Genomic DNA, 60,948 nt, shown 5'->3' with positions numbered 1-60,948 from the left:
TTTAAAATGGGATGCCATTCTAATAATAATAACAACAATAATAATAATAATAATAATAATAATAATAATAATAATAATAATAATAATAATACATTAGATTTATAAAGCACTTTACGTTTGAAAGAAAATCTCAAAGTGCTACAAAGGGAGGGAAAATAAAATAAAGCAGTTAGCAATTAAGAATTAAATTAAAATCAACACAAATATGTAAACACAAAGCAATTTAAACATTGAAAGACTTTCTAAACAGATACATTTTAGTCCTGTTTTAAAAGCATCAGTCATTTGTGGAGCCCTCAGATGTTCAGGGAGGGCATTCCACAGGCGGGAAGCAGCGGCCAAAAGGCTCTGTCCCCAGTGGTGTGCGTCTTAATCCTAGGGGGATTGAGCCAATGAGTGTTTGCTGAGCGAAGAGAACATGCAGAGATCTGTGGAGTAATGAGTTCTTTAAGTTTGGTGGGAGTATTGCCATGAATACACGGGTGTGTGAGGAGGGAAAATTTATACTTGATCCGAGCGGAAATAGGAAGTCAATGTACAGACTGAAGAATTGGTGTGATGTGTTCATAATAACACACTCTTATCAGGATCCTAACGCACTGTTCTGTATGTGCTGGAGTTTCTGGATGCTCTTTTTGGATAAAGCTTTTTCGAAATAACAGCCAGGAGGAAATGTCTCATAAAAAAACCCCAAAAAACATCTGGTTTCTGCCAGGTTTCTGTAAGGCACATTATGTCCAAACTTTTGTTCTGAATATGACCTTGTATGAAGCAGGATTTGTTTGTAAGGGATTATATATTTAACACTTCCATTTTAATATTGTATAAGCAGCGCATCTGGGCATAGTAGACTAAAATCCACTCCACGTTTTCTCTCGATCTCCATGTGTGGCGCTGTTGCATTGTTCCCAGTGCTACTAATCCTCAGAGTCTGATGACGTGAAAGAGACGCAATAGGACGCACAGCTGTCCAGATAGAAGGGATGGTTTCACCAGACTGGGAATAAACAAACTTTACCCAGCACTTCTGTGGATTTACCAAGCCTGTCATAGGAGTCCAAGTTCTTGAATGACTAATAAACATGATGGAGCATTGTAGTTGTAATATTCTATCAGTTGAGAGCCGAGTAGTTCATTATACCAGCCACACGGACTCCACGTATGTCGTTAACCACCAGCCACAGAGGCAATATGCAGAGTAAGAGAAGAACTTGGCACCAAACAACCATACATTTTTAATTGCCCTGTAAGTAATACATTATAAAATCTTACAGACTTTGAACTTCTGAACAGTAGTGTATGATGAGGACACGAAATTGTACTGCATTAGGAATGATGCAAGAAACAATGGAGAGACTGAAGACTTAAAGAGTTGACTCAGTGCAAGAGATGAAACATAGCATTGAAGAATACATAATGAGCATAAAACTATTCACCAGTTCAGGGTCCATTAGAATCATTATTTCAGACTGCTCTTTGATGTGCATCAATGCCCCTGATGTTTTCAGGTATATTAGGCCACATGTTCATACTTTTAAATCAGCTCTTTGGCTTTTATCTTTTTTTACAATGATATCTGTATGCAGACTCACAAAACTGGTCGTAAATAAGCATAGTGACGACACAAAAATGTTTTTTTTTTCTAAAGACATCATTTTTATATCCTCTGACTGACCAAAAAGTAAAATAGGCTGTAGGCTACTGTAGTACAGCTACAAAATTCATTATCCCTTTATAGGTTCTCAATAAAAGTGCTGATTTTACTTTTACAGCTTCAAGAAGCCTCAGGTCTGTGTCTCTGAACTTTTTGGAGAGAATTCAAAATTTAAACACACTTGTGCATGAATAAGATTCACCTGGAAAATGTCAAACCTTGTAGATCTACCATGAATGGGTGGGTAGGTGCCTTTCCGACACCCAAGGTGTGCATCAATGCCCCTGATGTTTTCAGGTATATTAGGCCACATGTTCATACTTTACGATACCAAGGTCGCACAATGCACAATGCATATACAAGGGCTGAAAATTATAGAGGTCGCTTACAAAGTTAGGTTAGAGAATACAGACAAGGAGGGATGTATACAAATAACAAAAATAACAAGGTGCCATTTACAGGCTGAGAGCTAAAGAGTAAATTCAGAGAAAAAGTGTGTTTTAAGAGGTTATTGAAAGAGTGAAGAAAGGATGCTTGACCACAACACTGATAGACCTGACTCCCATAGTCCCCAGTCTAAATTTAGGGATGACTAATAATCCCGCACTAGTTGATTGTAAGGAGCAAACACGAGCATAAGTTTGCAGTAAGTTGGATAAATATGTAGGACGGAGGTTTTGGAAAGCTTTGTAAGTGAGAATTAAAACCTTGAAGTTTATACACAAAGAAACCAGAAGGCAGTCAAAGTGATAGCGGATTGGAGTAATGTGCTCATTCTTTCTTTTGTGAGTGATCAAGTCAGCTGCAGAGTTTTGAACATATTGCAATCGCTTGATATTTGCTTGATAATCGTCGGAAAGGTTTCAGCATCAACAGGTAGGTAAATAAATACATACACACATACATACATACAAAATATTAATATTAATTTAAATACAAAATACAGTATTATACATATATAAATCACTCAGAGTATAAATCCCATTAATGTAAATGCTGGTGTGGTGGTAGACATGTTGACTGGTGTTGTTCTCCATCTCTTTGTATTCACAACAACATTTAAAGCTCTGTGCGTCAAACAACATTTAGAGCTGCCGGCAAAAATTCACGACAGGCATTTAATTGAGTTGTGGCCCACGCATTACTTCTTACATATTTGCTCTGCTATTCAAAAAAACCCAGGGGTCCAATCGCTGCAACAGGGGTTAAGACCTCATTTGTCATCTCATGGAGTGATTTAAATTGCCTGATTGGGTCTTTGAAGCACCTCTGACACACAGTCTTCTCATTATTTCTTCTGGGCTTCTCATTAAAGGGGGTACCAGTACCCCCCTTTCCTATCTCTGCCTGATTTGGAGGCTTGCAGATGGGGTAATCACAGGCAGCAGTGCCAGGGGTATGGTTTTCTTTCCCAAGTGTGGACATGTCAATCAGAGTATTGATCCAGGCAGCAACTTCTAAAGGAGAATCAGATAATCTCATCAAGGCAAATACGAGATCAAACCCTATGGATATAAGCCTGAGCTTGTACAAATCAAACTTCTCTCATCCTCAGCCATACTGATATTCGATTAACAATATTATACATGGATATGATGTTGCTACATGACAGCTCAATAGGAGCAGGAAAATAATATACTTACTTTTTACAAAGAATGTATCACTTTTGTCTGTTTTGCACCACCAATGAAACAAGAGTGTCTCACAAAATACAGCAATTGTGGCTTGATTTTAAACTAATCATTTTTATTTATTTTTTTAATTCTGAATCGGCTGAGTGAATGATTCAGTAACTCATTCATATACATTTTTAGATGCTTAAGGGATCTGTGTTGTTGAATAAATCAAATAGAAAGTAGAAACTTGTTTGTTCCTGAATTAATTAGTGTTTGAACACTAACTGAATCACTTGAGGGAATGATTCATGACTCATGAAGGCAGTTACACTACCACCCATTGACCAGGACTCCATTAGCAAAAAGAAGTATTTTATGAAGTATACTTAAAGGGGTACTTCAGTGCTGGGAAGATGAATCTGTATTTAAACTGGGTCCTCAATGTAGTAGAAATGTGAAATTATTTTTGAATTTGGTGCCTTCTAGACTGAAAAAACACAGAAAATATATTTGTCTCATGGGGATGAAAGACTACAATTCCCAGAATGCTTCCCTGCCCTCTGAGGCCATTCCCAAAGCCACCTACTAGATTACTGTGACTGAGTTGGAGAGGACACAACAATTAAAAACTGAACGTGTCTGTTCAATATAATGAGTGAGTCACCGCGCGAGTGTCACAGCACTGAGCACTAACTGCAGGAGTGAGATGAATGAGCTGATGAGCTCTCGTGATGAGAGCTGAGGTAATCGCGACTACACTTGCGGCATACATTCACAACGCGAGTTCAGTCTGGCATGTTTCAGTTCATGCCTTTGCAAGCTTAACTTTCATAGAAATTAAATTGAGAAGTTAAAAGACTTACATTGATAACCATAGCTCCGTTTAAATTAGAGGTTAGATCGGGCTCAAAAATTCAAGCCCGACCTTACCCAAGCCTGTGCACGTAGTGTCCGAGCCCGGCCCGGCCCGACACATTAACTGTAATTATGAGCCCCAGACCGATTTAAACCCGACCATTTTTTAATACGTGGTCGTTCTGACCAGAACGAGTCTGTAATGAGCAAAGCGCAGCCAAGCGGACTGGTGAGACTCATGCTAAAACTAACAATGATAAAAATGAGTTGATAACATCACTGTTTTCTCCACAGCGACTGTACAGCCGAATCAAATTTTGTTGCAATATTTTCCTGTTTAACACTTTGAAGCTGCTTTGAAACAATCATCATTGTAAAAGCGCAATATAAATAAAATTGACTTGACTCCGCTCAATAATCCGCAGCCGCGCGCTCATGAACCGCTCACTCATCGTAAACTGATGTGTGCTCAAATCCAGCTCAGACATTTATCTGTAGCTTACTTTGTTGTAGCCATTAAATAATGTGTTTTTTCCTTCATATTTATGTTTAAATATTATAATATTATTTTAAAATTTCATCTGATTATGATAAGTGAAAAGATGCAAGTGGGTCAACAAACACCAGAGCTGAGGGACGTAACAACACCATTCTCAACACTGATCTGCAAAATAGAATATTGAGCACATACACAGATACACAGTCTCTCCAAGGTTGGAGCTGATTAAGCTCCAGTCATAACCAAAACATACTGATAACATGTGCTTTCTCTCAGTGAGAGGTACAGACAATAGTACTGGCAATATTCATCTTGACTCTTTAGTGTTTCATTAAATGTAAATATAAATATAATTAATTAAATTAAATGAAAGACAAATCCACATTTCATATCTGTTAGCCGGACTAAGTGAGCAAACACCGTTTCTGCACTCCTGACATGTTAGGGGTGTGTGATGCCTCCAAAATCCAAACACACAACACTTGTTGCAAGTGTTTAGTGACATATCACACATCTCTAGGCTAGACCCTCAGTCACTCCTCAGAGACCAAATATACACTTTTAGAAAACAAGAAACATAAAGCAAAATCATAACTGGAAAGAATCATTATAATAACATAGGAAGATAAATATTATTTGTTCTAATTTTATTTATTTTTATTTGACAGTAGTCCCTTTTTCCCTGAACATAGTAAATACAAATTAATCTATACCCACCTCTAATATATATATATATATATATATATATATATATATATATATATATATATATATATATATATATATATATATATATATATATATATATATATATATATATATATATATAATATAGGAATGTTAAAGCCGCAGTGGATTTCAGAATCGCCCTTTCACCAAAATCACCCCTAAACTCTCATCCACTATTCCCTACTTTGTACAGGTCAAGTAGGAATGAATGAAAACAAGTGAGTGAATTTGGACAGCCTTTGAGTGTACACTTGTTATAGTGGTGCATTGTGGGATAGAATGAGTGCACTCAATATAAATCCACTATGGTTTCAGAATCCACTACAAAGGGCTGGCCCCTCAAACAGTGTCTTATTTGAGGGTATAGGGGGTGATTTTGGCTTCATCCCACATTTATATAGGCAGAAACTAACAAGCTAATAAACAACAGTCGAATCTTGATGAATTCATGAATCATGAAACACACAATCATAGCTGATTAGTCTGGGCTGTGGGTTATGGGTAATGTAGTCTTTGAGTGATAGCTAATAGTCCAGTGTGGAGTGCCCTCTGATTGTAATCCCTGGTAATCATGTCACATAAAGAAAGGCAACATTTTAAACAAAAAGTTGAGAAAAACACTTTTTGACAAAGACTACGCCGTGATCAGATTCAGAATGATGATCATAGATGGAGTAGATTGAATCCAGAAACACCCACAAAGCTTTACAGTAGTTTCCTCGCCATTTTATCCCGTAATATTAGGTTTTCATTTACATGCTGTTTAATTTTTGATCTAATAATTTTACATTTGATTGAGCAATCTTCTATCTCTTGTTTCAGCTTCTTCTGTATTTTGACCAGGAAATTCTGTACTAGAAGATGTGTCATGGCGTACAGAAACTCCTACCATGTAACAGTGAAAACATAGACAGATGAAAAATTAAATCAATGGTGGGGAAAGAGCAAAGTAGATTTAAAGGAACTGTATGTAAGAAATATATTTCAATGAATCATAAAATGGCCCTGATATGTCAGTAGACATTAAGAAATCATGTTCATTTCAAATACTTATATCACAGACAACAGTAGTCTGGCCAGGATATTGTCATTTAATAGTCACGGTAGAGGAGGAGGAGGAGGAGGAGGAGGAGGAGGAGGAGGAGGAGGAGGAGGAGGAGGAGGAGGAGAGGGGATACACCTGCAGTACCAGTTTTGGCCACAATCTTACATACACTTCCTTTAAAGTAAATTCCCATGTACTACCAGTGGACTAGCCTATAAATTCAACAGAATTAAGAACAGATCTGTTTTATTTCAATATTCTAATCTATATTTTCAAACAATGGAAGTTTAATAAGACTGTATGTAAAACAATGCTAAAAAAAGTACAACATTTACACAATTACAAGCCAAGTATACTTATACTTAATTATACTTTTGAGTATATCTCAATCAATAGATTACAAGTACAACTATAGGCCAAATATACTTTCAGTATAAGTCAAGTACACTTAAGTGCAATTTAAAGTATTTTTCTGAGATTTTTGTTTTGTTTAAAAAGGTATAGTAATAGAACATGAATAAACATATTTTTCGTAAGGGTTAAAGACTTAATTTTTTTGTTGTTGTTCAAATTGGAGCAAAAATTGTCTACAAATAGATGATGGAACTGTAAATATGAGAGGCCTTTCGAAAATGAATAAATTCAGCACCCACACACTCCAATGCTTTGCTGTTTATTTGGGTGGTCTTATCTGCACTCAGCAGGGAAAGGCAGTCTGAGGGTGAAAGAGCTCCACATCTCCCTGAGAGGATTCAGAGATGGAGGGGACGACACACATCAAAGACTCTGGATTGCGTAAAAGAAATGTCCATTGCTTCCATTGCAGTGAACCCGATTTGAGCTTTTGGATGCAAAGTGAAGAACCCTTCTTCTCACATGAGCAGTCATGATTTGTAGTCTTTTACAAACTGAAAAAAATATGGCAAATAAAGCCTAAAGCACATATTCAAGTATCATTGTAATGGATGGAACGACTAGCAAGGAAGAGTGAAATGGATGATTGAGCACATTTAAAAGCATGTTTGAAACATTATTATTAAAGAAAGCTTGCATAGTATACATGCTGCAATCTGCCTCTCTCCCAAACTTCTCATACAATGGCTTAAATAGACAAGTTTCCCCCAATACACTAACAGGACACAACATTGTCACGGGGAACCTCTCCCTGTCATACTGTAAAACTTCAAATAATAGCCCGGGCTTCTTTTTACCCAAAATGCCGAACTGCACCGGTTTGTATTTGAAACAGGCGTCTATAAGAGACAGGCCTTTAATTTAGTGTTGAGATGTTCAAGCATGACAGTAGGAGGTTACCACATTATATTACATTTTATTTATAATTAATTCAAATGTGTTTAACAAATAATTTAATGTAAGAAATGTCTTGGATTATTGGTAGCACAAAAAACGAAACGATGTGACAGCAATGGGCAGAACAATATAAGTTACCGCTAAAATCCATCGAGCAAATGAACACAGCAAAAATTCCAGTGTTAAATTAACTCTCCTCAGAGTTTATTTGGCTCCACACTCAAGAGTGTTAAAAGTAACTCTGAAGAAGTGTTAAAGGTAATGAGATAATTAAGAGATTAATTAAGTGATGATTGACCATTAGTGATGACACCTGATGATAACAAGCAGAATCACTGGAGGAAAGAGTCACCATTTTTAAGTCACCATTATGGTGATCAGTGTTTGCTTTAGTAGGGCTCTTGACTTTATAACATTAGTCTTCGCCTGGCTCCTTTAAAGCAGCCATACAAGTGCAGAGAAAATGTGACCAAGTGTTGATGGTTATGTTTTGACATAATCATCATGAGCTGAATCACTGGTGCCATTTAGAGCCCAATCTTTGAGTTAGGTTTACTTCCTTGATTATAGCAGCTCTGTGATTCTATGGCATAAGATCTGGTTTTTACAATATAATCAGAGGGATTTTTTTTGATTAATTATTCTGTTCTTTAAATAAAAGGTTTGAATCTCTCTGTCATTCAGCCACACAGACATCAATAATCAGCGTATGAATCTCAGCAATGGTGGCCATCAAAAGGCTTTTGCAGTGCATTCTGGGTGCACCAATCAAAACTCACCCATGGCTCCCAGCATGCATTGCAGCATGCATAAATTATAAGATGAACTGAATTAGTGATTTCTTTCTATTCTCACCATTTTATTTTTGCTGTTTTATGTGACTTTTTAGTATCTTGTTTTGTGATTTTCAGAGTTGATCTGTGTATCTGATATGTTGTTTGTCACCATTGTTGAGATTCATACATTGATTCTTGATGTCTGTGAGTGTGTAAAGCAACAAAGTAGTTAGAATATTTTTGTGTGCAAAATCTCACCCTATTAACTTCCCAGAACTGTTGTAATCAATAATGTAAAATCAACACATGCCCCATATAGCTAGATATTTGTCCAGAATGATATTAGTTGATCCAGTCTCTAAATGACGATTATGTTAATCAAATCATCACTAACTCCTGAACATATTTTCTCTGTGCTTTCTTTGCCCAAATGTATGTTCCAAACACACAATAAAAGCAGCCAGAAAAAAAAACTAATGTTAGAAAGCCAAGAGTCAAGAGCCCAACTAAAGCAAACACTGATCTCCATAATGGTGACACCAAAAATGGTGACTCTTCCCTTCAGTGATTCTGCTTGTCATCATCAGGTGTCTTCACTAATGGACAATCATCACTTAATTAATCTCTTAATTATCTCATTACCTTTAACACTTCTTCAGAGTTACTTTTAACACTCTTGAGTGTGGAGCCAAATAAACTCTGAGGAGAGTTAATTTAACACTGGACTTTTTGCTGTGAACTTGTTGCCTGAAACACAACAAGAAAGAATGAAAGGCGACCCTGTAAAACAACTGCAATCATGTGATAGAAAATTACTCTATTCATCACTATCATCATCCCCGCGATCCTAAATTACAAGTTCACTGGCGAATTCCTCCTTCTCGTCGCTCTCCTCCACTTCTCCCTCTCCGGCCTCCGCTAACTCTGCTTGCCTTGCTTGCACTAACAGCTCCCGCCCAGATGCGTACGGCTCTCCCTCTTTGAAACAATGGATAAGGTGATCCTCGCTTCCATCAGAAGTTACTGTCAGGCCACATACATAAGGATAACATCCCGAAGTTAATGAAATATATTATCTCCTCTTTCTTCCTTTGCACACACAAACACTTGTGCGCGTGTACTTGCAAGCATACCTTAAACAAATTTTTCAGCCGCTCCATATCCAGTTTTTCTCACGCTTGAAGTACCCTGGAAACCAACAAGCGGCGAGCTGGGGCCCTCATATTTCCTCCAGCTGTGTACTCTTTGTCCACATCCCCTGCCATCCAGTTGTCATAGGACTCGTGCAGGCTGGCTTTGAATGGCTGGTTCCATACAACTTCAGGGGCCTGTATATACTTTGTACAGCCACCGGGTATGACAGCCGTGGTTATGTTGTAGCCCATTTGGAGCTCAGCTTTGGTCGCTGCGCTGATATAACAGCGATATGAATCCCAGGGTATGAGACAAGGGGCGAAGTTGAGCTTTCCCACCACTCTCTGAAGCCAGTCTGCAGTCAACTCCTCTTTCATCCAACCATTTTTGGACAGGGCCACCACCACCCCACTAATATTTTGCATTGATTTCACCTCCTTGATCCCCCCTTTGAAGACAATGAAAGGCTTCAATTTGGTCCTGTCTGCTTTCGCAGCCAACACCACAGTTAAGTGGCTCTTCTCATGGCCTGTGGTTTTCAGTGGAACACTGCGTGCACCTCTTGCATCCACCGTTGTAGAGCCCACCATATAAAACCACACCGCTGTTTCGTCCATGGCTATAATGTTTCCGGCTGCATTTTCTTTTCCTAAATAATCTGTGTTGTGTATGTGACAAAATTCACCAGTTTCTCAGTGAAGTGCTTGGTGTCTTTCTGGGCCACAGTTGTGTGTCTTCTGACTGAAAAGTCGTTGCGCTTCAGGAATTTGTCCAGCCAGCCAGCGCTCGCAGTAAAACTCTCCTCATCCCTGCCGTCACTCACTGTTGCATACACTTCTTTTGCCTTGGCCCTGATCATTTTACGTGAGACTCTGAGATGCTTTGCCCACATGCTGTGGATCCACTCACAAACGCTCACCTCCAGCTCTTCACTGGCCTTCTTCCTAACTCCACCTCGCAGTCTGGCCCTTTTGTCGTCTTCCTCGGACAGACGTTGCAGTTCAGCTTTATTTTTACGCCATTCTTGCACTTTCTTTGAATCAACCAAGAAATGTCTTGCCGCTGCTTCTCTCGAATTTATTTCGGCAAATTTGACAACTGTCAGCTTAAATGTCAAATCATACTTTTTTTCTTTTTGTCTTCATGGTGGTATTGAGAGAATTAAGAAAAACTGAAGACTAAAACGTTCGACTAAAATGTAAAATGACTAAAAGTTTGTTAACCTCTTTGTTATGTTGCCATAGTGATGAGTCGTTCATGAACGGTTGCGACTGTCACGTGGAATCTAATCAAAACATAGAACAGACGATCTATGTTTAAAAAACAGATTAAAAAATATTTGGAAAAAAAACAATATCTAAAAAACAGACCAGGCCTCTATTTGAGACCGGCGTTTATTTACCCAAACCTGTCGTCACACAAAGCGTTTAAAAGAGACAGGCGTCTATTTGGGACTCGGCTATTATTTGAAGTTTTATGGTACTCATACCAAAATCTTGCGCTACTGTCTCTCATTTACTGATACATTGCAAAGCCCTATGATCAGTTTCCAAAACACTGTCAATTAGTATTTTAGTGTCCAGGACCCTTTAATCTTTTTCAATTGTAGTTAGTTTTACAAGGATACAGTTTTCTGCTAAATGTACTGTACTGGGTGGCACTCTGTAATAGTACTATTGTACAACTGGTACAACTGGTCCTAGACTTAAACCAAGCCTTAAAGTCTTAAAAAGCTTGCTCACTATGGCGTCCAATTGACTTTTAATAGACTACTCTTTTTTTGTAAGATCATTTAATTTTGCAGATCTGGTGGCAAAATTGGGAAAGAGTCTCCTGCACCAGCCCACCAAGCCTATTGTTGGCAAAATTACCATCTGAATGCAGGCGTCTATCAACCTACCTGTCTGCTGGTTGATGCCTGCTTGTGCTTTCAAACGCTCCCGCTCCTGCTTTCAAAACACTTTCAAACACTTCCATGTGCTTTTAAACCGCTCCTGTGTGTTGATCATTGTAGCCAATCACAAGCACATCTGATGAGCACTTGAGCACAATGGCCAGTCAGAAGTGTTTACGATTCCAGCTCATCAGTTCTCAAAACATCACATTTTTTAAAGGTTTCATGGCATTTTACATTTTTTTATACTGTTGCCTGAGGTCAACTAATGATGTTTGTGTGCTTTTACATTCAAAAACATAATAAGTAATAGGCTATTTTCTACACTGGTTTTGAGGCTCTCTCCAAAACGCTGGGTTTTGATGAGCATGCCGCACTGGAGACTTGGAAGTAAACGCCCACGGCTAGGGTTGGATAAGATATGCATATTTAATGAGCTTCACCTCCCCTGTCATATCTATGCCCCTGTCAGTTCAATTCACATGAGGGAGGGGAATGATTGTGCTCCCCCCTCTCATATCCCCCTGAGACGAGAGATTTAAGCATTTTATTTCTGGAAAAATTCCTCCCATGACGCAATTATTGTCAATTTGCGCCATCGGAGGAATTGTTGGCCAGAGGTTAAAGACTACAGCCAGCAGAGGGAGCCATTTCCGCATGTTTTCAACTCGCGCATGGGGGATGATAGATCACACTCAGCTCGCAGCTGCAGCCTCAGGCATTCATGTTTAAACGGCAGAGCAAAGTAAGTCTTTCAACTTCTCACACTAATTCTTATGAAAGTTCAGCTTTCAAAGGCATGAACAAAAATGCGCCAGACTGAACATGCGCTGTGAATCTATGCTGCGGACGCATTTACCTCAGCTCTCATCACAAGCTCATCCATGACTGTCAATATATCTGACTCCTGCAGCGATGATCAAATTAAATGACTCGTAGCATCTGCAATATCTCACAATCTCCCGAGTGTCCGAATTCGCACAGTGTACGCCCGCCTGAACTGATTTTATTAAAATGAACGCGGTCGCGGTGGGAAAGTGATCAGTGATTCAGTAATCTAGTAGCGGCTTTGGGAGTGCCCTCGTAGGGCAACGAAGCATTCTGGGAATTGTAGTCTTTCATCCCCATGAGACAAAAATACGTTTCTGTCTTTTCTCAGTCTAGAAAGCACTAAATTAAAAAATAATTTCACATTTCTACTACATTAACGACCCAGTTTAAATACAGATTCATCTTCCCAGCGCTAAAGTACTCCTTTAATATTCTTTATAGGCTGTGTTTCGTCAGTTGATGATGTCAAGATGCAAACATGATCGTTTTCTGGGCCTGGTGTCTATTAATCCTTTTCTTTGACTATAAAGGATATTTGAGCTCTTACAATTACATGATATTCTTATATTACCATGACCTTTTGTATAACAAAAGCTCAAGGCAAAGTTGATTTATCAATTCATCACCCCTTTAAATTTCAGTAAAGACTTGGTATCGCGGTCGTAGTTTTGACAACACTAACCAAGCCTAGAAATGATTTAACCCTCTTCTTCGTCATTTGGGGTACACATGACAAGATATCTCACACTTTATCTACCTGAGGCCTGATGGATCCACACCTGGTCCACAATGTGCTGAAAGGTTGTTGCAGTCCCCTGTAGGCCAAAAGGCATAAATTTAAATTTATATAATCCAGAAAAAACGGGGAAAGCATTCAGTTCTTTAGCAGAGAAAGTAAATGGCACTTGCCAATATCCTTTGCATAAGTCGAGAGTCGTTAAATACTTGGCTTTGCCCAGTCATTCAATTAGCTCATCGACTCTTGGCACTGGGTATGGATCAAAGGCTGAAATTCCATTAAGCTTTGAAAAGTCCACACAAAACTGGAGTGAACCATCCTTTTTTGGTAATAGCATCGATGGACTACACCATTTGCTTCTAGTCTGTTCTATGATGTCTAATTATAACTTTCCCTTCCTCTTGAATCAGGAATCAGGCAGACGGGCACTCTATAATGAATCTGCCTAATGGGCTCTGTAGGTAGAAGGCGAATATTGTACTTTAGGAGACTTGTTTTTCCTGGCTTATCACTGAAGAGACCCCTGGTACTCATTTCAGAAACTCTGCTGTTTAGCTGTAAGATGATCTACTGCTGGAAAGGTAATTGACTTTTGATCAAATGGGAAGTATTGCTCTTCATACATCTTCCTTGCCCAGAGCTGCTCAGACTACAAGCCATTTCTATCATGCCATGGTCTTAAGCATTTAATAAGAAAAACTTGAGAGTTCTTCCACCGATCAGGTAAAGAGCAACAACCTCAACAACCTCACTGTTGTTAGAACTTTTCTGTAATACTTCATATGGCCCATGTCGCTTGGCCAGTAATGAGCTGTCAGATGTGAGAAGAAACAGTAGCAATTTCAAACTTGGAGTTAAGATTCTCTTCCATCTTGTCTGATCGTCCAATTGTTTTGTTGTTGCAGCACTTTTGTCATGTTAACTCTTACCAACCCTGCCTTTAAGCTCATCTTTTCCCTCATCTTAATGGCATACAATAAGATATTTGTTTGCTCACTTGCCTTGTTTGCTTCTCAGGCTTCCTTCAAGACATCCAATGGTTCAAAAAACTGTAGAGCAGTTCAAAGGATGAGTAGCCCTTAGTGTAGACGATTGTGAAACTTTCTGATAGGCAAACATAAAGTACCACATCCATTGGTCCCAGCCTGTACTTGTATCAGATAAAAACTTGCACAAAATAGTTTTCAATGTCTAATTAAATCAACATTGAATATACTTGCTTAATTTGTTTGGATGTAAAGTTGGTTCCCTTGTCTGTAATTACCTCTTTGGGTAAGCCTAACCATGTTGTTAAGAGGAATAATCTCTGGGTATTTAGTAGCATAATCTGCAACCACGAATGCACCAATGTCCTGTTCTACTCCTTTCCAAAGGACCCACTACATCCATAGCAATGCGAGAAAATGGGATGTCAATAATAGGTAGGCTCACCAGATGTGCTCTATCACCCTTTCTAGCTGGACTCACCAACTGACACTCTGGACAAGACTTACAAAAAGCAATTATGTTCATATAGATCCTGGGCCAATAACATCTACCAGCAATTCTGGATTACATTTTCTGCTGGCCTAGATGCCCTGCACAGTCATGGTACAGAATGACTTAACTGCAATACCTCCAGTCTCATTGATTCAGGGACCACCAAACTCTCACTCTGAACATTTACCAGGTACAGCCTTATATATATATATATATATATATATATATATATATATATATATATATATATATATATATATATATATATATATATATATATATATATATATATATATATATATATATATATATATATGTGTGTGTGTGTGTGTGTTGTCTTTAAAACAACCTCAGGTATATATTATAAAGCTTTATTGAATTACAACCAGCATTCAAGTTTGGATAATGCATTTTCATGTCTATGTGAAAAAAAGGGGGTTGACAGTTTATTTTTTCTCAAAATGTTGTTTATGAAAATCATAGCGACCAGCCGACTACAGGCAAGCTATGAAAAAAGATTTAGAGATTTGGTAAGAAGATTTGAAACCAGCTTTCATGTGTATAAAAGTATGATATCATCATGGGTTTCACATCACAAATATATGTTCAAAAACTAATTTATTACAAATAAAACACGGCGGAGTGACAGGAGTATAAAAGGAGGAGCGAAGACAGTGGAAGCCGAGAGAGGACCAGGCCTGGGGCCTATACCATGAAGCCAGTTTAGCTGGCTAGCCAGATAAGTTTAAGCATAGTTTGTGCTAGTCCATTAAAATGGTTTGGCTTTTAGCTGTGTTCATCTCCATAGAAATGTATGCTCCACAGCTAACCTGCTCCAGGGCAGGTTATGTTCTGGATAAGAGATCTCAAACTGAAATTGGACTAATCAGCTGTGAGTAAAGTGACACACTTCTGATGCAATAAAGTCACTCCCCCTGTTTCTACTGCAAATTAAAGGTCACTAAATAGCAAAAGACTAAAGCATCTGGCTCTAAACAATGCTTATTTATAATAATAATAATAATAATTTTGAATTATTCATATATAATTTATGTAATTATTAGACCCTTAATCAATTACTTGATTAAATAAATTTGTCATTTTAGCTAATCAATCATTAATAGGCACTTTGTTAAAATTAATATAAATAACCTATAAAAAGTCATACAAATAAGATTTAAAATCAATAAATAAAGCGATTAAAATAGCTTAAAGAGCTAAAATGTCCAATTCTCTCTCTCTCTATATATATCAACTAGCTTCATAACTTTTACTTGCTTTGACATAGAATATTTTTTCTTTAAGTTGTCCTCTTTTATAAACAGCTCTTTTCTTCTTGCTGTGTAAATTAGTTAAAATTCATATATTTTTCAATCATGTAATAATCTACCAAGATTTTTACGATTATTACGGAGAGAAATGAATCCCACTTCCACTGCTCCACAGCGTGTGACTGGCTGTTCACTACTGATGTCACAGCTAAACTCCTGAACTCAGGATCAAAGCCTAAATTGACAGAGAAAGCTGATGACCAGCATCATGGTACCAACAAAGCCTGAATAGATTAGTTTGGTTTTGTCAACTCAAAACTAATCCTCTAACCCTGAGTTTGTTAAACTACCATCATGGTACAGGCCCCTGGGGCATATTGCACAAAACTAGGATAAGGACTTAAGCCGGGATATCTTGGTGATCCTGGCTCAATTTATCCACTAATATACAGTTATATTTCATTATTGTTATCGCTATTGGTGTAAGTGTGCCTTCGGGGTATGTTTACATGACAGCGTTGTACTAAATGTTGCATATAGATGACAAGATTACCAAGATATCCTGGCTTAATCCCTTATCCTAGTTTTGTTCAATAGGCCGGTTCCCGCCTCGTTTCTTCCCATATTTATGAACTTTATTACATTGGTGCCAAAACCCAGGAGGAAGGAGGTACATGCTGTAGAAAGAGCCCTCGTGGCTAAGGGGGATTGTGGTGCTGTGGAGTTCGGGCAGCAAGAAGGAAGGAGTTGGGAACTGGTGAATGTTCAACAAATTTAATTCAAAACAATAAACAAAACGAAAGTAACGCGGGCAGCCCCTCACGGACAACCGCCCGCACACACACAATAAACCACAAACAAAACTCAATGTAAAGTCCAGGTCTGGTCCTCTCTCGTCTTCCAGTCTCTTCGCGCTTCCTTTTATACTCCCGTCACTCCGCCGTGAGCCGAGACCAGTGCGGCGCGCAGCTGATGCTCATTATCCCTCGCCACCACGCTGCTTGCCACAATGACAATTTAATACATCATAGCACTCATAATACAAAATAAATGTGCTACAAGAGCACACCCCTGCTAAAGTAACTAACATAACATAACCAAGTTGAACAATTAATGTTGGTATTGTACATAAACACATACAGTGTCAACATGCAACATATAATAAACTTATCATGAAATCAGTGCAAACTCTAAGTAATAGTACTAGGCTGGTGCTCTAGTGATAACATCATCACCCAGGTTCCTCATCAAAGCCCCATAACGTTGGGAATACCAAGCACGCATGCGCGCGCGCGCACACACACACACACACACACACACACACACGCACACGCGCACACGCGCACACACGCACACACGCACAGATGCAGACACACTTCCCTGAAGTTAAACTTGCACAGGTTTTACATCTCCTTGTTTAATATGTAACTTAATAATCAAGTTATTGAATTAGTTTGTTTACACTTAATTACCTCCTATGGTTCTTACAATTACATAACATTTTCCAGAGTAATCTTTTGTGTAAATGGCTTTAGATGATGAATCAGTATTTATTTTTATTTTTTTGCAGTGCTGCGGCTAACAGACCTCTTAGGGCTAATATAGCCTCTACTTTCCATTCAACTTATTATGTGACTGAAGAAATGTAGCTATTAAAGACTGGCTCAGTCTATCAATTCAAAAACAGCTGAAGATGCAGAAAAAGCTTCTGTGAGAATGGAGAATGAATTTTAATGTCCCTGTCTTTTAGACCTCAAATAATATATGCCATATTTTAAGAAAGGCCTATTCATGAAATATCCTGCCAGTTACTTGTTTTCATTTGTTGGACTCAAAATGAAGAGGTTACTTGGGCTTAGTAGACAGGTGTTGTTTACCATGCACCAGACAGTGAGGTGAACAGCTATAAAAAGGTTCACAGGTGTAAAAAAAAAACAAAAACTAACTAACAACAAACTAAAAATAATCAATTTTTACAACCATTTTGGAGTTTGTGGGTTACACATGTAAACATCAGTTATATGAAATTATGATTTTGAATGGCCATAGTAATGTCTAGTGTTTTTTTTCATGTTCATGTTTTATTTTCCTATTTTGTTGTTCAATGCATGTTTCCTGGTTTGTCATGTGATTTCCATTGTGCCCTCATGTGATCATGCAATGTGCTTCCTGATGCTGCGTTCCAATTCGCCTACTTATATTATGTCCTAAAAGTATGTACTCTTTTTGTGAACAAAAAGTATATACTTTTGAGTGTGTAGCAGAGAAGTATGCAAGTTTTGGGACATACTGCTTCGTCATCTATAACAGACTCTGTTGCTTAGTTACGTGCATCTCATTAAAGTTTAAACTGCCTTCAAATCCTCCACATTCAGTTTAATTTCCTACCATATAAGTGAGAAATGTAGCCACACGCTGATCTGCCATTTGTGGGTCTTTAATGCAGAAACTCTCCTCATGTGTTTGCAGTTTAAATATAATGATGCTTTGAAAAGTTCAGAGGTGGACAAATTACATAACTCTATTACTTGAGTAAAAGTAAAAGTACTATTGGTCAAATATTACTCTGTTACAAGTGAAAGTTGTAAAAACAGATTTTTACTCAAGTAAAAGTACAGAAGTATTTCTTTTCAAAAGTACTTAAGTATCAAAGTAAATATCCTTTTTTATTCCAATGCATTATTTTATTATTGTTGTATAAATGCACAGTCATCATGGTTTAAGCCAGTCAGTGATGCTCCATCTGACATACTAGCATATGACTAACTTAAACTCATTTAAATACTTGTATATAAGTTACAAAGCTCTTTACAAAGCTGCTGTCACTTTAAGGCCGAATGCACGGATCCAATACACTGATACACATCTGATATTCTCCCAACTTTACCATTCTCTTTCTCCCAGACGTTTATATTTTTAATATTTTATAAGACATGCACCAAGTGTATGCCAACTAAACTAATCTTGATTTTTAAAAAAAACTGAAACATACTATCAAAGCATGGCTATGGGTGCACACACTTGAGCCTAAGAACCGTCTTCTTCCACTTTGCTATGAAATGATCAGTGTTCAAAAAAAGTTGGGGAAATGTATATGACTATAAGAGTGATTCCTGATAGACTGTCTGCAACAACAACAACAAAAAACCTTTTAAAGAAGGAAAAAATCATCCGCCGACTTTCAGAGCTGCAACAGAAACGACTTTTGACCTAGATAGAAATGTAGTGTAGTAAAACGTATGATTTTTAAGTATGTTGTCTTTCAAATGTTGTGAAGTGAAAGTCATAAGTTTCCAGAAAAAATAATACTCCAGTAAAGTACAGATACTCAAAAAGTGTACTTAAGTACAGCACTCAAGTAAATGTACTTAGTTACTGTCCACCTCTGGAAAAGTTAATGGATAAACGTGACATTACAAAAGTTCTCAATAAATGAATAAACCATTCGGGTATCTTTGGAATGCTCTTTTCAACATACTACGATTTGGGAAATACTAATTCTTATTTCAAATACTATTTAGTATGATAGTATGCGAATTGGGGTGCAGGGCGAGTCTCTTTTCATTGGTCTATTGCCTTTATCATTGTTCACAGGTGTGTCTTGTCAGTCATTAGTCCTTGTGCCACGTTCCAGGCAACCCGTAACCCGTAAGTTTTTCCAAACTTCTACCCATAAAGATGCACTGGAACTGCAGTCAAACCCATGACTTCCCACCCCTGAACTCGTACTAGATCGATGTACTCACAGTTACGTCCTCTGACATCACACAGCCCGCAAAACAACAATGGCAGCCCCTATGGATGCAGTGTTTATGGAAGTCACACGGTATTTTACAAATAATAAAAGGTATAACAGCTTCTCTTGCCTTAATGCTCTGTTTTTTCTCCTCCGTGTCCCTCAAATAAGCAAGGAGTAAGCACCTTTGTTGATAGAAATGATTGTAAATGAGCATAAGCTGGTACGGTCCGCCATGCTTTGTTTACATCTAGCTACAGCAATTTGCCGTGACTTTGCCTGGAACATTACAAAATCATGAGTTGTGGTTTAAAGTCGTGATTTACGGGCTCAAAAACCTGCCTGGAATGCAGAACAAGCCCTCAGGTTTGCCATGTAACCTCGTTCGTGGGTGAATTTGTCAAGTTTGCCTACGGTTCATGTTCAAGTCTGTTATAGTCAAGTCATACAAAGTTCAAGTCAAGTTGATTCTATTTATCACCTTGTTTAAATAAAACTGCATTTCGGTTTTATTCACTACAACTTGCCTCCAGTGGATATCTTGACAAGTAGTGTTCTACATTGTTTACAACAGGAAGTACAGGGAACGTTTAATTAAAATGTAATTATTTATTTAAAAAGAGGAAATTGGCTTTAGGACACCTGTCTTAGGCCAGCTTGTATAATATATGTACACTTTCCCCCTTACATGAACATGTGAACGTAATTTCACCTGTCATATATGCGATTTATAACAATTTCTTTTATGGGTTCATTTAATTATTTGCTCACAACAAGGGCATTCTAGGACTCTAAAATATCAAAGAACTTGGTAAGATAAATTCTTTTTCTTTGACTGATCCAGTAATGAGTCATAAAAATGCAATGGCAAAAAATACAATATCATATTTGTAAATGAAAAAATAAAGTGGCTGGAATAACATCAGCATGTCTAAACATAATCAATGCATGTGGGCCATATAAACATGTAGCCCGTTATTATACATGCATAATAGGCCTATGTGACTAGAACATGCATTAGACTAGTTTTAGGTCTAGTGCATATTTCTTTTCTCTGTTTATAACGGTTTGGCTCTGATATGGTTGATGCAACACTAAAGCCTTGATAATGGGGGCATAGGTCAGATGTCACCAGAGGTTTATAGGGGAGGGGATATCTTTTCAGCAGTGTTTTTGACAAATGGCAACCTTTACTTATTTATGCTCTACGGACTCTGATAATTAAACATTCCATTAATGTCCTACAGCATTAGCGTGTGAAGATCCCCTGGCTGTGTTTGATGTGAGAAAGCTCTGCACTCCACTCACGTCCATACTGATCATGTGATCATATATTATGTGTAACTACACTATATTGCCAAAAGTATTGGGACACCCCTCCAAATCATTGAATTCAGGTGTTCCAATCACTTCCATGGCCAAAGGTGCATAAAATCAAACATCTAGCCATGCAGACTGCTTCTACCAGCATTTGTGAAAGAATGGGTCACTCTCAGGAGCTTAGTGAATTCAAGCGTGCAACTGTGAAAGGTTGCCACCTGTGCAATAAGTCGATTAGTGAAATGTATTTTCTACTAAATGACTGTTAGTGGTAAGTGGAAGCAATTAGGACCAAGAGCAACTCGTAAGGTCATGTAAAATTACAGAGCCCATGCTGAAGCACACAGTGTGCAGAAGTCGCCAACTTTTGCAGAGTAATTAGCTACAGACCTCGAAACTTTGTGTAGCCTCAAGAACACTGCAAACAGAGCTTCAGAGAATGGGTTTCCATGGCCGAGCAGCTGCATCCAAGCCTTACATCAAGTGCAATGCAATGCAAGTGTTAGACGCAGAGGTGTAAAGCACAACAGCACTGGACTCTAAAGTAGTGGAGACTGCACACCGGTGACCAAAGCAAGGTCCAGAAAGATATGGATGAGCGAGTTTGGTTTGGAGGAACCTGACTGACCTGACATTAACCCGATAAAACACCTTTGGGATGAATTAAAGGGGAGACTGCGAGCCAGGCCTCAACATCAGTGCCTGACCTCACAAATGTGCTTCTAGAAGAATGGCTAACAAATCCCATAAACACACTCCTAAACCTTGTGGAAAGCCTTCCCAGAAGAGTTGAAGCTGTTATAGCTGCAAAGGGTGGGCCAACTCCATATTAAACCCTACAGATTTAGAATGGGATATAATTATAGTTCATGTGAATGTAAAATCAGGCGTCCCAAAACTTTTGGCAATATGCAACCTAGTGTATCTAGCTAGCTTCACATGGAAATTATGACTGGCAATGCTATAGCATAAACATATGATGTGACTAGAACATGCATTGGACTAATTTTACATTTAATGCATATTTCTTTTCTCTGTTTATAACTATTTGGCTATGATGGTTGATGCAACACTTAAGCATCAACCAGGTTAGATAACCACGTGGTTGTTTCAGACTGTGTTAAACAAGATTGGTTTAAAAGCTGTGTGTACTTTTAAAAAATGAAGATGGCAGCTTGCTCTCAGCATGCTCGGCTTCACTGAAAAAAAAAGAATGTACATTTTATACATCCAATATGAGGCATGATACTTTGTATAATCATGATAGGATTGGTCGGTGTTGCTAAGTAGTGAAAGATCTGGGCTTGAAAACCAGGTTGCTGACTTGGTTATGTGGTGATAATATAAATTTGTTCTGTATGGTTCAATGTGTCAGGGTTTGGTTGATTAGCATGGTCCAATTAACACCTGCTGTTAGAGGCTGGAACTAGACCATCTGGTATAGTGAAAAATATATTTCTCCATGGCCATTCAGAAGTAACCATGGTTTGGTTTCACAGACAGGGCTTAGATTAAGCCAGGACTAGTCTTTAGTTAAATTAAGATATTTAAGTAGCTTTTACAAATGTACTTTAGAAAAATTACTGGTTTGCATATTTCAAAAGATGTCAGTGCAAGTGGCTTTCAGTTAAGACAGCTCAAACATGCATTTTAGTCTGGGACTAGCTTAAGCCTTGTCTGTGAAACGGGGCACATATGTTCTGCTGCCTCAATAATAGGCATTTTGTAAGAAGGCACCTTTTAAGGATATTGGAGTTAGATTGCCTTCCAAGGCACCATAATGTGATGCCAAATGATCTGAAAGAAAATTAAATGAGCTAACCATTTTTTTTTGTTGCTTAAAATTAACATTTTCCTTTAACTACTTTTCAGCCAACTTTTTTTATTCTTTCAATCAGCCTCCAAAAAGCTGAGCTTTGCAATGTGTTAACATTGTGTGAGCTATAAAGCTGTACTGGATTATCTAACATCACTGTTGCCGTCCTTCTCCCATATGTGGGTCCATATCTCTGTTATATAGACAAAAGGAAAAAAAAATTGTTTGTCCAGTGTTTTTGTTGACATTTAGTTGATATTTGCTCTCCCTGTTTTCAGTTTTCTTTACGTCCCTTTGGTTGATTTATGTATTGGGTTCAAGGCTTAGATTATACTGAGGGGAAAATAAAAGAATAAAAAAAATTGATACAGCTTCAATGTGTCTGTTGGGTTTTGATTCTATAAATTTAAGAATTGAGTGCAGAAGTATAGGCCTATGGGTAATTTCAAAATAACTATGATTATTCTTAGGAATATACAAAATAGTGGTACAATAACATTGGCTATAATTGTGCATGCTTATTTTCTCTTTATTTTTACATTTAGGTCTCCTTTGCCATTATATAATGCTCATTTAAAGTTAATCTAATAGCTAATAACACTGTTAAATGTAACCTTGGCAAATCTCAAAGTAAATCTCCATCTTTCAAACTGTACATTTTATTATGATGCATAAATTTACTTGTAATAGCTATTTAAAGGAACTGTATGTAAGAAATATATTTCAATTAATCATAAAATGGCCCTATATGTCACAAAAATTAAGAAATCATGTTAATTTCAAATACTTATATCACTGACAACAGTAGTCTGGCCAGGATATAATCACTTAAAAGTTGTTGTTACAGCCCTCAACTAATGTTAATGTTGTCATGTTGTTTTTTGGCCTGAAGCTCCACCCTCCACATAGTGTTTCGGCATCCGGGTTGCCAGATGTGCTAGTTACCACAGCTGCAGAAACAAATGTCCCAGCTGGATCCTGCAGCCTATCTGGCAACCTCGAGTCAGAGGGAGGGGGAGAGGGGATACACCTGCAGTACCAGTTTTGGCCACAACCTTACATACACTTCCTTTAAAGCATTATTTAGCCTATAGCTCTTTCTACTTTATTATTTTGTCTAAATTTAGTACAGAAAGCAAATATTTATAGAAATTTGATTACAATTCTAGTAGGCCTATATAATCTGTCATTTATCTTTATCAGACAGAATTTAAAATTGGTGCAATCCTATTATTTAGGTATTGTCCTCATGCCATTGGAGTCTGTGAGACCCTATAACAGTAAAGTCAATCTCAATAGACAATATACATTGACTTTTTGACTTAAACTTGTTAATATGCTTTTTTTTCTGATTGCAGTTTTGCCTTTTCTACTTAGAAGAAGCTAGTCAAGGTCTGTGCTGATGTTAACTGTGTATAAAAGGTTAGCTGTAGTATAGTTCATATTTTCTCATTCCCAAGCATATGTGAAGCTTCAAAGGACAAGAGTTTCTGCCTACTGAAACAAATCCCCCCTATCAGGGAGAAAAACATGGCACAGGTTTCACAGATCATTTTCCAGGCTGAATCTGATAAGGTGTTGACTAACCATCCCTCTGTGTGACTCCCTGTCACAGTCAGCAAAAACATGAGAGACATTAGACATGGACACAAAACACAAAAACACTGCGGTTTACTGAGCGGTTCCAGCAGCTCGTTGAAACTCGTGGAGGAAAGTGTCTGTCCTGGTTTTAGAGCTGCTGTCATTTACATGCCTTTCATCTTCAAACCCCACATCCTCCAGGGGGAAATGCTTCACTCGAAGATGCGGTTCAATAATTCAGAGACACGAAAGGGACCGCTGCTCTTTAAGACTTAAAACCAGGGATGCTGATTGAGACAAGTTTAGGGCAACTGGCTGACTGTAAGTGGTTTGCCACCTGCTCTCTTTTTAATTTGCTGTGTGTTGGTGGAGCAGAAAGTGGAAAAAGACAAAAGGAAAGTAAGTAGAAGAACATAAAAGTGAATCTTGAGATTATTCTCGTTAAAAACCACACCAACATTTCCATTTTGAAATGAATCTGTAATGGTCACTAATAATCTTGACACAAATGTACTAATTTTATTTTATTTTATAAAAATTATAAAAACACTAATCACTCACTTCCACTCTGGCATTAATATAAATATATTACATAAAATATAAAACAGTAATGTGTCTTTATTATGTACTCTTTTTGTGAAGTGAGTGTGTAGCAGATGAGTATGCAAGCTCTGGGACATAATACTTCATCTTTAGCAAACTCTGTCGCTTAGTTACGTGCATCCCGTCAGCGTTTAAAAATGCCCTTTCAATCATCGTCAGATTAGTCACAGTTAAAATCAGTTAAAATCCTCCACATTTAGTTTAATGTCTTACCGTATTGGAGAGAAATGTATCCGCTCGTTGATTTGCCATTCGTAGGTCTCTAATGCAGAGACTCTCCTCCTGTTTGCAGTTTAAATATAATGATGTATTTAAAAGTTAATGGCCAAACGTTTCATTACAAAAGTTCACAATGCTGCTGCAGGTGAAATATAATATGGACAACACTAAAAAATATATTTTTGTCAGGTGAAATACTGATAGTTGGTCACTCAAACCCCTTTATTAAACCCCTTAACCGTCGGACTTGCACATCCGTTACCTCCCCCTCCTGGTAGGCATGTCCTCGCACCTAAGATGTAACACCGGGGAGGGGGGGGGGGCGCCCTGGAGACCTCCACTCAGGTGCGGAGGAGGTGCAGACGGGTATGGAGGTCTCCAGGGCGGGACTAGGATATCCGGATCCTGGGAAGGCCATAGCGGGTCCGGAGCCTGGGGTGGCCATGGCAGGACAGGAGCCTTGGGCTGGGCCGGGGCCATGGAAGGAGCTGGAGGCTCGGCCAGGGCTGGAGGCTTGGCCTGGGCTAACGTCCCACCCATCAGTTCCCCACCCATGGGACTATAGCCCCCCCCCCCAAAAAATTGTTTAATGGATTTTGGGGCTTACCTGGTAGGCTCGTAGGCGGCTGGAGTGGGGCGCCCGTGGTGGTCTGGAGGCGGCTCTGGGAAGCCGGGTGGTGGCTCTGGGAAACCGGGTGGCGGCTCTGGGAAGCCGGGAGAAGATCGGGCCTGGAGGGGGAACTTGCGGACCTGGAGCGGACTCTTGCGGGCCTGGAGCAGGCTCGTGAGCGGGCTCTTGGAAGCCGGGAGCGGGCTCTTGAAGTACTGTGAGGGGCTCTGCCCAGAAGTCAATGAGCCAGCCCTCCTCTGGCTCAGGTGTGGTGGTGGCCGTTTGGGCTGAAGGCGCGGGCTTGCTGCTGGCCCTTCTTGGGTTTCGTAGTTTTCTGGCAGTCGGGACCTCAGCGGACGGTCCACTGGAGGGGTAAGTGGAGGCACCCGGCTGCTGGTGAACTGGCCCAGCCGCGGATGTTGCTGATGGGTTCAGACGAGGCACACACCCTTCTATCTTGTAAAGGGAACCATTAAGAAACAAAACTAGATTGATGGTATCAACTAAGGAGTACGAACAGGGAGCGTCCATAAATCGGATGGTGTCCTCATCCAAACCCATCAAGAACACTGCGTTAAGCAAGGCATCATGCCAGTTCACCAGATGCGCCAGCTCGGAGAATTCCTCCACGTACCTCTCCAGCGGCCGTCCGTCCTGCTGGAGGCCCCACAACCAGTTCACCGCCGCTGAAGATGATGCTGGCGCCCTGGGGGTCCTGGGGACAATGAAGATGCCCATTTTTTTTAGGATGTCTTGTCGTTACGGTCGGTTCTTCTGTTACGTGTCGATGTAGTCAGGCAATGAGAGATCCAAGACATCCAAAACTAAACAGGTTTGTTTGTTCACCAAGACTCAGATATATACAACGCTCTAGAGAACTGAACACTCACCGACAATGAGTGAGAAGAGTGAGTCCAAACATAAAGTTGCGCTAACGACGAAGACCAGGTGCAGGGAATCCAGGGAGAGCGGGAGAGATGATGAGGAAGTGAGTTCAGGTGTGAGACAGGGAGGATCATGGGAGATGGAGTCTGGGAACAGGAGTGTATGTGACATCCGTCATGTTTGTAGTTTTTTTAACGCTTTTTATCTGCATTTGTAGTTCTAGTCGAATCCTCGTCCAACTCGCAATGGATTGTGGGCGTCGATCCACACTTCGAATTCTGACTGGAAATAGTAAACCATCCGGGTACCTTTTTTGAATTCATTTCAACATACTACGATTTGGGACATACTAATTCTTTTTTCGAGTACTATTTAGTATGGAATTGGGACACAGGGAGAGGAACACAATCTAAACCAAAACAGACAAGACAAGCATATATGTAACAGCCTTTACATGTCCAATCCAAATCCCAAAATTTTGTCAACATTCTCAGGTATTTAAGTAGCTTTTTTTTCCATAAACCACTGTGGCATTTTCAACTCCATCCAACAAGTATGGAATTTATTTGTAATTATAACTACCAATTCCATACCAATTTTTCCTGGGATCGTCATTTTTATGCTGATGAGCCAGCATAAACATCCATTCAAAACCAGGTGAAGACTTGGACTTATCTCATCTGACACATTGTATTTCAGAGCTTAAAATTTGGATGTCTGAGAACTTCCTTTATCTGAATAGTTCTAAAACTATAGTGTAAGTCATGCTTCTTGGCTCTCCCCATCAACTGCGCACTGCTAGTTCTTTAGCTCTGTCTGTTGATGGTGTTGCCTTGGAGTCACAAAGTAAATTGAGAAATCTTGGAGTTATTTTTGAATCCCCTCTGTCGTTTGAGCCTTTTGTGCAGAACACTGTTAAGACCTCGTTCTTTCATCTCACAAATATTGCACGTCTACGTCCTATGCTTTCTTTTTCTGTTACCGAGAGCTTAATTAACGCGTTTTTCTTGTTGTTGTTGTTGCAGTAATGCCCTTCTTGTCTGAGTTTCCAAATCTTGTATCAACAAACTTCAATATTTGCAAAACGCGGCAGCTAGAATTTTATCTGGGGCTAGGCCAGTTATAATATAATAACCCGTTTTGGTATCATTACATTCCAGTCAGATTTGTGTTGATTTTAAAGTCCTGATGTTAACATAAGAAATTGCATGGTTTGGCTCCACAGTACTTAACCAAGTTTTTAATACTGTACATGCCTAGTCGCAACTTGCATTCTTCAATACCAGAACAAAATAATATTATACCCACTAAGCAAAGTTATGCCCAAAACACATCTTTTCAACGTCTTTGCCACTAGAGGCAGACATTGAAAAGACGTCCACTGAGGAGCCAGAATGAAAGTTTTGATGACATTTGCTTTGGACGTGATCTGCACGTCCGATATAGACGCTCATGGACCTCAAGGTTAAACACTCAAATGTGCTCATTGTGGACATATTTTTTCTATTTGTAATTGCAACGAAACTTACAGACAATGTGTTTGTCCAAAAATCGTGAAAATAAAAGAAACTTCACTCCCACCTTTAGACACTTTAGACATCTTATGTTCTGTAATTCACACATCTTTGGATCATGAGAGAAACCAGACCTGAAAAAAGGACTCTCTGGCTCAGGATTCAATTCAGGATCTTCTTGCTGTGAGGAGCCAGTGTTTCCCACTGAGACACAGTGCTGCCCTTAATCACAGATATAAGAGACACTTTGACTATTTCTGTCAGATGTCTACAGAAGCTCTTACTTAGAATTAACAGAGGTTTAGATTTTGAGGATTTATGGTTCATTTGAAGTCACTATTGTGGTGGGAAGCATTTGCTTTATTTGGGCTCTTGTTCCACGTATGTGTGTTAGTGTTTCTAAGGCTGGTGTAGTGTGAAAAACAAAAGTTGTGGCTGAGAAAGCAAAGCTAAAGTGACTTCAGGTGTTGTCAGCTCCTTGTTGCTAATAACTAAATCATCAGAAAGTGAGCATCTGATGTTGTTTTTTGAGTTCTTGTTTGGCACAATAGTAATTTGTTTCTAGCCTCTATAATCTTTTGAATCTGTACTGTACCAGTACTGGCACCAATGACCACCTATCCTGAAGGATGAGAAAACAGTATGTGCACCCAATGTTTTGAGAAAATATGTCACATTGTCACACACAGACATCAAGATTTGGCCTATGATTATATGCTTTATTTGATAGTCACCGTTGTTGTGAATCATAGGCCAGATCTTGATGTCTGTGTCTGACCATGTGAAATATTTTCTCAAAACATTGGGTCACATACTGTTTTCTCATCCTTCAGGATAGGTGGTCAGTGTATTGCTATTGGTGTCAATACTTCAGATTCACAAGATTTGGCCAAGAACACAAAATCAGATGCTCACTTTCTGATGATTTAGTTATCATCAACTGACAACACCTGAAGTCACTTTTGCTTTCTCAGCAACCACTATTGCAATTCACAGACACACATATGGGGACCAAGAGCCCAACTAAAGCAAATGCTTCCCTCCACAATGGTGACTTCAAATTAACCATAAATCATCAACATCTAAACCTCTGTTAATTCCCAGTAAGAGCTTCTGTAGATGTCTGACTCTGACAGAAATAGTCAAAGTGTCTCTTACATCTGTGATTAAGGGCAGCACTGTGTCTCAGTGGGAAACACTGGCTCCTCACATCAAGAAGATCCTGGATTGAATCCTGAGCCAGAGAGTCTGGTTTCTCTCACGATCCAAAGATGTTTGAATTACAGATGATAAGTTGTCTAAAGTGTCTAAAGGTGTGAGCGAAGTTTCTTTTATTTTCATGATTTTTGGATAAACACACACTGTCTGTGAGTTGCCTTTCAATTACAAATAGAAAATATGTCCACAATGAGCAAATTTGAACTAGTGTTTAATCTTGAGGTCCATGAGCGTCTATATCAGACGTGCAGATCAAGTCCAAAACAGACGTCATAAAAACTTTCGGCCCCACTTTATATTAGGTGGCCTTAAGTACTATGTACTTAAGTGAAAAAATAAGTACAATGTACTTACTGTGTTCAAATTGTATTGGAAAACAACTTTGCTGATATTGAGGTGAGATACGGGTAGAGTTAGGGACAATTGTGGTGGTATGGGTAAGTTTAAGGGTAGGGTTAGGTGTAAGGGAAGTGCCAACTGTGTAATTACAAATGTAACTACAGAAATTAGACCAAATTACAAGCAGGTATTTTTAAAATGTTAGTACAATGTAAAAACATGTACACAATAAGTGCATTGTATCAAATGATTAATTACAATGTTAGAACATAGTACTTAAGGCCGCACCTAAAATAAAGTGGCTCCAAACGTTCATTCTGGCTCCTCAGTGGACATCTTTTCAACGTCTGCCTCTAGTGGCAAAGACGTTGAAAATATGTCTTTTGGACATAACTTTGCTCAGTGGGTAATAACATGTTGCAGTTTTATATGACAACAGTTTGAAATCATCATGTATTCTCAATTAATTTGTTCTTATAAGCGAATGCTTGATTTATCTGCTTTTAATAAAAATGTTAGTCTTTTTTTTGTATCTGACAGAAGCTACTTTTTGCTTCAGTTGGAATTAATTTATTCTGATTGATAAATCCGATATCTGACATAGACATCCAATGTTTACATAAACCCTAAAAAAGTGATCAGGTTGATGTGTGCGTTTATGTCACAAGCTGATCGGATTTACTCTTTGACATGCGCACACTGCACGGAAGTACAGATTTCCCGCTGATGTTCCATATTAACCATCCTCCTTTTCTTTGTTTTAAAAAGCAGACAATCTGCATTCATTTCGGGTCCTAATCCGGCAATGTCAAGCACATGATCCGTTATGCTGTGCTGCTTGTATGTGTGTATATATATATATATATATATATATATATATATATACCAAACAGTAAAAAAATGGCCAGGCCCGCACCCAAAACAATGCGTCTGAGGATAAGAGTCCATAATAAGAACTGGTGGGACATTGTCCTGCCTCACTTAACAGACCATGAGTGGACAGAATTTCAGAATGATAGGACAATCTTTTATAACACTTAATATCACAGAAAGAACAGCTTGTTCCACACCTCATATGCCATTATGCTATTTCTATGTCATTGCACATACACTCCAGTTTTGTTTTTCGTTTTTCAAACCACCCCTTGCAAACCAAATTAAATTTTAATCAGATCTGACCTATTCACTGACGTAGTTACATGTGACTTTTTTGTTCCAATTGTGCTACTAGTCCAATTACCCTTCCTCCCCTCCTCGACTCGGCACTGGGGAGCTCTGGGTCTTTGCCATCATCACCGCCAATGGACTGTCGTCCTGCCATCTCCAGCCGTTCGCCACATTCTGGCATCATCTTTCCTCGCCTTCCTTTCACCATCCCTTCACCATCGCACTTTCCAGCCCTCCCTCTGTTGTTCTGCCAAAATCCATTGTAAATGGATCCATTGTAAATCCATTGTAAATGGATTTTTCACCCAAACATGGCGAACACCTCAAAATATCGAACAGATGAATCCAAAACAAATCCTTGATACAATAACTTTTTCCAGTTTTGCAGCTTTTGTCTTACAAGATTGAGGATTAATAAAAAGCAGCCCTTGTATGGCTTTATTTGAAGCTCCACTGCTTATTTAAATTTTAATGTAGGTGTACAAGTTCAGCTACTGTCGAAGTATGAAGGAACGTTGCAATTAAGGGTTGCAGCTCACAATTTCCATTGTCAATTTTGTATTTGTTAATGAACCATTCACAGTTTGCAAGGTGACGGCTGTAATCACCCCATATTCTGTGAGGTGAAGCTGTAATTACCCTGTGCTGTCCACACATTACTATTGCCTGTATTTACGTCAGCAACTCAGTGTAGATGTATGGTGCAACCTTAACACCCATCTGTCTCATATGCATTCAGTTTGTGTGAAATGGCTGACAGATAACTACCGCTTACTCTGTAATTTACAGATATCACAAGGACCTGGCAGTGGCAGTACGAAAGGTTTTAAGCAACTCCTTAATTTACTTCCAATTACTTCATTGCATGTCTAATATAAATACATATTTGTGTATAAAAGAGAACTACATTTTGATTAAATATTTGGAATATAGACACACATGTGATGTTTCTGTTCGGGAATAAATGCAAAGCTAATTCCGAATCCATTTACTATCCAGCAGACTCTAAACTACTTATTTTACACATGGGAGATTATTCAGAGGGTGATTGAGTAACAGTTGATTTTCTTGCAGTGCTATATCCCAAGGGATAAATGTTTGGTTGATTAGCATGACCTATTTAGTCCCTGCTAGTATTTCTGCATACAGGTTTTTGGAGCTAATCACTTGAACTGTGAATATGATGTGACTAAAAATATCATAACATGATTAGATTTGTCATAATGACAATATTTCTTGCAGCTCCAGAGTAATTAGTCACATGGCATTGCCCATGAGCAAAGATGGCAGGGTTCAATACAGTCAATTTTTAAAACGGCTGTCCATTATTCAGGGTTCGTACGGGTGCTTGAAATCCTTAAAAAAGCTTGAATTTTGATGTTGTGAATGTTGCCAGCTGCCTTCAATCTCAATCAAAACGATCCATTGACATGAAAATGTCATGGGTCTGTGGAATTTGCCTAATGCAACCCCGCCCCACTGCATGGGTATAAACGGCGTTGCATAGCAGTCACGCATTTATGTTACCTGCTTAGGAGCCGAGACTGACCGGCCCAGCCATACCAGCGGTACAGCGGATGTGGCATGGGGACATTACGTCTCTGTTCCCTTCCTTCAGTGAATGATGGTTACATATGTTACCGAGACATTCTCTTTGTCAGTTTAGTTATGTCAGTAGTGATGAAATGGGGGTCCCAGTCTAATCACGCCACAGCGGCTGCCTTCCAGCATCTTGGGCTGACCTGTGCACCCTGCCTCAGAGTTTAACATGACGAGGGGCCGGCTCAGTTACCAAGATACACAGATTAATGCATATTAGTGCACCCTTATTGTAAAGTGTTACCCAAATTTGTTCTGTTTTCACTCCACTCCACTCTAAACTAAATGTTTTTAGACTATTTATTTTACTACACACTGTCAACATAAAAAAGCTAAAATACTGTGTATATTTAAAACTTACTATCCACTCTTGCTAAATTGGGTAGCAGCACACTTTTGCAATTGCAGCACACTTGTGTTCTCATTTCTGAGGTGTTCTAAATAAATGATTAAACTGATTCGTTCAGTACAGTATTGGACAGATCAGTTCTTATTACCGTCGTTAAAATTATTTGGTTCAAATGAGTCATTCAGTCGTGAATCGGACATTAGCAGACACGTTGATTTTGATTAATATGTGGAATATGAAAGAGAAAGAGCTAAGAAGGTGCTTATTTTGAAGAGGGTGTGCGCTAGATGGAGTTCTCTGCTCTTTATATGCCCTAAGTTGTGGTTTTAACCGGTGTTGAGATAAAATCCTAAGTCATCTTCGTCAGAGACCGAGATGAGACTGAATAAAAATTCAGTCAATTCTGATCTTGACTACTACAACACTAGCGTTCAGATTAGACATCGCTGAAATGCTGGAGTTTTGTTCAATGCATTCATAATATTGGAATCTGAATTGGAAACTTATGCGCCATGTTTATTCCTTAGAAGTTCCATCTGGTTTAGCTCTATGTAGGCCTATGTCATGCTAGTAGCCTGATTCGGTGGGCAGGGCTACAGAATCAGGCGTTCTTATTCTTCTGTTGAGGTGGCGTTTCACTACCTGCTGGCGTCACAGCATGGCACATTCTGAGATCTCTCGTCTAAAGCTTTTCTTTGACTAACAAGGAAGTTATCAGCTCTGAAACTTACAGGATATTCTTATATTATGATGACCTTTTATTTGTCAAAATCTCAAGGGAAAGTTGATTTCTCAGTTCATGACCCCTTTAAGTTGGCCTGCCGCTTAAAATTAGGGACTGTCTCTAAAGTTACATATGACACTGTTATACATGTTTCTAACTTCAATAGCATTTAAAGAGAATGACTTAGTATCAGTTATTATGTTTTTTTTTATATTTAATAAAATAAACTGTTAAATCACACAAAAAATATGGATATGTGTCTTTCACTTGGCTACTGTATGGGCTCATACACGGAAATGCTAGGTTTAAATATGTCATAGCTGATAGAACACTGATGAGAATATTGCTTAAAAATACATTACATTTACAGTTCTTACATTTTCAAACCAAATATTATTTTTTTTTTCAGTCAAGCAAAAAATTCAGATTCTTCTGCTATTATGAAAAATGTTGTTTATAGCATTATCTCTTTTAATGTGATAAACACAAAGTAATAATTTTGACTATGTATTGTAATTTACCGTATAAGGTGCTGAAAAAAAATTTAAATCCTTGATTATTTTATGCAGTGTGTAATTTTTTCTTTTGGTTAAGGCACTAAGTTTTTTTTTTTTTTACATTTAACATGTAAATCAGATTTTTGTAATGTTTAATTTAATTACTGTGTCTCGCACATATGTTTCAGCTCATGATCGTGACTCAAGTATGGTTTGGTTGAGCTTCTGTTTATGTTTCCTCATTGATGTTTCGATGTTAAAAGCCTAAATTAACAAAAGTCTTATGGGTTTGTAATGACATCAGGGTGATTAATTAATGACAGAATTTTTAGGTGAACCAACCCCTTCATCTTTCCATGTAATGCTGAAAGCTCAGTGTGTTCTGAAAATATTAGCTTTATTCTTTAGCCCTGGACCCCCTGAGAATAAGTTAATCAGAGTTGTACGGTTGGAGGGAGAGAATTTGCGAAATAGTGGCGTGTTTAAATGCATACGAATTAGGTTATTTTTGTTCTGACTCCAAATGCTTTTTGTTGTGTTGTTAATTTTCCACTTCAGCAAATAGTGAAGCTGATGAAAATTGCATTAGGATTACACCTTTGCCATCCAGTTTACTTTTGTATTTAGTGAAAAAGAAAATATAAGATTAAGGACCTTTCAACTCGAGTTGTCTTGAGGACTTTTAAGGGTGCAGCTGTGACGCACACTGCAGTGTTTTCAAATTTAGTCTTGTCCACCAGTGTGGACAGCTTTCTAAAATGATTCAGACCGAAGCTTTGCTGAAGTCAGTCAGAACGGCTGGTGTAGAGGACAGGGGACACATTCTTGGCCTCTGTTTAAGGTTCCTGTAGTGTTTCAATGAGGGAGCAATCAACCTTCATTAGGAATCCCATCCATTCTTTCTAATTGTGATTTTCTTTTCTTTCTTTTTTTTCACTCCATGTGAGGAATTTTTTTTTTGACCATATTGATGACATTTTTTGACATGTTAGCTATTTAAAAGTTTGGTTGGGGCCATTATATTCTCCACAATTCCTCACAATGTCTGTTCTTGCATGTCGTTACTAAACAGACTGTGTCAATACTTACCTATACCACTTACCTGATCTACAATTCCCAGTCTACCTTCGTCACATTCCGGTATCTGCCTGGAAGGCCTTCCTCTCCGATTCAGCATCTGCACGCAAACATGCAAGTCATTCTCCATCTACATCCAGAAGTCATCTACTGCATATCTACTCGCCAGTGTCTCTTGCTTGCCAACCTCAGCTTTATCTAATAAAGTTTGTGTGCTTGACTCACCATCTCTGTCTATTCTGTTGCCTGACAATATGTTGCTACATGTAATGGGAAAAATTATTAAATTACATTTTTTAAATGTATTATTATTATTATTATTGTATGGTCCATCCGTTAGCCCAAGAACGGAATCTAACGGCCTGCACTCTTAGAAAAAAAGGGTTCATTGGTGTTCTATATAGAATCATAGGGTTCTTTACTCAACTCCAAAGAACCTTTTATGCTAAAAAGGTGCTATAATGACAAGAAAGAACCCTTTTGGCACAAAGAAACAAGAGCAAGAACAAAGGTTCTTTAGGCTATTAATCTGCAACATTTTGTAATTGTAGTAACTTAATATCACATTTTAATCTTCTCTTCGTGTTGTGTGATATTGATTAACTAAATATATACATTTTCCAATCCCCATATCTTGAACTTTTAAGGTTCTATATAGAACCTTTTCTTCTTAGTGTGTGGAACTTCTGCATGTAAGACTTTTCAGCATTTCTTTTACATTCACTTAATTTATTGTTATCAAATTTCAAATCTGACTTCATGAATAATTTTAATCTGACTCCAGTTTTGATGTGACTTTGTTAAATTTGTAATTTAACAGCTGATGATTTGTTGTGATTTAATTTGGATTCTTGATTTTCTTAGTATCTCTAATTTTCAAATATCCGCTCAGAAATAATGCTCGCTGACACAAATTAGTCAGTTCTGATATTATAGAGGATTGCAGAGTGAACTATTTTACCCTTTAAGTGAGTCGCACACGCTTACTCATAACAAAAAGTGTAATTTTGGACTGATACAAGATGAATCAAGATTGACCTTAATTTTGGCTAGACATAACTTAAATAACATAATTATAATATCATAACATAATAGTTTCAAAGAGAACACAACACAACACAATCACTTAGTTTCGGGAGAGAGTTTTTAGAAGATCAGTATCTCCCCTCAAAGACCCCTCAAAATGAGCATCTAATTATCAAATATGTCAATCATTCTCAGCCTACTAGTTACTGCAGTGAAATTGAGACTAATTTACCAATCGCACTGATACCTTTAAAAAGACATCAGACATGAAAGGGATAAAACAATAGATTCACAAAATATCTGTAGTCCATATCTGTAGTATATCTGCATTTTGTGACTTGAATCAGGGGGAAGGGGAAAATGGAGGGGAGGAGGGGAAGGTTTTGGGCAGGGCAATGTCCACAGTCTTTCTGTGTGATCTTCTCTCTAGATTTATTGCTTTATTGCAGGGTGTTGGATCTCAGCTTTTGTCTTAGCAGTAAAAGCAGTCCTTACATCATTATTATTATGTTTTTTTGCTGGTTTGGTTGATATTTGGCATTACTGACTCTTGCATTGTTCATCATAAAGCATATAAAAGGAGCCAAACTTGTATACTTATTAATGGCATGAAATGAATTGCTTGCAAATAGCAAAATCCCAGGACCTTCAGTGACTCCAAATATTTTTTCAGGAGAACTAGAAGACTTGCTGATGAGGCTTCACGTGTGATGTTTGTTTTTACAGTCCTCATTATCTCCAGGGTGGTGGTAGATATATATATTTTTTGGCCCATCCAATTACAGCAAAAACTCTCAAAGATCAGAGAGTCACACTGGGAGAATTTCCCTGTTAGAGGCCTCTTCAAAATGGTATCTCAGAATCATGGCTCTTATGTAGGCCTACACACGCTCACACAATAATTTGTCCTCTAGTGAGACATATTTTTTGCACAAATAAGTCTGTGTTGGCTGCAGCATCTTTATTAAGTGTTTTCTTGAGTTATTAGCTGTAACGCTGGTGAATACGGATCTGAAGTTCTTAATTAGAAAAGCAGGTGTTAGTTTAATAGACAGCCAGGGAAATTGGTTCAATGAGGCATAAATAATATACGAGCCTTAAAATAGCATTCACTGTTTTACCATTCAGATATTCACACATTTTTGCAACTATCACTTCCATAAATAATCCCTGTTACCTGCTGTATGTCTACAAAGGTTCAGCTGTTTGAAATATCTCATTTTTAGTGTTGTTCTGTTCCTGCTTGACTGGATCTGTTGTGAGTCTACAGACTTGTACTCTAATGAAATAATAATAAAAACATTTTTTTTTGCTAATGAGGTAACCTACTTTACAGGCACACAGTAACAAAATCTGTGACGAAAACCTATTTGGTATTTCTATTTTTAGTGAAGGACAGCGAGTTAACCCAGAAAATATATGACACGTTCACTGTCACACTCGTGTATGCAGGTAAGAAGACAAAGGCAGAATCCGAGCAACAAAATTTACTAATAAATTCCAGGCAAGGCAGACAGACAGAAACACCATACAATTGTGATTTCCACGTGACTGTTTGGAAGCAAGCCACATGATTGCTTTTTCTCAAGAGTTAGTTTTACACTTAAAACAATCTCAGATGGCAGACAATCTACTTGCTTGTGTAACAATGGGGCCCATTCATGAAACAACAGAGTTCTGTCTAAATTGTTCATAAAACTGTTCTTGCATAAACTGAGTAGAATGCAACAAATTACCCAAGAACGGTTTTGCGAATGATTTTCATGGAGATTCGTTCTGCTCATGAAAGAAACCTATTGAGCCAGTGTGGAACTTTTTGTCTTGAGCAACTTTTTAGACTAGACTATTTCAGAATTCAACTCATGCTCTCTGCCTTCAAAAGCACTTCAACAGCGCTCCGTTAGAAATATCAGGGGAGAACACACAAGAAAGAACATTATTTTGTATTGCAGAGATCAACTAAGTCCCAGTCTCCAACTCTTATGGTGGGTTTCACCAATAAGGATTAAATTAAGCACAGTTTAGAGCTAATGTAGGATTTGTTGCTAGATCGAGTTTTTAAATCGAGTTTTTGCACCTCTTAATTTTAAACATAGATTAACATAGATTAAAATCACCATATACAATCATTTTCTCCACCATGATGGATTCGGCATTTACATCAACAATGTTAATATTCAATTTTGTTCTTTATTGACCACCAGAAACTCCCTCTCTGGCATAATAAAGGAAATAATCTTGTAAAATGACAGCTGTCTTTATAAATGATAATTTTTTGAAACCATTAAAAAATAATAACATTTTCACCTCATTGAAAATTGTTGACCTGTTAATCATTATTTCCAAAATAAATATTTACACTATACTGTGAAAAAGTTTAGGGTCGTATCATTTTAAAAAATGTTTTTGAAGCTGAATTTTCAGCTGTCATTTATCCAGTTTGCAGTGTCCTTCAAAAAATAACAACAACAAACCTACTTTTTTTACGAGAATATCATTCTTTTAATTCGTTTTTTTCTTCTTCATTAATGCTTTTTTTCATTTTGACATTTTGAATATATGCGGCCAAATTAAAAATGCATTCAAAGTCATCGATTTTTTATGTATTTTTGAATGCAACAAATGTCATAATGTGTCCACGAACCCGTAGAATAATAAGAGTAAAGTGTTTCATCTATCTTCTAAGAATACACATTCTGTTGCTGCCTTTAGAAATCAGGCTCCTGTAACTGAACAAAGAGACCAAAAACACAAAATTAACCAAAGGCGCTAAATCCTCACATCTGACACAAAACAAAATGAAAGATGAATGACGTCCTGGACAGACTAGTGAGCGCCAGATTCCCTTCAGCGAGCAGTCAGTCGTTCCCAGCACACTGCCAAAAAACTGAAACAGCTGTTGGACCGATATGATCCCACCTTCAGGAATAGCAAATCAGATTAGCTGAATTCAGCCTTATTCTTCAGGGTTTAAGCAGCAGAACGCTTAATAAATGGGATCACAGCTGTGAGAGAACTGCAGCATGGGCTCTGTGTCTAGCACAATACGAGGGGGGTGAGTACAGGGAAAGCACAATGAATTTTGCTGAGCTGAGCGAAAGGTTTTGAAGCACAGTGCAATGCTAATTACAGCATCTGCCAGCTTTAATTCAAAGCCTGGAGTCACAGTACCATTAAAAACGGACACCATCTCACCAAATATCAGCCTTTGCTGCAGCACAGCACTGATGTGCTATATTATTACATGTGTGTTGCATGATCTAACACTAGATATCATAGGTACGAAAGATCCATAGCAAAAATACGACATCAAATTATGGCACAAATGGTCATGTTTCTTAATGCAGCATGATCAAATAGTTTTTTCCCCTGTTTTTATTAGTATCGCTCTTGGCGTTGCACTTGCTACCAGTTGGTATTAAGGACATTACATTCTCTCGTGCTATTGAAACATATGAATGTGCAAATTTACACACGTTTAGCTTCAGCATGCAAGCAAACACCCCAATCACCCTCCCTTGAGTCACGATCTGCTCTGTAACATGCATATATCTGGAGGATAGTAATATACAAATGGCTCATTTCTATTTAATGGATCCGCATATGAGGCGTGATATGTGAGCAGATTGAGGTGGACATGAGCTTCTACAGGCAAAGGTATCGTGTGCACTTGGGACCATCTCCGTCTGTGTGTTGGACGTAGCATTGAAATATAATGCATAATTCATGCTGATAGTCTGTATATGTCATAAGAGTCTGCAGACCTGAATTCCGGCCCAGCTGTTGTTCCTTCGGGCCATACAGGAGCAAAAAAACAAGTATATCTTTCTGCAGTATGTCATGGCCATCGTCGTTGTTTATCCAAGATGTATTTTGTTGAAAATAATCTTACGTCTTGTCAAACACCAAGCAAAAGATGTAAATGTTATCTGTCATTCTGTATTAAATCCTGTAGTCACTTTTGTCACACAGTCTGCCATTTCGAGTTTCTCTCAAGGAAAACTAGGCTGAGGAGATGATTTAAGAGTGAAGTAGCAAGTGATATTAATGATTTCATATTGTTTTGCACCAAACTACAGCTCACCAAATTAAATATGATGAATATTTTGTAACTGTATCTGTAAATGTGTCTGTTATTTGCAAATGTATAACATTTCAAGTGACCCAAACACATTTAAGGAACGTTAATTCACGTTAGCTAGGGATTTAGGGATTGGCAATGGTATTTAGTATATTCGTATTTATTAAAATTTCATTTTTTACATTTATTTTCATTTCATTATGTGATTTTTAATTGTAGTTTTTAATATCTGTTATATTTATATTTAACTTGATTTCATTCATTTAGGTTTCTATTCATTTTAGTACTTCCACATTTTCAAATTTAGTACTGGATGATAAGTTACAAACTTAGAAAAGTTTTAAATGCTGTAAAATATAAAACATTACAGTTACACTTTATTTTACCTGGCAACTAGTCATTAAAGGGTTAGTTCGCCCAAAAATGAAAATTCTGTAATTAATTATTGTTGTAAACTTTGTTGAAATCTGATGGCTCAATTAGCCACAATGTAATTTCCTCTCTCAAGACCCCTAAAAGGTACTAAAGACATTGTTACAAAGCCCATCTCACTACAGTGGTTTTAAAATAATTTTATGAAGTGACGAGAATAGAATTTGTGCGCAAAAAAATATTTTTGTATTTGTAAGTATTTGTGCCTCCTGAAGCCTCAGAGCTAAATGAAACAGCGTATCGATTCATGTTTCAGATCGCATTAACTGCTAAAATCAGTTTTAGGCGATCCGAACCGCTCACTCGATACACTGATTCATAACGGTTCTAAGCATTACGAAGCGGTGTTTTGAAATCGGCCATCGCTATATAAGTCGTTATTTCATTTTTTTTTAACCTTGCAAGTACATGTACGATAACACCACCAGTCTATAATACTTTAATGAAGTTGACATGTAGGTGCATTATTACTTAGAGTCAACATGCAACAAAATGTCTAAAAGTGTAGCCAACATTATAACTATAAAAGGGAAATATAACATTAAATGTGTAAAAAAGAGATATTTGCTTATACCTTTACCTTAGCGTACAGTGATAGTTGGCTGTTATTGTTCAAAGGATGTACATAACCAGAACTCATTGATCAGTCATTTTATGTACCTGAACCCCAGTTTCAATTTCAAAATGGCAGCTGCATAAAATCAGTAAATCCTTTTGAAGAGCAAAGTAAGTGACCATACACAGCTGTGTTCAGTGTAGTGTGTCGGACAAAGTCAGAACATTGAATAGAAGGTGGGCATTAAATGCTTGCAATTAGACTACTGGGATATATTGAATGTGACTGATGACCATATGGAATAATGGTGGCTGTAGAGTTCATGTCCATTAAAGGAAAAATATTCAGGTTGATAGGACCATCATATTACGTGTATTATGGTTTGCCAGCCATGACATGATTAAGCAATTCATGATTTTTAGGAGGTGATTTCAAGGAGGTTTGCTTTATTGTAGCTGGGAAATGAACTCTCAACATTACAGTTTAAAATATTAACTTTAAAATAAGATGCAGGTTTTTGCACTTATGCAAGCAAATTTGATGCAACTGCTGCTGAATTTGAGCCTGCAGTTATGAAAAGACAATGTTATTGAAGTCAACACACTGACTTCTGTATTGGTGCACAGGAAACCTGCAATATTCTTCTCAAAGAAGTATACAGCTGCTTGAGTCTTGGCATACTGTCAGGTTTGATTCAGGTGTGAAGGCAAAAGTCTGTCACACCTTATCAACGCTGACAGTCTCAGATATACATTGAATTGAAAGATGCAGGCTGCGCTATCTTTGCTGAGTAATATATAACAGAGAGATAAAAAAAATAGCTCATATTTTACCTATCCACTTTTTCCTGTTTTATTTGTCCAATTCATGTTATTTATACTTTTGATACAAACCATTATGCAATTTTGATTAACTCTTCTATGCAATATAAATAAACATGCTTTGTATACTTAAATATATCAAAGGAGATTCACACATTCCTGATATTTATATTACATATTATAAAAGATGTAATATAAGTCTCAAGCATGTGTCTGCAGTTTACTTTAATACTTTGTACAATACTCCACAGATCACTTATATACCTTCACAAGCTCACACTTACATATAGAGTAAATTGAAATGCGTATCTGACGTGCTGTCCGGGGGGAGGGCTTCGAGCTTGGACTTGGCCCGATCCCAGAGTACCCCCGTGTTAGAACTAAAAGAGCAAAATGTGGTGAAGGGGTGGTGGAGGGATGTTGATAAACTGTCAACAGAATGGAGGTAAAACTGATGCATGTATATATATATATGACCCTGAGTAGTCGAAGATTCGATGCATCAAAATGTAGAGCCGGATTCGACCACCGATCTCACAGTCGAATCTTCGCAGGTGTTATGATCGTGTCCGGTGTGATCGCGTCCGGTGTGCTGCCACGCCGTGCCTTTAAAATTCAAACACATGTTTTCAAGAAGTGTACACACTGTGGTGACTCAGGAAGTTGTTTAAAATCCTGCCGTGCCACAGAGCGCCATTTTAAGGTTTTATAATAAAATGTATATTATATTTCCCTCAAATCGTCAATGTACATACTGATTTCACCCTGTGCTACAAGATAACGTACACCCATCGTGCAGCATTTCTGTAAGGAGCTCGTGCGTTTATAATGTGCGCTTCCATTGTGAGATACCTGAGACGCCCCTTTAGGTATAATCGGCTTAAGAACGTGCATGTAAATGCACTCAAACTTTTCCGCAGGTATTCTTTTTGGGTTTATTTACCAAAATGTTCTTTTATATATTTGTCTGATGTTCTGTATGTGAACTTAAATAGCATTGCATGTGTATATTAAATATGTGTATTAAAGTGAAAGCAATGTAATATACAGTACATGCACCTATATCTGCTGTTAATAATCAAACAACAAAAGAAAAACACTGCACTTGACTGAATGAAATTTAGTAAGAACACATTTTTTTTACTGGAATGCTGCTGGTAAATGCTCGGGTGAGGAGATAAACATGGCTGACTGTGTTCAGCTAGAATCTATGCTAATAGGGCCATCAGGAGTAGTGGGCGAGGCCTAAATAATGTGATGTCTCATTGCAAGAATCTGCAAACAGATTATTCTGAGACACGTCTTATAATTAATGGGAATAAAAAAACAGGAGTGGGTGGATTTTTACTATTATAGGGTTGTTGTGTACACACACACACTGCCGACACACGTTTATGTTCAAACATCATGTAAAAGTGAATTTTGCATAATTGTCCCCTTTAAGACTAACCCATTCGATGTCTTGTACATCTGTGGTGGGTTTGGTTTCATTTGCATGTTTAAAATCACCATGGAATCAAAATAAAATCAAAGGGCCTCATTAATGAAACACGAGAAGAACAAATTTGTGTGTAAATCATTCTTAAAGCCGCTCTGACAACTTGTCAGATTCACGAAAATGTATGCATTTTGAAAATGTTAATTAGTATGAAAGAAATGTACACCTGCTCCATATACCACGTGTAAATGGTGCATACAACATTAAAACGTTCGGTATTCTAATTCAAGCAAACTGATGACATTGCATTGTGATGCATTATGTACCATAATTTTTCAACAGCTGATCTGTTTTTTTCTGCTTTTTGTCTTTTTTACTGTTCAAATTTGGGCTTGTCACAGTCACTTTTTACCCAGCCATCAAATCACAGTGGAGGAGGGGCAGGACAAATACTACACCGCCCAGTCATCCTGCTTGTACACCGACTGCACAGCAATGGAGAATTTAATATAGCTTTTTACTGCACTTTTATATTCAGCAATATCCTCCAAAATTAGTAACTAATAACATTACTGCCATGGATATTCTGTATCATAGCAACCAAAGTATCTCAACTGGAAAAACACTGCACTTGCAAAGTAGTTTTCAGAAGAGCACCATACAATTTTTACCTGGCTGAGGCTTTCATAAATGGACATTTCAACCTCTCCGGTTAAAAAACAAACAAAAAAAAACATTGTGCACACATTGTGAGTTTTCAGAAAAATGTTAATTTACACCCGTGTATATATGTCATCAAGAGCATGCCAAACCTGTAGGTAGCGGTGTAATGAGAAGCTCAAGCCTACGTAAGCCAATCAGAATCCTGGAAATAGTGGCGGCGCTGGCGGCAGGCTTGTGCAAAATTCAGAACTTCAGAATTGGCCTCGATTCAATTCATAAATTGTAATTTGAATTGTTTTGACTCTGCCTCACAGGAAGTGGAATTGGAATTGGAATGACAGGAAGTGGAATTAAATTCATGACAATTCAAAGAAATTCCACAGTCACACAGCAGAAAGAATGTGTTGAATCTCACATGCATTCAGTGTTAGGAAGGTTACTTTGGAAATGTAATTGCTTACTGTTATAAGTTACCCATTATAAATGTACTTTGGATTACTTTATCAATGCAACGCAGTTTCTTTTTAATATGGTTAGTAACTAATTGAATTACACATTTTACCTCAGTAATTTAATAACACAATTTCATTACACGCATCTACACTGTAAAATATTACACAGTAAAAATGATGTTAACAATATTACACATAATATTTCAGTCGTTTTTATGATGAATTAATTCTTATTAGTGGAATGTGCTTTTTTAATTTAATATAAACAGTATAAACAGCTCATTTCCATTTATATATATATTTCCTTTAAAAAATAGGAAAGTTTATCTCTTGGTTTTATTTCTATACAACACTGAACCACAATTTTCTTAAGAAAAAATAAACACAATTTTTTAACGATCACCTTAATTTATTTAGGTGAAAATTACAAGACCCATGATTAATTTTGTAGTGTCACTCCTCAACCCTGCATACATTTTGTTCTAAAATACAGATAATGATCAATTTAAATAAATTACCCCATCAATGTTGTTTAATTAGTTTTGTTCCAATTTTAATTTCATAGTAATACAATAACACAAAGATGTTGTAAATGCAGTTATCATTAATTCCAATGCAAAACTCACTGATCAACACTGATTCATCTAATTCTCAATCGCTTCTCAAATGTTTTAACATCTGCAGCGTTCTGCTCTGAAGATCTTTCCTGCAACACTAAAGATTCTCTCAACAGGTGAAGATGAAGCTCTTATGGCAAGATGGACATGTATATGAATTTCTTTGAATTTTTCTTGAATTTCAATTCTGCTTCCTTTTATTCAAATTTGAATTGTAATTCTACATCCTGTTTTTGACATCAATTCAAATTCAATTCAAATTCAAGAATTTAGTTGGAATTTAGTGTCACATCACAAACAATAGGGCGGGACATACCAGGGAGGGACAGACCAGGGAGGGACAGACCAGGGAGGGCAGGGGGGACAGACTGGGGGGGCAGACCAGGGAGGGATGGGGGGGAGGGAGAGACCAGGGCGGGACGGGAGGGAGAGACCAGGGTGGGATGGGAGGGAGAGACCAGGGTGGGATGGGAGGGAGAGACCAGGGTGGGACGGGAGGGACAGACCAGGGCGGGACGGGAGGGACAGATCAGGGTGGGATGGGAGGGACAGGGGAAACAGACAAGGAAGGAACAGACAAGGGAGGGTTCAACAAGGGAAGAATGGGGAAAACCTCTCGGTTACTTATGTAACCCTAGTACCCTGAGGGGAACGAGACGCGGCGTCAAAACGCTGTGAGAACGGCTCTGCATGAATGCGTCGTGAAGCGATCGATCGTCGGCGTGATGACGTCATCGACCGGAAACTATAAAGCGTCCGCAAACACAAACAGGAACTAGCTTCTGGAACAGCCTGAAGTAAGTGATCACGGGCATGCCGGGAGTATGGCCAGGCGACGCAGCGTCTCGTTCCCCTCAGGGAACAAGGGTTACATACGTAACCGAGACGTTCCCTATCTGGGAACTCGAGCTGCGTCGAAACGCTGTGAGAACGCTTATACCCACATCGCCATAGGACCAAGTGCCTTGTATGTGTGAAACCGTAGCGCACACGACTACGATAGCACCTGCGCCCCAACTGTAGATGCAACATCTAATTCGTAGAAACTTACGAAAGAAAGCGGCGAAGACCAGCCTGCCGCATTACAGATATTTTGGAGGGAAGCCCCCGACAAAAGTGCTTTAGAAGCAGCCATACCCCTGGTAGAATGCACCCGGACAGCCAGAGGAGACGGCTGTCTGACCACTTCATAAGCAAGTGAAATGGCCTCGACCACCCACTTGCTCATTCTCTGCTTAGATACGAGAGCCCCCTTTTTCGGGGCTCCAAAACAGACAAAAAGCTGATCAGATTTCCTCCACAGGGCAGCTCTGTGGACATATGCGTCTAACGCCCTAACCGGGCACAGCAGATTTAGTTTTTCCTGGTCTGACGTCATAAATGGAGGAGGACAGAAGGCTTGAAGAGTAATAGGACCCTGTGGGCTCGTAGGAACCTTGGGGATGTAACCTGGTCTGGGGTGAAGGAAAGCCTTCACCATGCCAGGCGCAAACTCTAGACATGAGGGCCCTACCGACAAGGACTGAATGTCCCCTATCCTTTTAAGGGACGAGATGGCCAGCAGAAAGATCGTTTTTAGGGTGAGGAACTTTTCTGGAATTTCCTTTAAGGGTTCAAATGGAGGCTCAGACAAGCCCCGTAAAACAATGGCCAAATCCCAGGTCGGGACCCTCGAATGCACCACCGGCCTCAACCTTAAAGTACCACGGAGGAAACGTGTAACTAATGGGTGTCTTCCCAAAGACACTCCACCCAAAGGAGTGTGGAAAGCAGCTAAGGCCGCCACGCGCACCTTTATTGTGGAGGGGGGCAACCCTGCCGAGAACCTCGCCTGCAGGAACTCCAGCACTGTACCAACTGGGCAGTTAACCGGGTCCAACTGGCGTTCTCTGCACCATGCTGAGAACAGTCTCCATTTCAGAGCGTACAGTTTTCTCGTGGACGGAACTCTGGAGTGAAGGATGGCCTCTACGACCTCAGTCGAGAGACCCTCCTCTAGGAGCCTGACCCCCTCAGAGGCCAGGCCCACAGTTTCCATAACTCTGGGCGGGGATGCAGAAATCTCCCGCCCGCCTGAGAGAGGAGATCCCTCCTGGTCGGAATCTCCATAGGAGAGCCTTCCAGGAGAGATACTAGGTCCGAAAACCATATTCTGGTCGGCCAGTACGAAGCCACTAGAAGTACACGGGCCCCGTCCCGACCCTCTCCAGAACTCCTGGAAGCAGGACAATCGGGGGAAATGCGTACTGGGGCAGCCTCTGCCACTCCTGTACCATGGCGTCCAGCCCCAGTGGGGCTGGATGCGACAGAGAGAACCACTGAGGACAGTGAGAATTCTCTGCCGAAGCAAACAGGTCTATCTCTGCTTTCCCAAATCTTTGCCATAGGAGCTCCACCACCTCGGGGTGGAGCCTCCATTCCCCGGGCCTCGGCCCCTGCCTCGACAGGATGTCCGCTTCCTGATTTAGGACCCCTGGGATGTAAACTGTCCTGATGGAAAGCAGTTTCCCTTGGGCCCACAGGAGGATCTGACATGCCAGTTTGTATAAGGGACGGGACCTCAGACCCCCCTGATGATTTATATAGGCGACCACCAATGTGTTGTCTGTCCTGACTAATACATGATGGCCCCTGAGGTCGGGCAGAAACTGTTTCAACGCAAGAAACACAGCGAGCATCTCTAGCCGATTTATGTGCCATAGACCCTGGGATGAATGACCACTCATGGTCGCACCCCACCCTGTGAGGGAAGCATCTGTCGTTAGCGTTACGCGACGAACATGAGCTCCCAGCACGGGTCCCTGGGACAGAAACTCAGGATCTTTCCACATGACCAGAGCACGAAGGGATCGCCGCGTGACTTTGATCGTGCGGAGTGGATTTCCCCTCGGGGAGAACCCTTTTGTTCTGAGCCACCACTGTAATGGCCTCATGTTCAGCAGGCCAAAAGGTATCACGTTGGACGCAGCTGCCATGAGACCTAACAGTTTCTGGAACTGCTTTACAGTGACGGCACGGTCTAGCTTCGGTTCTTTGACTGATGCGCCCGCATAATTACGAGTCCCAGTTCACGTCTAAAAAAGTGGTTCTCTGAGTCGGAGAAAGCACACTGTTCTTGGCGTTCAGCCTCAACCCCAATTTCGACATGTGCGCGAGAACAGCATCTCGAATGCTGAACCGCCATCTGCTCGGTGTGAGCTAAGATCAACCAATCGTCGATGTAATTGAGTATGCGGATGCCCTGCAGACGCAACGGCGCCAGAGCTGCATCCACACACTTGGTGAATGTGCGGGGTGACAGTGCTAGACCGAAGGGAAGTACTCGATATTGGTATGCCTCTCCCCTGAAGGTAAACCTCAGAAACTGCCTGTGATGTAGAAGGATGGAGACATGGAAATACGCATTTTTGAGGTCTATGGTGACAAACCAATCCTCCGACTTGATCTCTGATACAATCTGTCTGAGTGTGAGCATCTTGAATTTGAGCTTTGCCACAGAGCGATTTAATAGGTGCAGATCTAATATCAGGCGCAACCCCCCATCCTTCTTCGGCACGATGAAGTAACGGCTGTAAGACCCTGACTCCCTGCCGGGAGGAGAAACCCTTTCTATAGCCCCCTTTCGCAGGAGTGTCTCTACTTCCTGTGCCATTACCAGAGCCTGATCCGGGCCCACCTCTGTGGGTAGGACACAGCTGAAAGGAGGTGGCCGCCTTTTGAATTGAATGGCGTACCCCCTTTCGACTATCTGCAGGACCCAACGAGATATATTCGATAAACGTTTCCACTCGTCTAGAAAATCTACTAAGGGAACCAGCCTCTCGAGGCTGGCCTCTGGTGTACTTCGAACAGCAAGCACAGTGCCCTGAAGCGGCGGACCGGCAGGGAACGACTGACTTGTTTGCTCGGGAGCCCCTCGAAGGGGGAGCGGACCACCCTCGGGTGGGCCGCGGGGACCATCTGTGCCCCGGTGTTGCGGCGGGGTTGGCAGCACGGCCCCCAGAGGGCGCCGCAGGACAACGGAGCTGGATAGTTGGAGCACCGGTGCCTCGCTCGGGGGGGAAGAAATCGCAGGGCGGGATTCCAAGCCCCGAGACGAGGCGCTGGACAGTGCAGGTGAGGGCTGAGATAAGGCTGGGCCCATCTCAAACCCCTCTGCAAGGTCCAATTGTAAACCCCACGACGGAAGCCTCCGCTCTGCCTCGGCAGCAGCGGGACCCGAGCCGCGGGGAACACGAGCCGAGGCACCCTCCTCGAAGAGTGCCCGGCGGGAGCGCAGCGTTCTCAGGGGAAGCTGTTCACAATGCTCGCAAGCAGCCCCCTCGCGGGCTGCCTGGGCATGCTGCACTCCCAAGCAGATCACACACAGAGCGTGTGTATCCCCACCCGTGATGTAGCGTGGGCAGGGATGAACTCACCTGTTAAACTGCTTATTTTAGCTTGCCATGATCTCTATTTTCTCTTTTTTTGTTAATATATAAGTAATATTTAACAAAAAGGTGGAAAATTCTCTCTAATGACAGACAAAAACACCAAATAGACAGACAGGTTCACACAGATCGCTTACTGAAGGCACAGAAGCTAGTTCCTGTTTGTGTTCGCGGACGCTTTATAGTTTCCGGTCGATGACGTCATCACGATCGATCGATCTCCCGATGGATTGGTTCTACACGCGCTTCACAACGCATTCACGCAGAGGCGTTCTCACAGCGTTTCGACGCAGCTCGAGTTCCCAGATAGGGAACTAAAAATTCATGAGGCCATGGTGGCCCACAAATTTCAAGCGGCCAGGATAGCCCACTGAGTCCAGACGGCCAGGGCGGCGTGGGCAGATCAGGGGGCCAGGGTGGCGCGGGCAGAGCAGGGCGACTTGATGGCGCAGACAGAGCAGGACGCCAGGGTGGCATGGGCAGAGCAGTGCACCTCAACGGCGCAGGCAGAGCAGGACGCCAGGGTGGCACGGGCAGAGCAGGGCACTTCGACGGCGCAGAAAGAGCAGGACGCCAGGGTGGCACGGGCAGAGCAGGACACCAGGGTGGCACGGGCAGAGCAGGGCACCTCGATGGTGCAGGCAGAGCAGGACGCCAGGGTGGCACGGGCAGAGCAGGACGCCTCGACGGTGCAGGCAGAGCAGGGCGCCAGGGTGGCACGGGAAGAGCAGGGTCTCTCAATGGCGCAAGAAGAGCAGGGCACCTCGATGGCGCAGGCAGAGCAGGGCATCTCACCGGTGCAGGCAGAGCAGGGCGCCAGGGTGGCATGGGAAGAGAAGGGTGCCTTAGCGGCGCAGGCAGAGCAGGGCGCTAGGGTGACGCGGGCAGAGCAGGGTGCCGGGGAAACTTCTCCGGTCCAGCAGTGTCCACTCGAATTCGGACCACCGGTGCAGGGACCACCTGCACGGGGACCACCGGAACTGGGACCACCGGAACACGATCCAACGGCATATGATCCACTGGCACTGGGACCACCGGAACACGATCCACTGGAACACGATCCACTCTTCACTGGGACCACTCCATCTTTCAGTATTAGACAATCTACAAGCCGAAATCGAACTGGGCTTGTTTATAAAAACAATCATCGCCAAAATGCAGAGAACAAACAAAACCACTTGCGTGAAGTCCTTGGTCAAGTCCTTCCCTAAAGCCGAGCAAAGCACGTTTATGGGCGTGCATTTGCTCTCTCCGGTCACGGGTGCTGCTCTTCTGGGAAAAGAGCCAGTATGACCCATACAAGAACATTTCGCTCTTGTTGATGTCAAGCACACCCATACTCGAAAAAAAACAGGGTTACAGTTGAAACCCGGAATTTTGTTTGATTGATACGATATTTGCTACATTCAAAATCCAATGTCAAAAATAATTATTATATATGCATTTAAGCATTAAAGACACAGACTTTTATTCAAAAGTTTAGGGTCTTTAAGTATGCATAATAGTATCTGAAGCGCATCAACTAGTCCAATGGTGAGACAGAATGTCATAGGAAGGTGAAGTCATGACCAAGAAAGCATAATAGCACATCCAGAAAGACCAGTATCAGTTTCTGTGCCTCAGCAAGTGCTCTGTGTCAAAACTGTCTGTGTCATTTACTGTTATACTGTCCCGATATAGTGCAATTACCATATTGCGTGTATTTACGTGTATTAACGTGGATTTGTCAATCCAATCAGTTTAAAAAAAATCTGATCCAATCAATTCTTGATGGACAAAATCAAGTTTTGTACTCTATTTTTTCTTGGTTAAGAAGCCATTTCACTTTGACATACATCACAATAGAATCTCACTATAGATTATATTTATGTTTTCAAAAATCAGCTGTAAGCTAGAAAGAAGATCAAGTACATAAAAGCAATTCAGACTGTTTGAAACTGACATCAAGGCAGATCGAAGGCACTTTAGCAGTAAGATGTACTTGGTCTCACCCCATCCTTATTATTAATTAGCTGAGGGCATGTGCTAATTGCTTGCTGTGAAATGGTAGTACCACATGTGGACGCTCAGAGGCAGTCATTGTGTGTCCTTTTATCACAAGCTAAGCTTGTTAATTGGGGGTTGTACAGTGCTGCCAGAATTATTAGAATGAGCTCACAGCCTTTATTTAGTAAATGAGGGAAAATTCTTTACTGGGTAAAATCCCAGATGACTGTTTAGGGTAACATTGCAGCACTGGAGCAACTTCAATAGAAAAAACAGTGTTTTAATAGTTTATCTCGAAAGTTAAGGTTCTAGTTAGAAGCAAATAGAACTTTTTATATATATATTATTCAACTCTCTGTAGCTCCAATTAGGAAATTGGTCTGTTTTCAGTTTATATGTGAACAAAATGTTCATTATTTGTTGTGGCTGACATCCAATAACCCCACTAAGCTTTTGTGCTTTGCTACTTTTAATGTGAAACAATTTCTCCGCTTTTGATTTCTGTTGACTGTAGGCCATCACAATATTGAAACAATAATGTATTTTTGGTGGTCAGGTTAAGTGGCACCTTAAGTGGACCTATCATAGCTTCCTCTTTATCATCAGAAGATGTATGTTGGAAGATAAAGCACAGAGGTGTAAAGAGTAACAGTGCTATTAATTAAATTAAATTAAATCAAGTAAAATTTCTGTTCTAAAAATGTACTCAAGTAAAAGTAAAAGTTAATTTAAAATATACTGAGAGTAAAAGTTACTGACTTACTTTTTTTTTTTTTTTTTTTTAACAGCGAGGTGGGGGACTCTTTCCTGTAGGGTTGTGATAGAATTAGATTCAGAAAACATCTGAGTTTTACAGCATCACGGTATTAAACAATTATTTAATAAATAAACAGTATTATTATTATGGTTATTATCACCAGTTAAAATGTTTGTAGAAGCAGTATGCATGCCTAGGTGCTTGATTTTATACATCTGTGGCCATGAAAGTGATTGGAACCTGAATTCAATGATTTTGAGGGGTGTCCCAATACTTTTGAGAATATAGTTGAGATATTTTAATACCTTTTGAATGACAGGCACAGACTTTGTAAACAACAACAACAACAACAACAACAACAACAACAACAACAACAAAAGCTTTTAATGGCACTCAGACAGGTGTATTCTATGCAATTGTGTTGTTAGAGGGGAAAAAAAACCCTATATATTATTTCGATATATATCTAGTTTCAACATTATTTGTTGTTCAGACATTCCTCTTTAAAAGAAGAAAAGAAGAGGTTTAGGTATTGGGTAGAAATAAAAGATATAGAATAAATTCATGCAGAATAAGACATTAATATGTGCTTTATAAGTAGGCCTACTAATAAACAGCCAATATCCTATAAATATGCATGCTAATAAACAACTAGTTAATAGCGAGAACTGAACCCTAAAATAAAGTTTTACTGATTTAATACTTTTTGAGTTACAGTCATGTAAACTTAAAAAACACAACTGTTGGCATATAATGCAACAAAGACTGATAAAGTCAACAAATTTAACTAAAAGATCTACCTATTTTTGTGTAAAAATACAAAAATTATGCTGTCATCTTTCAGTCAAAGTCATAAATATGATTATAAATTTTTTCATTGCATGTTGGCACCTGTCGGCAGTGCACTTTGTTTTAGAAGGACGACTCAGCACTCGTTAAGAGTTAATCAAAATGCTGACGGTACACTTTGGGTGTAAATGGTAAAAATAATAAAAAACATCCATGTCATGACCCCTTTAAAGTATCCGAAGTGCCTACAGTGTATGTTTTTTAATCTTTAAAGAACCATATACAGCAAAAAATAACAAATACACAAGGTGTAGCAAAGAAGTACTTAAGAGCCTTTTAGCTTTAAGAGTTTGCATAAGCAAAAACCTCACTTATACTTGACTCTCACTATTACAATCAGCAGCACTCTAAACCTTTTAGCCTCTCACATACAGTATGCATGCTGCTGTAACCCATTTATGTGACATATGGTACACCGCCCCCCCCCACCCCCAATGAACTCTCAGAGAATATTAGTAGACTCTCAGTTTAGAGTTGGTGGAAGGGTTAGTGTTAACAGAATAAATTGACATACAGTGGGGCAAAAAAGTATTTAGTCAGCCACCATTTGTGCAAGTTCTCCTACTTAAAAAGATGAGATAGGCCTGTAATTGTCATCATAGGTACACTTTAGAAAAATAAATCCAGAAAATCACATTGTCTGATTTTTAAAGAATTTATATGCAAATTATGCTGGAAAATATGTAGTTGGTCAATAACAAAAGTTAATCTCAATACTTTATTATATATCCTTTTTTGGCAATGACAGAGGTCAAACATTTTCTGTAAATTGCCCCAAGGTTTTTACACACTGTAATTTGGCGCATTCCTCCATGCAGGTCTCCTCTAGAGCAGATATTTTTGGGCTATCGCTGGGCAACACAGATTTTCAAAGATGTTCTAATCTATGGGGTTGAGATCTGGAGACTGGCTAGGCCACTCCAGGACCTTGAAATGCTTCTTACAAAACCACTCCTTCGTTGCCCAGGTGGTGTGTTTGGGTTCATTGTCATGCTGAAAGACCCAGCCACATTTAATCTTCTATGCCCTTGCTGATGGAAGGAGGTTTTTACTCAAAATCTCACAATGCATGACCCATTAATTCTTTCCTATACACGGATCAGTCGTCCTGGTCCCTTTGCAGAAAAACAGCCTCAAAGCATGATATTTCCACCCCCATGCTTCACAGTAGGTATGGTGTTCTTTGGATGCAACTCAGTATTCTTTCTCCTCCAAACACAAAAAGTTGAGTTTTTACCAAAAAGTTATATTTTGGTTTCATCTGACATTCTCCCAATCCTCTTCAGGATCATCCAAAGGCTCTTTAGCAAACTTCAGAGCCTCCACATGTACTGGCTTAAGCAGAGGTATACGTCTGGCACAAGAGGATTTGAGTCCCTTCCGGCGCAGTGTGTTACTGATGGTAGCCTTTGTTACTTTGGTCCCAGCTCTCGGCAGGTCATTCACTAGGTCCCCCTGTGTGGTTCTGGGATTTTTGCTCACCGTCCTTGTGATCATTTTGACCCCACAAGGTGAGATCTTGCATGGAGCCCCAGATCGAGGGAGATTATCAGTGGTCTTGTATGTTTTCCATTTTCTAATAATTGCTCCTACAGTTGATTTCTTCGCACCAAACTGCTTACCTTTTGCAGATTCAGTCTTCCCAGCCTGGTGCATGTCTACAATTTAATTTCTGGTGACCTTTGACAGCTCTTGGTCTTGGCCATAGGGGAGTTTGGAGTCTGACTGTTTGAGGTTGTGGACAGTTGTCTTTTATACTGATAACGAGGTGCCATTAAAGGATTTGTTTTTCATGTGTTTTTGAAGCTTTGATGTGTTTAAAGTGTGCAATATAACATGAGTTCATGTTTCGCGTGTAAAAAAAACAGTATTTTTCACACAATTTACTTATCTGTTCGCTGTAGGCTTTGAAAGGGAACTTCTGTTAAATAAAATATCTTGCTTGGCATTGGACTTTGAGATTTATAATTTTACAAGTATTATTTATGCTCTAACAGCAACATTACACACTAACTAAAGTTTGAAAGATAGGATCGCGAAGAACAGGACCTTTAATACAGAAGCCTCTAAAAGACGTTGTTACAGGTCTGTGAGAGACAGAAATCTTGCTTTTTTGTTGTTGCTTTTTTGTTTTTATGTATATTCCACCATAATTTGCAAATAAATTCTTTAAAAATCAGACTTTAGTGATTTTGTGATTTTCTGGATTTTTTTCTCATTCTGTCTGACATAGTTAAGTGCACCTATGATGAAAATTACAGGCCTCTCTCACCTTTTTAAGTGGGAGAACTTGCACAATTGGTGGCTGACTAAATACTTTTTTGCCCCACTGTATTGCAAAGTCATTAACAATGAAATCTTCAAAACAGAGGATGATGTTAACTTTGAAACTTAAAAAAATCTCTGCATTAGGTAAACAAACAAGTGACTAAATGATTTGATGTCAGTGTAATACATACTAATCATTTTCATCAAATCATTTAGTCACTTGTTTGTTTACCCAATAAAGAAATGTTTGTAAGTTTTCACAGGTAACATTTCATCCTCGATTTTTTAAGATTTCAATTTTAGCAAGCCTTTCCTAGAATAAATGTATGCTTGCTTTTCCCAAATGTGAAATAATTTCTCCCTCAGGGCTCTATTTTAACGATCTGAAACGCAAGTGTCAAAGCACAAAGCGCAAGTAACTTTGTGGGCTGGTCTCGGCGCTGTTGCTATTTTCCCGGCGGGATAAATGACTCTTGCGCCCAGCGCAAATCTAAAATGGTTTGGTCTGAAGTAGCTTCATTATTCATAGGTGTGGTTTGGGCGTAACGTGAATAAACCAATCAGAGCGTCATCCAACATTCCCTTAAAAAGCAGGTGCGCAAGTTCCATTATGGATTGCTACTATTATGGCGTATTTACCAGGCGCAAGCCAGGAGCGGTTCACAGCCGACGTGACTGATGTTCTTGTAAAAGCAGTGAAAGACAGAAAAGTTGTGTTGTATGCGGATGGGAGAAACCTATCCAAAATGGCGTCGGTTAAACAGTCGTCGGTTAAACAGTTTTTCAGTCAATTTTTTTTTCCTGGTTCTTGACGGACAAACCGATTTGTCAGATGTCCTTATATACATATATGTCTTGCTACTATTGGGCAAACATGTCTGATCCTTAATTACTACAATTGAATAATGTGTAAGCTAGATTTATGCCTATTTTTTCACATCTTCGTCGCACACCACAATGATTTCCGTCATCTCGTGTTAATTTTTTTTAGTGTAACAATTTATGATTTGCAAAAATAACTGTTGCATCTGTGTAGATTACATGAGCAAAGTGTATGCGCATTGTGCACGCTATACATTATGGTCAAGCATGCGCCCTTAAAATAGCATAATGAACAACGCGCAACGTGCCACTGACTTTAGACTAGGTTTTTTCTGGTCAGTGGCGAAATTGTTTAATGGAACAGCAAAATAGCACCAGGGATTGTTTGGGCCGGAACACGCAAGTTCATTCACTAGTTTAGCGACGTGCTTCTGTGGAGGGAAAAGCGCGCTTTGAGCGGGTGCAAAATAGGAATGACACATGCGTCGCTGTACAAAGTAAATTGGCTGGGTGCAAGATAGGGCCCTCACAGTGTGAAAGCCAAGCATCTCTGTTTCACCTGTTGTTAAATTATGACCCAGGCCTTGTACATAGAAACATTTCATATCCATTCAACCTCAGCTGTTACCTGTGCACATGTGTTATCAAATCACATCAGCTCTGAACAGATGACAAATGTTTCACAGATATGTTTTGGAAACTGTAACCCTCAGCCAGTGGTGTGCCCCCGCGAAAACTATTTCTACCGAGGGGGACCCAAAAAACCCCAACCCCTCACACTCCACAGAATTTCGGAACTGAACCTGCCCTGCGGAGGTCTATGCACTCCACTGCCCTCAGACACCAGGGTCTATCACCCTCATACCCCCCAGAATTTTACAGTGAGAGATGATATTTAGGCCATTATTATTTACTATAAATACTGGTCCCTTTGGCGGTAAATGCATCTTAATATTCTCAGATCCATTAACTGTGTAATTATAAAAGAGCAACCTCTTCTTTTAAAAGTGTAAACGAAGCATTTTAAAGTGCTGTTTCTAGTTCACCCTCATTTCAATTACTCCTACTTTAATTAAGGCATCTTGTCCCTGCTCTTCATTACTGGTTGAGACAGGGCAGGACTGAAGTTTTGCTCTGCTTGGTTACTATTATTATACTGTTTGCCGATCTTAGGACTCGTAAACTGAAGGAAAGGCCAATGTGATTGACCCCTAGTAAACTCCAAAAGTAAACTCCTTTCAAAATAGCTGTAGAAGCATTTTCATGTCCTAGAAACAAGCACTTTTTTCGAGGCCCAGAGTAATGCCACCTCAGAGAGCCAGCCATTCAATCTGATCTGATCTGAATCTGATCCGGAGGCTGAAACTGAACAGGAGCGGCAGCAACATCTACAGCAGGACATCTTTATGTGGTATGTACTGGAACTGTCTTTGTTCAGGGGCTTGTCATACGCAAGTTTTACAACATTTGTGTATGTTTACTCATGGTTTTACGAGGACATGATTTGGTTTATGGACTATTTTATGCAATTCAACATTAGCAGCAGCAAACAGAATGGGTTTGCACCTTAGACAAGTGTGCATTTACATAGAAATAAGGGAAAAGTAACACATTTGAATGAAGAAGTTCATTCAAATGCACTCATTTGTGTGAACGTTCATTTGTGTGAACGTCCCTCAAGTTTAATATGAAATTACAACACATGCTCCATTGATAAAATAACTATACATGATCATGATTTTTACTGATGTGCACTTACACACCAATAGCAACCAAATAGTTTTACTCACCACCTTCTTCAAACACACAACCGTGAACCTTCGCTGGGACCGTTCCATCTTTCAGCATTAGACGATCTACAAGTCCGAAGTCAAACTGGGCTTGTTTATAAAAACAATCATTGCCAAAATGCAGAGAACAAACAAAACCACTTGCGTGAAGTCCTTGGTCAAGTCCTTCCCTAAAGCCGAGCAAAGCACGTTTATGGGCGTGCATTTGCTCTCTCCGGTCACGGGTGCTGCTCTTCTGGAAAAGAGCCCGTATGACACATACAAGGACATTCCGCTCTTGTTGATGTCAAGCGGACCCATACTCGAAAAAAACTTTCAGAAACTTGTGAGAAATGGCATTCTCCATAGCACTTGACGCAGTGTCTTGTTCCCTGTTCTCAGGGAACCAGGGTTACAGTTGAAACCGGAAATGTTTTTGATTGATACGATATTTGCTACATTCAAAATCCAATGTCAAAAATAATTATTATATATGCATTTAAGCATTAAAGACACAGACTATTATTTAAAAGTTTAGGGTCTTTAAGTATGCGTAATAGTATCTGAAGCGCATCAACTAATCCAATGGTGAGACAGAATGTCATAGGAAGGTGAAGTCACGACCAAGAAAGCATAATAGCACATCCAGAAAGACCAGTATCAGTTTCTGTGCCTCAGCAAGTGCTCTGTGCCAATACTGTCTGTGTCATTTACTGTTGTACTGTCCCGATATAGTGCAATCACCATATTAAACATTATGGCAAGTAAGCAGGCATTCAAGTCGTGTGTTATCCACTTAACATCTAGTACCATTTTTGGGATTTCCGCCTGGATTTGGCCTACCCAAATTGAAAAGCTTCATATATACACATACAGTGGTCTAAGTTCAAAATGTTGGTGTCCCTTTGAAGTTACATAAAAGTTCCCAAAGTAGGTCTAAAAGTGTTATTGATACAGCATCTCATTCCCTTCTAACTGTAGTATTAACCCAAGATGATTTAAAGGATTGTGTTAAATATTCAGATTCTTGTGTAGGTATTGCTTGTGAATGTGTATTTTTAACACCCTGTTACACAAATTTAAATACTGAATAAACTTTCCTGTAAAAGTAACAATAAAAGGTACATTAAGTGATGTCTGAGAATCATTGTTTCTCCAATATCATCCAATTCGTCGGTCAGTCCGAACGTACGTCTCCGTTCCCTCCTTCAGGGAACGAGGGTTACCATACGTAACCGAGATGTTTTGTATAAAACAGTTAACACAAGTTTATCTACATAAATAAGCACACAATGTGCCAATTACACACTGATGGTATGAGTAAAAACACACCTGACTTTTCCTTTATCTGTGCACAAGGTAGGTATGTCAGTTTGAGGTCATACTTTTGTCATTCAGTTCTGTAAATATATAGGGATCCAAACTTCAAGTACTGGTGTTTATTTAAACACATCAAAACAAACACAAGTGTTTTTTTTTCCAAGTCAAAAAACAAAACATTAATTTCACTGAGATAAAGAGGAAAAAAAAGAAACAAAATCAGTCTACATTGTGTCGTCTCTCTGGGTCCTGCCACAAAATTTTGTCTACATCACATGCAATGTTCTCTAGTCCAAGGCACCGGGGAAAATATCTTCTGGAATTCCGTATCCAGGCCTGACATGATGGCTATCCTGGTCAGTATCCCCACATGCCTCCTTCTCCACTCCGCTATGCGTTGATGGGGATGTAGAGAGTACCAGGGAGAGAAGAACTCTTTATTTGGATTCAAGAATGGAGAGTATGGTGGGAGGTTGAGTACAGTGAAGAGTGTGTGTTTCTCGTAGTCTTATGGAATTATTTGCAATCACCATATTGATTTTTGGGTCTCTTTTGGGTTCTGTGAATATTCTTCCTCTGCCCTCAGCATCTGGACGTTTCTGTAAAGCAATGCAAAGTAACAATTTCAGTATTTGTACATGTATTGCTGAGTTTCTCATTAGAGTATGGCAGTGCTACAAAAGTTAGTGTAAAGTGACTGCACTAACCGATTCTCATTTCAAAATGTCCTTATGATGCTTGCTACAGTGTAGTGGCAAAATTAGGCTTAACCCGTTGGCCAGCTTCCCTCAGGGTCATTCCATGATTACATGGTCCACAATTCATCCTCTTCTTCTTCTTCCTCTTCCTCTTCACCCTCCTCCTCCTCCCCCTCCTCTCCCTCCTCTTGCTCCTCCTTGTCCTCTTCCTCTAACTTCACCTTCTTGTCCTCACCCTCTCGCTTCTTCACCTCCGCATCCTCTTCTTCCTCCTCTTCCTCCTTCTTCTTCACCTTCACGTCCTCTTCCTCTGCCTCCTCCTATTACAGTTTTTTCTGAATGTTTAAGCGCTAACCGTGATTCTTGTAGCACAATTTCTAAAACTATTAATACGTATAGCAAAACCACTCACCGAGTTTGCAAAACTAAAAGCACAAACACTGGTTTGCACTCAGTTTGCAACTTTGCAACACACATTTTGCAAAACTGTAGGCACAATTCACTGCACAACACTCTTTTTGCAGAACTTTAAACACAACTCACCACTTACACTCAATTACCAAATTTCCAACACACTCCCAGCAAAATTATACACATGTATGGCTATCATTAACACTATTTTGCCAACTGTCTGGCACACTTTCACATGTGAAAACTGTTTTCGATAATTTGTTCACTTTGCAATCAGCCTAAGCACTATAAATAACCCACAGGTAAGCTGTCTGTGTGGAGTACAATGGAAGGAACAGTAAGAGCGAGAAGAGAATCTGAATCAGAGGTGGCTGAGGGAGAGGACATGGAGGTGAAGAAAGAGGAGGAAGAGGATGCGAAGGTGAAGAAAGAGGAGGAAGAGGACGCGGAGCTGAAGAAGTAGGA

At 39.5% G+C, this 60,948-nt stretch overlaps 1 protein-coding gene across 1 annotated transcript; it reads right to left on the bottom strand.

The window, feature by feature from the left end:
- Positions 1 to 296: 296 nt before the first annotated feature.
- LOC137048875 (uncharacterized) lies at positions 297 to 26,626 on the bottom strand. Its single transcript, XM_067427202.1, has 5 exons — positions 25,716 to 26,626; positions 25,103 to 25,171; positions 13,102 to 13,159; positions 2,983 to 3,111; positions 297 to 403 (listed from the first exon to the last, which is right to left on the bottom strand). The coding sequence occupies exons 1-5, from the start codon at positions 26,454 to 26,456 to the stop codon at positions 297 to 299; spliced, it is 1,104 nt and encodes a 367-aa protein (XP_067283303.1). The 5' UTR covers positions 26,457 to 26,626.
- Between the last annotated feature and the right edge of the window lie 34,322 nt (positions 26,627 to 60,948).

The sequence above is a fragment of the Pseudorasbora parva genome, chromosome 2 (genome assembly GCF_024679245.1).
Source record: "Pseudorasbora parva isolate DD20220531a chromosome 2, ASM2467924v1, whole genome shotgun sequence".
In the NCBI taxonomy this organism is placed as follows: Eukaryota; Metazoa; Chordata; class Actinopteri; order Cypriniformes; family Gobionidae; genus Pseudorasbora; species Pseudorasbora parva.
Note: the sequence above shows the minus strand (reverse complement) of the source record. Positions and strands in the feature narration are given on the sequence as shown.

Coding starts and splice junctions, on each gene's coding strand:
- LOC137048875 (XM_067427202.1), bottom strand. CDS start 26,456: ATGGGCATCTTCATTGTCCCCAGGACCCCCAGGGCGCCAGCATCATCT. Junction 25,172..25,715: donor GCCGCCTACGAGCCTACCAG/GTAAGCCCCAAA, acceptor AACTGCAAACAG/GAGGAGAGTCTCTGCATTAG. Junction 404..2,982: donor GGCAGAGATAGGAAAGGGGG/GTACTGGTACCC, acceptor CTCTTCGCTCAG/CAAACACTCATTGGCTCAAT.